At 43.3% G+C, this 62,023-nt stretch overlaps 5 protein-coding genes and 1 pseudogene across 12 annotated transcripts; 5 read left to right on the top strand and 1 right to left on the bottom strand.

Moving 5' to 3' along the window:
* The first annotated feature begins 17,960 nt into the window (after nt 1-17,960).
* Nucleotides 17,961-22,658, top strand: LOC311141806 (5'-AMP-activated protein kinase subunit beta-1-like). Of its 2 annotated transcripts, none has more exons than XM_084177277.1 (8): nt 17,961-18,096; nt 19,325-19,510; nt 19,637-19,806; nt 19,936-20,029; nt 20,115-20,229; nt 21,949-22,082; nt 22,210-22,278; nt 22,474-22,658. In XM_084177277.1, the coding sequence occupies exons 2-8, from the start codon at nt 19,349-19,351 to the stop codon at nt 22,549-22,551; spliced, it is 822 nt and encodes a 273-aa protein (XP_084033403.1). In that variant the 5' UTR covers nt 17,961-18,096; nt 19,325-19,348; the 3' UTR covers nt 22,552-22,658. The 2 variants fall into 2 exon arrangements, with proteins under 2 accessions (XP_084033403.1, XP_084033402.1); XM_084177276.1 differs by having other exon boundaries at nt 17,976-18,096; nt 19,330-19,510.
* A 1,948-nt stretch (nt 22,659-24,606) lies between these two features.
* LOC311141814 (phospholipase A2, minor isoenzyme-like) lies at nt 24,607-32,561 on the bottom strand. Of its 6 annotated transcripts, none has more exons than XM_084177285.1 (10): nt 32,245-32,561; nt 32,059-32,142; nt 31,809-31,910; nt 29,647-29,700; nt 29,439-29,580; nt 29,240-29,355; nt 25,825-25,920; nt 25,470-25,626; nt 25,093-25,220; nt 24,607-24,903 (listed from the first exon to the last, which is right to left on the bottom strand). In XM_084177285.1, exons 7-10 carry the CDS (start codon nt 25,856-25,858, stop codon nt 24,779-24,781), a joined length of 444 nt encoding a protein of 147 aa, XP_084033411.1. In that variant the 5' UTR covers nt 25,859-25,920; nt 29,240-29,355; nt 29,439-29,580; nt 29,647-29,700; nt 31,809-31,910; nt 32,059-32,142; nt 32,245-32,561; the 3' UTR covers nt 24,607-24,778. The 6 variants fall into 6 exon arrangements, with proteins under 6 accessions (XP_084033411.1, XP_084033413.1, XP_084033414.1 ...); XM_084177287.1 differs by having other exon boundaries at nt 29,439-29,548; XM_084177288.1 differs by having other exon boundaries at nt 32,299-32,561.
* Nucleotides 25,914-28,378, top strand: LOC311141813 (phospholipase A2-like). The gene is made up of 4 exons (XM_084177284.1): nt 25,914-26,888; nt 27,279-27,435; nt 27,655-27,788; nt 28,029-28,378. Exons 1-4 carry the CDS (start codon nt 26,840-26,842, stop codon nt 28,142-28,144), a joined length of 456 nt encoding a protein of 151 aa, XP_084033410.1. The 5' UTR covers nt 25,914-26,839; the 3' UTR covers nt 28,145-28,378.
* Nucleotides 32,562-34,064: 1,503 nt separating the features above from the next.
* Nucleotides 34,065-36,170, top strand: LOC311141815 (cytochrome c oxidase subunit 6A, mitochondrial-like). Its single transcript, XM_084177291.1, has 3 exons — nt 34,065-34,193; nt 35,531-35,679; nt 35,861-36,170. Exons 1-3 carry the CDS (start codon nt 34,091-34,093, stop codon nt 35,948-35,950), a joined length of 342 nt encoding a protein of 113 aa, XP_084033417.1. The 5' UTR covers nt 34,065-34,090; the 3' UTR covers nt 35,951-36,170.
* A 411-nt stretch (nt 36,171-36,581) lies between these two features.
* LOC311141797 (BLOC-3 complex member HPS4-like) lies at nt 36,582-42,410 on the top strand (annotated as a pseudogene). The gene is made up of 13 exons (XR_014615516.1): nt 36,582-36,756; nt 37,045-37,147; nt 37,308-37,398; nt 37,544-37,687; nt 38,019-38,126; nt 38,275-38,391; nt 38,584-38,678; nt 38,789-38,861; nt 39,093-39,229; nt 39,677-40,392; nt 40,602-40,728; nt 41,161-41,272; nt 41,435-42,410. The product of XR_014615516.1 is annotated as a BLOC-3 complex member HPS4-like (transcript).
* Nucleotides 42,411-45,033: 2,623 nt separating this feature from the next.
* LOC311140941 (ribonuclease P/MRP protein subunit POP5-like) lies at nt 45,034-48,986 on the top strand (the record flags this gene model as incomplete). Its single annotated transcript, XM_084176204.1, has 7 exons — nt 45,034-45,049; nt 45,187-45,200; nt 45,801-45,972; nt 48,248-48,284; nt 48,335-48,390; nt 48,584-48,667; nt 48,886-48,986. The coding sequence occupies 7 exons, from the start codon at nt 45,034-45,036 to the stop codon at nt 48,984-48,986; spliced, it is 480 nt and encodes a 159-aa protein (XP_084032330.1).
* Nucleotides 48,987-62,023: the final 13,037 nt, after the last annotated feature.

Raw genomic sequence — 62,023 nt, 5'->3', positions numbered from 1 at the left:
CATACAAAAATGATATGGTAATACAAAATGTAAGTTTACACACTCCCAGAAATGTCATACATGATGGATCATTAGCTTATACACTAACTTTCACACATCTAGATGGCCGGGCGAGGTGGGTGTGGAGCCAGAGACAGCAGGGGTTCAAACTGTAGAACCCAGTTCCTACATTTGAATATAAAAATGGATTTTATCAAACAAAACTATGCTACATTTTATCTCTGTGACCCTTAGGATTACAAATCAGAGCAAGATTACTGAATGTAAGTACATTATTTACCTTCAGAGGTGAATGTATCAAACCAGTTGCCGTGATAAGTTTTTTGTTGTTGTGCACTCTCCTCAAATCTGGTGCAACCAATTACCTTCAGAAGTCACATAATTAGTTAAATAAAGTCCACCTGTGTGCAATCTAAGTGTCACATGATCTCAGTAGGTATACACCTGTTCTGAAAGGCCCCAGAGTCTGCAACACCACTAAGCAAGGGGCACCACCAAGCAAGCAGCACCATGAACACCAAGGAGTGGAAAAGTACAGATCAGGGTTGGGTTATAAAACAAATATCTGAAACTTTGAACATCCCACGGAGCACCATTAAATCTATTATTAAAAAATGGAAAGATATGGCACCACAACAAACCTGCCAAGAGAGGACCGCCCACCAAAACTCACGGACCAGGCAAGGAGGGCATTAATCAGAGAGGCAACAAAGAGACCAAAGATAACCCTGAAGGAGCTGCAAATCTCCACAGCGGAGATTGGAATATCTGTCCATAGAACCACTTTAAGCCGTACACTCCACAGAGCTGGGCTTTACGGAAGAGTGGCCAGAAAAAAGCCATTGCTTAAAGAAAAAAATAAGCAAACACGTTTGGTGTTCACCAAAAGGCATGTGGAAGACTCCCAAAACGTATGGAAGAAGGGACTCTGGTCAGATGAGACTAAAATTGAGCTTTTTGGCCATCAAGGAAAACACTATGTCTGGCGCAAACCCAACACCTCTCATCACCCCGAGAACACCGTCCCCACAGTGAAGCATGGTGGTGGCAGAATCATGCTGTGGGGATGTTTTTCATCAGCAAGGACTGGGAAACTGGTCAGAATTGAAGGAATGATCGATGGCCCTGAATACAGGGAAATTCTTGAGGGAAACTTGTTTCAGTCTTCCAGAGATTTGAGACTGGGACGGAGGTTCACCTTCCAGCAGGACAATGACCCTAAGCATTCTGCTAAAGCAACACTCGAGTGGTTTAAGGGGAAACATTTAAATGTCTTGGAATGGCCTGGTCAATCCAATTGAGAATCTGTGGTATGACTTAAAGATTGCTGTACACCAGCGGAACCCATCCAACTTGAAGGAGCTGGAACAGTTTTGCCTTGAAGAATGGGCAAAAATCCCAGTGGCTAGATGTGCCAAGCTTATAGAGACATACCCTAAGAGACTTGCAGCTGTAATTGCTGCAAAAGGTTGCTCTACAAAGTATTGACTTCGGGGGGGGGGGGGGGGGGGGGTGAATAGTTATGCATGCTGAAGTTTTCTTTTTTTGTTGTCTTATTTCTTGTTTGTTTCACAATAAAAAAATATTTTGCATCTTCAAAGTGGTAGGCATGTTGTGTAAATCAAATGATACAAACCCCCCCAAAATCCATTTTAATTCCAGGTTGTAAGGAAAGAAAATAGGAAAAATGCCAAGGGGGGTGAATACTTTCGCAAGCCACTGTATGTCCTGGAAAGTTTGCTGTTACTTACAACAGTCATGCTAATCACATTAGCGCATGTTAGCTCAATGGTCCCGTATACGGGACACCGATCCCGTAGAGGTTAACGCATCAGTTATGTCAAGTTAGTATTCAGCCCTGAGTGTACAAATTTGGATTAAAGCTATATTGTTTCTGAAGTATCAGCAAAGGGGTTTAGGGTGGAGAGACATACTTCTGAATGGCCTCCATCTGTATATGACAGGGTTTTGTTGACTCTCTCCTTTCCTTTGTTTTAATATGGTCATAGCATGGAATTTTAGGTCCCCTGTAGGAATCAAATTAATATATAAACTACATGACCAAAAGTATATGGACACCTGCTCATCGAACATCTCATTCCAAAATCATGGGCATTAATATGGAGTTGGTCCCCCCTTTGCTGCTATAACAGCCTCCACTCTTCTGGGAAGGCTTTCCACTAGATGTTGGAACATTGCTGCGGGGTCTTGCTTCCATTCAGCCACAAGAGCATTAGTGAGGTCGGGCACTGATGTTGGGCTATTAGGCCTGGCTCGCAGTCGGCGTTCCAATTCATCCCAAAGGTGTTCGATGGAGTTGAGGTCAGGGCTCTGTGCAGGCCAGTCATGTTCTCCCACATCGATCTTGACAAACCATTTCTGTATGGACCTCGCTTTGTGCACGGGGGCACTGTCATGCTGAAACAGGAAAGGGCCTTCTCCAAACTGTTGCCACAAAGTTGGAAGCACAGATTCGCCTAGAATGTCATTGTATGCTGTAGCGTTAAGATTTCCCTTCACTGGAACTAAGGGGCCTAGCCTGAACCATGAAAAACAGACCCAGACCATTATTCCTCCTCCAGCAAACTTTACAGTTGGCACTATGCATTCGGGCAGGTAGCGTTCTCCTGGCATCCGCCAAACCCAGATTTGTCTGTGGACTGCCAGATGGTGAAACGTGATTCATCACTCCAGAGAGCGCGTTTCCATTGCTCCAGAGTCCACTGGCGGCAGGCTTTACACCACTCCAGTCGACACTTGGCATTGCGCATGGTGATCTTAGGCCTGTGTGCGGCTGCCTGGCCATCGAAACCCATTTCATGAAGCTCCCGATGAACAGTTCTTGTGCTGATGTTGCTTCCAGAGGCAGTTTGGAACTCGGTAGTGAGTGTTGCAACCGCAATCGAGGACAGACGGTTTTTACGCGCTACGTGCTGCAGCACTCGGTGGTCCCGTTCTGTGAGCTTGTGAGGCCTACTACTTAATGGCTAAGCCATTGGTGCTCCTAGACATTTCCACTTCACAATAACAGGACTTACAGTTGACCGGGCAGCTCTAGCAAGGCAGAAATTTGACGAACTGACTTGTTGGAAAGGTGGCATCCTATGACAGTGCCATGTTGAAAGTCACTGAGCTCTTCAGTACGGCCCATTCTACTGCCAATGTTTGTCTATGGAGATTGCATGGCTGTGTGCTTGATTTTATACACCTGTCAGCAACGGGTGTGGCTGAAATAGCCAAATCCACTTATTTGAAGGCGTGTCCACCTACTTTTGGCCATGTAGTGTATATGCATTTTTTAAAATAAAATATTGAATTTGGCCATTACTACTACAGCCCATAGAAACGCATTGAATAACACATTCATATATGGCAAAACAGACAGTCAAAAAATGATCATAAGGAAGTGTCTGTCCTATATCTAGGAGATATAAGAAAGCTCAGGAAATATATATATATATTTGGACACATTTAACCCCTTTTTTTTTGTTGGCACAAAACTACTTTCATACTTCCATTAATTGTTTAAACTGGTACCGGGTTACCTTCAGACTAGTGTTTTAGAAATTTAGAAATACCCAAATGAGGGACAACAGGATGATTTTGCGGGAGATTCAAGGGATAGTGTAAACTTGTGATGAGGTGGTGTTGAAGGAGTCAGGCGCAGGAGGGTAATCACAGAATAACAGGCTTTAATCCGCAAAATACAGGTTTACGCAGAAATGCGTCAAACACACTCCAGGGCACAAAACAGGTGCACTGGAAAATACAAGGCACACTGGAAAATACTCCCGTCGATACAAAATACACAAGCTCCACCGAGCTTCACTAACCTCCACAATAAACAATCACCCACAAGGACAAGGGGGGCAGAGGGAACACACAGACTAATTAGGGGATTAGAACCAGGTGTGTGTGATTGACAAGACAAGACAATTGTGATGATGATTGGGGCGGCAGTGGTTAGTACTCCGGTGACGACGAACGCCGAAGCCTGCCCGAACAAGGAGGGGAGGCAGCCTCGGCTGAAGTCGTGACAAAACTAGACATTAATATTTTTTCACACACAACAATGTTCTTCCTGCTGCATCAAGCGAGCTAATTGAAGCACACATAGCCTACTCTGTAACGTCTTGATCAAAATAGTACGCAGCGTCATCTGGATATGTGTGCAACAAAAGTTCAACATTCACCTTCTGCTACCATTTCTGTCAAGCCGTCTACGCGTACAGTTTGACGCACACGTTCGATAAATCCAACGTATGCATCACACAGAACGCACTGCCTCTGCAACTGCCTCTGCAACGCAATGCTCTAAGGCGAACGCAGCGTTCCACTGGTGTACGAAAATGCAATGATGCTGTCGGTGTGATCGAGGCGTAACGCCTCAATCACACCCACACCGACAGCGATTTACATTTTGGTACACCAGAAGTACATTAATTTCCAATGGAAAGCTGCGTTTGCCTTGCAGCATTGCATTGCAGAGGCAGTTGGGTGTGCGTTCTGTGTGGTGCATATGTTGGATTTATCGAACGTATACATCTCCTTCGCATAGAATTGATCAAGCAATTGATTGTGGCCTGTGGAATGTTGTCCCACTCCTCTTCAATGGCTGTGCGAAGTTGCTGGATATTGGCGGGAACTGGAACACGCTGTCGTACATGTGAATCCAGAGCATCCCAAACATGCTCAATGTGTGACATGTCTGGTGAGTATGCAGGCCATGGAAGAACTGGGACATTTTCAGCTTCAGCTTCCAGGAATTGTGTACAGATCCTTGTGTTCTTTGTCCGTAGCTTATGCCTGCCCATACCATAACCTCACTGCCACCATGGGGCACTCTGTTCACAATGTTGACATCAGCAAACTGGGCGCCATACACGTTGTCTGCCATCTGCTCGGTACAGTTGAAACCGGGATTCATCCGTGAAGAGCACACATCTCCAGCGTGCCAGTGGCAATCGAAGGTGAGCATTTGCTCACTGAAGTTGGTTACGACGCTGAACTGCAGTCAGGTCTAGACCCTGGTGAGGATGACGAGCATGCAGATAAGCTTCCCTGAGACGGTTTCTGACAGTTTGTGCAGAAAGTCTTCTGTTGTGCAAACCCACTGTTTCATCAGCTGTCCGGGTGGCTGGTCTCAGACGATCCTGCAGGTGAAGAAGACGGATGTGGAGGTCCTGGGCTGGCGTTGTTACACGTGGTCTGCGGTTGTGAGGCCGGTTGGACGTACTGCCAAATTCTCTGGCAACAGCTCTGGTGGACATTCCTGCAATCAGCATGCCAATTGCACGCTCCCTCAAAACTTGAGACATCTGTGGCATTGTGTTGTGTGACAAAACTGCACATTTTAGAGTGGCCTTTTATTGTCCCCATCACAAGGTGCATCTGTATAATGATCATGCTGTTTAATCAGCTTATTGATATGCCACAACTGTCAGGTGGATGGATTATCTTGGCAACAGAGAAATGCTCACTAACAAGGATGTAAACAAATTTGTGCACAACATTTGAGAGAAATAAGCTTTTTGTGCATATATAACATTTCTGGGATCTTTTATTTCAGCTCTTGAGACATGGGACTAACACTTTACATGTTGCATTTATATTTTTGTTCAGTGTAGATAAGCTATTTCAAGTATTTTGCTCTATGTGATCCGAACTGAAGCGCAGTTTAACGGTAGAACAGATGGTTCACCTTTTCCATTGACGTTTTTAGGCTATGTCTGAATACTGTAATGTCAAATTTCTGGAGTAGACAATATTTCATTTATGAATATAATGCATAATACATACAGTATATCATAACCATTGCAAAATAAATTCCTCACCTTTCTGGACGTGAGTTCCTATTCCCGAACTAGCCATACAACAAATTGCCATTAAACTCTCATTTAATTGGGCCTACAGGTATTAGATGGGCCATTAGCCTATAATTTCTCTATGCATACAGTAGAATTTAACAGGTGAACAGACAGTTGATGGACAATTGATGTTTTGTATTGAAATGTGTAGGCTACCACTCTAAGTAGGCCTACTGAGGTGGTGACCCAGAGACTGACAGACTGATGTAGAGAGGTGGTGACCCAGAGACTAACAGACTGATGTAGAGAGGTGGTGACCCAGAGACTGACAGGCTGATGTAGAGAGGTGGTGACCCAGAGACTGGCAGACTGATGTAGAGAGGTGGTGACCCAGAGACTGGCAGACTGATGTAGAGAGGTGGTGACCCAGAGACTAACAGACTGATGTAGAGAGGTGGTGACCCAGAGACTGACAGGCTGATGTAGAGAGGTGGTGACCCAGAGACTGGCAGACTGATGTAGAGAGGTGGTGACCCAGAGACTGGCAGACTGATGTAGAGAGGTGGTGACCCAGACACTGACAGACTGATGTAGAGAGGTGTTGACCCAGAGACTGGCAGACTGATGTAGAGAGGTGTTGACCCAGAGACTGGCAGACTGATGTAGAGAGGTGGTGACCCAGAGACTGGCAGACTGATTTAGAGAGGTGGTGACCCAGAGACTGGCAGACTGATGTAGAGAGGTGGTGACCCAGAGACTGGCAGACTGATGTAGAGAGGTGGTGACCCAAAGACTGGCAGACTGATGTAGAGAGGTGGTGACCCAGAGACTGGCAGACTGATGTAGAGAGGTGGTGACCCAGAGACTGGCAGACTGATGTAGCGAGGTGGTGACCCAGAGACTGGCAGACTGATGTAGAGAGGTGGTGACCCAGAGACTGGCAGACTGATGTAGAGAGGTGGTGACCCAGAGACTGGCAGACTGATGTAGAGAGGTGGTGACCCAGAGACTGGCAGACTGATGTAGAGAGGTGGTGACCCAGAGACTGGCAGACTGATGTAGAGAGGTGGTGACCCAGAGACTGGCAGACTGATGTAGAGAGGTGGTGACCCAGAGACTGGCAGACTGATGTAGAGAGGTGGTGACCCAGAGACTGGCAGACTGATGTAGAGAGGTGGTGACCCAGAGACTGGCAGTGTGAATTCAAACTTTATTGTCTGCTCGACTGCACAGAAATTGATTGTATAGGAACCATGAGAACTAGATTAGACACAGTGCCAGGCCCAGTGGCCTATAATCGAATAGCTTTAGGTCAAAGGTAGTCCCGTGTAGCTCAGTTGGTAGAGCATGGCGTTTGCAACGCCAGGGTTGTGGGTTCGATTCCCACGGGGGGCCAGTATGAAGAAGAAAAAATGTATGCACTCACTAACTGTAGGTCGCTCTGGATAAGAGCGTCTGCTAAATGACTAAAATGTAAATACTGTAGTTTTCATTTTTTTCAGTATAGACAATGTTTCAGAATTCACGGGCAGTGCAGCATATTTAGGTTAGGGAAAAAGTAAATGGGAATAAGTAAATGGGAAAAAGTAAATGGGAAACGTTATTGAAATCAAACTATCTGTTTACAGGTCTACAACAATTTGCAATTGTTTTTGTCTTTCAGAAATGGTCAGATAGACTACACTTCAAATATCACTGCAAAAGAAAACATTCTCCACAAACATTTGATAAAGTTTGCCATTGCTATTTCCTTTAGATACTGTCTTGGCCTAATTTCAATACTTCCAAAGTATACAGCAAATAAGGACATTATTGTCATCATAAAAGGTGAATGATGGGCGTTTTCAGGCAGAGTTATAATGCTCGTTCACACGCGCACAGTTTTACGACAGGTCTGATTGATAATGAAAAAATGCGTCGGCTATGTATGGTGTGCGGCAAGTTTATCAATCTCAATATTTTTGTGCATGGGCAGTCTTTTCAGAAATGGTGCACGCAGATATCTAGTATAAAATGTACGCAACGGTTATAAATGAGGCCCCTGGTCTGACAAACAATGTTGTAGCTCTCTCACTTTCCACAGCAGATGAGGAAGGCAAACAGGCAGATGTGGTGGATTGAGACGCAGCCCATACAAAAAAACAGATATCTCTAGCTTAAACAGACAGATTTTGATGGGGATTTTTTATTATGTTAATTAATTTGACTCTTAAGGATCCATTAAACCTAATGTGTGCCAATGGCAGCTGTCGCAGCTTTGTGGCTGTGAGAAACAAGATGAGGAGCGCATGACACTGAGTAATCCACAGCACTCTGACAAACCTTAATATAAACATGAATTTAAGATGCCACCCAAGGCAGGGACGGTGTGAGAAACAGAGGTTCAGCAAGAGCATTTTCTCTTCAACTGAGTGCCCAGAAGTGAACTGTTCAGTGCCGTAAGGGTTTCCCATAAAAATGATTTTGAGTTTACAGGTCCAGTCCAGCTCTTTCATCTGACTCACCAATGATATAGCATCCCCCTTCCCTCCATTCATAGTATTATGATCTCTTTAACTGGTGTGTTTCCCTCTGACTCACTGGCTAAATATTAGATGGTTTATTGGCTGGGATGAAACCTACCTGTTACTCCCCAGTGTCCACTAATAGTGTACACTGTTACAGTAATGGTTATTTGATTAATCATTATAGAAAACGTGTACACCATTTATTGATGAATGGTTCTAATTGTTTAAAAGGGATATTTTATGTTGCTCTCCCTCAACTGTACTCTCCTCTCACCCATTGTTATTGTCCTCCCTCCCTCTCTCTCTGTTTCTCCCTCTCCTGTTGTCACGATCGTCTGAAGGAAAGAGACCAATGCGCAGCGTTGTGAGTGAACATGATGACTTTATTTATCAAAGCGACCACGAAAAACAACAAAAGACGATACGTGAAGTTCTCTATGACACCGACTGAACATAGCACAAGGAAACAAAAACCCACAAACACAAGGTGAAAAACACACAGAATATATATGGCTCCCAATCAGAGATAACGAGCCGACAGCTGACACTCGTTACCTCCGATTGGGAGTCATTAACCAATTACCAAAAACACAAACAAATGAAACTCACCCATACCCAACACCACCAAATGAAATACACCCTGGCTCTAACACACAGTCCCGGAGCCAGAGTGTGACAGTACCCCCCCCCAAAGGCGCGGACTCCGACCGCGCCTAACCCAAAAAATGGGGAGGGCTGGGTGGGTGTTACTCCACGGAGGCGGCTCTGGCACTGGTCGTGATCCCCACCCCACCATAGTCATTACCCACTTAATTAGCCTCCTACACATTACCACCCCCCAACTACACCCCACTGGGTTAAGGGGCGGCACCGGACTAAGGGGCAGCACCGGACTACGGGGCAGTACCGGACTAAGGGGCAGTACCGGACTAAGGGGCAGTACCGGACTAAGGGGCAGTACCAGGCTAAGGGACAGCACCAGGATAAGGGACAGCACCAGGATAAGGAGCAACACCGAGCTAAGGGGCAGCACCTGACTAAATGGCGGATCCTGGCTGGCTGGCTCTGGCGGATCCTGGCTGGCTGGCGGATCCTGGCTGGACGGCTCTGGCGGATCCCGGCTGGACGGCTCTGGCGGATCCCGGCTGGACGGCTCTGGCGGATCCCGGCTGGACGGCTCTGGCGGATCCCGGCTGGACGGCTCTGGCGGATCCTGGCTGGACGGCTCATGGCTGGCTGACGGATCTGGCTGCTCATGGCTGGCTGACGGATCTGGCTGCTCATGGCTGGCTGACGGATCTGGCTGCTCATGGCTGGCTGACGGATCTGGCTGCTCATGGCTGGCTGACGGATCTGGCTGCTCATGGCTGGCTGACGGATCTGGCTGCTCATGGCCGACTGACGGATCTGGCTGATCCTGTCTGGCGGAAGGCTCTGGCTGATCCTGTCTGGCAGAAGGCTCTGGCTGATCCTGTCTGGCAGAAGGCTCTGGCTGATCCTGTCTGGCAGAAGGCTCTGGCTGATCCTGTCTGGCAGAAGGCTCTGGCTGATCCTGTCTGGCGGAAGGCTCTGGCTGATCCTGTCTGGCGGAAGGCTCTAGCGGCTCCGGTCTGGCGGACGGCTCTGATGGCTCATGGCAGACGGGCGGCTTTGCAGGCTTTGGGCAGACGGGCAGTTCAGGCCCCGTTGGGCAGACGGCAGACTCTGGCCGTCTGAGGCGCATCGTAGGCCTGGTGCGTGGTGCCGGAACAGGAGGTACCGGGCTGAGGACACGCATCTCAGGGCTAGTGCGGGGAGAAGCAACAGGGCATGCTGGACCCTGGGGACGCACCGTAGGCCTGATGCGTGGTGCCGGAACTGGAGGTACCGGGCTGAGGACACGCATCTCAGGGCTAGTGCGGGAAGCAGCAACAGGGCATGCTGGACCCTGGGAACGCACCGTAGGCCTGATGCGTGGTGCCGGAACTGGAGGTACCGGGCTGAGGACACGCATCTCAGGTCTAGTGCGGGGAGTCGGAACAGGGCATGCTGGACCCTGGGGACTCCCATAACGCCTAGTGCGGGGAGCCGGAACAGGGCATGCTGGACCCTGGGGACTCACCTCACGCCTAGTGCGGAGAGCAGGAACAGGCCGGGCTGGGCTGGCGACGCGCACCGTATCCCTGGTGCGAGTGGCCGGAACAGGCCGGGCCGGGCTGGCGAAGCGCACCGTATCCCTGGTGCGTGGAGTAGGAACAGGCCGGGCTGGGCTGGCGACGCGCACCGTACACTTGGTGCGGATGGCAGGAACAGGCCGAACCGGGCTGGCGACGCGCACCGTACACTTAGTGCGAGGGACCGGAACAGGCCGGGCTGGGCTGGCGACGCGCACCGTACACTTGGTGCGGGTGGCAGGATCAGGCCGAACCGGGCTGGCGACGCGCACCGTACACTTAGTGCGAGGGGCCGGAACAGGCCGTACCGTACGGGGAACACACACTACTGGCTTCAACCGAGGATCAGGAACGGGCCGGACCGGACTGGCAACACACATCAGTCCTTCACGCCGTGCCACACACACTTCCCTCCTTCTACTCGCCAATAGCCCCCTTGACCTGGTAGCCTCCTGAATCCGTCCCTTCTCTGCCTCCGTCAGCCCCCTTAACCTGGCAGCCTTCTGACTCTGCCTTGTGGCAGCCTCCTGCTGCTCAGTCGCCCAAGCCATGTGCCCCCCCCCAAAAATTTATTGGGGTTGCCTCTCGTCCTTCCGACGTTGGCTCTGCCGACGCCGTTGCTCCTCTCTCCGTCGCCTCTCCTCTGTCTCGCTCCATGGACGGCGATCCATGCCATCCAGGATTTCTTCCCACGTCCAGGACCCTTTACCGTCCAAAAGCTCTTCCCATGTCCAGACCCTCGGCTCCTGGACACGCTGCTTGGTCCTTTGATGGTGGGTTTTTCTGTCACGATCGTCTGAAGGAGGAGACCAATGCGCAGCGTTGTGAGTGAACATGATGACTTTATTTATCAAAGCGACCACGAAAAACAACAAAAGACGATACGTGAAGTTCTCTATGACACCGACTGAACATAGCACAAGGAAACAAAAACCCACAAACACAAGGTGAAAAACACACAGAATATATATGGCTCCCAATCAGAGATAACGAGCCGACAGCTGACACTCGTTACCTCCGATTGGGAGTCATTAACCAATTACCAAAAACACAAACAAATGAAACTCACCCATACCCAACACCACCAAATGAAATACACCCTGGCTCTAACACACAGTCCCGGAGCCAGAGTGTGACACCTGTCTTCTGAAGTCTCAGAACAGTTATGATGAGGAGGACTATGAGGGTTCCGAGAGGCTCGGTAGGAAAGCCCTTCACATGGCGATAGCCTCCATGATCATTGGCCTCCTGATCATCCTGATCTTATCCATAGTGCACTTTACCACGGTACGATCACAACCATCAGTGTACCTGATTCCATACTCATAATAATGTTTTTCTTGCTTAATTTAGAATTAAAGGGAGAGCTTAAAAATGAACTATTTTGTACTATTCTATCTCTATTCAATTCCATAGCATGCTGTATGAATGCTGGAGGATGAAAGATGGCAACATTCAACAGGAGTGATCATCTCCTTCAGTGGGGAAGGATCCACTCTGGGCACATTCATGATCAGACCAGACATTCTTCAGAGCATCATCTGCTGATTGGGCTTCAACCTTTGAATCCAGTGTCATGTCTTGTCTGTATTACTCTGATCACAACCTTCACATCAGTTTACATTGTAGTGAAAACAGAAACGAACATTCAGTGGTCTTATTGTAATGTACAGTATGCTGTTGGCCGCACCTGATGGAACATGCAGTCTATGAAACCAGCCCACAGATTGTTTTCTGACCTAAAACTTAAAAACGTTATATTGTCAGTATTGTACAGTAACACTTTATACAATTTTGATGAATGCTTATTGTTAATACATACAAAAACACAAAAGTATTGTACACTAGCCTAAAGAGCATAGGCAAATGATTTGTGCTCAGATGGTTAAAGGTGCATAATTCCTGTCATTCTTTTCTATGTGTGTATGTTTTGCATTGTATAGATCTAGATATAGTATAATCTACACTACCAGTCAAAAGTTTGGACACACCTACTCATTCAAGGGTTTTTCTTTATTTTTACTATTTCCTACATTGTAGAATAATAGCGAAGACATCAGAACTATGAAATAACACACATGGAATCATGTAGTAACCAAAAAAGTGTTAAACAAATCAAAATATATTTTATATTTGAGATTCTTCAAATAGCCACCCTTTGCCTTGATGACAGCTTTGCACACTCTTGGCATTCTCTCAACCAGCTTCACCTGGAATGCTTTACCAACAGTCTTGAAGGAGTTCACACATATGCTGAGCACTTGTTGGCTGCTTTTCCTTCACTCTGCCGTCCGACTCATCCCAAACCATCTCAATTGGGTTGAGGTCGGGGGATTGTGGAGGCCAGGTCATCTGATGCAGCACTCCATCACTCTCCTTCTTGGTAAAATAGCCCTTACACCGCCTGGGTCAATGTCCTGTTAAAAAACAAATGATCGTCCCACTAAGCCCAAACCAGATGGGATGGCGTATTGCTGCAGAATGCTGTGGTAGTCATGCTGGTTAAGTGTGCCTTGAATTCTAAATAAATCACAGACAGTGTCACCAGCAAAGCACCACCACACCATAACACCTCCTCCTCCATGCTTTACGGTGGAAACTACACATGCAGAGATCATCCGTTCACCCACACCGCGTCTCACAAAGACACAGCGGTTGGAACCAAAAATCTCCATTTTGGACTCCAGACCAAAGGACAAATTTCCCGGTCTAATGTCCATTGCTCGTGTTTCTTGGCCCAAGCAGGTCTCTTCTTCTTATTGGTGTCCTTTAGTAGTGGTTTCTTTGCAGCAATTCGACCATGAGGGCTTGATTCACACAGTCCCGTCTGAACAGTTGATGTTGAGATGTGTCTGTGACTTGAACTCTGTGAAGCATTTATTTGGGCTGCAATTTCTGAGGCTGGTAACTCTAATGAATTTACCCTCTGCAGCAGAGGTAACTCTTCCATTCCTGTGGCGGTCCTCATGAGAGCCAGTTTCATCATAGCGCTTGATGGTTTTTGCGACTGCACTTGAAGAAACTTTCAAAGTTCTTGAAATTTTCCGGATTGACTGACCTTCATGTCTTAAAGTAATGATGGACCGACGTTTCTCTTTGCTTATTTGAGCTGTTCATGCCATAATATGGACTTGGTATTTTACCAAATAGGGCTATCTTCTGTATGCCCCCCCTACCTTGTCACAACACAACTGATTGGCTCAAACGCATTAAGAAGGAAATAAATTCTACAAATTGACTTTTAAGAAGGCACACCTGTTAATTGAAATGCATTCCAGGTGACTACCTCATGAAGCTGGTTGAGAGAATGCCAAGAGTGTGCAAAGCTGTCATCAAGGCAAAGGGTGGCTATTTGAAGAATCTAAAATCTCTAATATATTTAGATTTGTTCAACACTTTTTTGGTTACTACATTATTCCATATGTGTTATTTCATAGTTTTGATGTCTTCACTATTATTCTACAATGTAGAAAATAGAAAAAATCAAGAAAAACCCTTGAATGAGTAGGTGTGTCCAAACTTTTGACTGGTACTGTATATAGGGTTGTTTAAAGGACAAATAGTTGTTGATGCACTGAGAGCTTGCATAAACCTAATGAAATTTGAATACAAATAGGGTTCAATACATACACTACTGTTCAAAAGTTTGGGGTCACTTAGAAATGTCCTTGTTTTCGAAAGAAAAGCAGTTTTTTTGTCCATTAAAATACAGTGAGGGAAAAAAGTATTTGATCCCCGTCTGATTTTGTACGTTTGCCCACTGACGAAGAAATGATCAGTCTATAATTTTAATGGTAGGTTTATTTGAACAGTGAGAGACAGAATAACAACAAAAAAATCCAGAAAAACGCATGTCAAAAATGTCATAAATTGATTTGCATTTTAATGAGGGAAATAAGTATTTGACCCCCTTTCAATCACAAAGATTTCTGGCTCCCAGGTGTCACTCTTAAAGGGAGTGGGGGTCAAAACTCTCAAGAAGGCCAGTTTTATTTCTTCTTTAATCAGCACAACAGTTTTCAGTTGTGCTAATATAATTGCAAAATGGTTTTCTAATGATCAATTAGCCTTTTAAAATTATAAACTTGGATTAGCAAACCCAACGTGCCATTGGAACACTGGACTGATGGTTGCTGATAATGGGCCTCTGTGCGCCTATGTAGATATTCTATAAAAAATCAGCCGTTTCCAGCTACAATAGCCATTTACAACATTAACAATGTCTACACTGTATTTCTGATCAATTTGATGTTATTTTAATGGACAAAAAAATTGCTTTTCTTTCGAAAACAAGGAAATTTCTAAGTGACCCCAAACTTCTGAACGGTAGTGTACATGCCATACCCTGTGGTGTTCTCCCGTATCATAGCTTGGTGATGTTGTCTTACAGCTGCTCTGTCTTTTATTTTATCACCTGATGGAAAAATTATAAAAATGAATGTAGAATTTATTATATATTCATATTTTCTTACTTTTAATATGGAACTGAAACGTATGTTCAGCTACTTGTGGTATAGAACATACTGTATATGTGTGTTGTATTCCAATAAATGTTGTGCAATTTTAAAGTTATCTTTTGATTTTGACATTCTACCTGCTTGACCTCTCTCTCTCTCTCTCTCTCTATCTCTCACAGACAGACGCACACACACACACACACACACACACATACACAAGCATACAGTATATGCACTTATTCATACACCATGAGGGCCTCTGCAAGCCAACAGTGATTTTTTTCAAAGGTTGAGGCACTGATGGGTGAAATGTTTGTTTGGCTGACTGCCTTCCTTACTCCACCCTCATGCCTCATGTCCCACATTCCCATGTATCCTTCACACCCTTTGCAATCTGCAGAGTCTGGAGTATCCTGTATTCTGATATGTAATCATATCATCATTAAAGGCTATAAATAGAGGCCTGGCACTCAGCTGGTACCTTAAAGATGCCTTCAACAACCCAACATCACTTAGTGATTATTTGGATGATACGATGGTGGTGATGATTACAATGTTGACGATGGTGAAGATGAGAATGATGATCATTAAACTTTTATTTAATTTCAGACAAGAATTTAAGGATTCAACATTGAGCAGTGCACAACAAACTGAATCCATGCACAAACCAATAACTTTTTTTTATAAAACACTTGTGTTTTCCTATCTCTGAGGGTCAAAACTGTAAATTGTCAATTTTGTTCATTTGTATGATTGTGTGCAGTGCTCCCTTGTTAAAGTAAAGTAAAAAAAAATACAAATACAGATACAAACCTTTAGCTGCAGCACCTGCTAAGACTGCTTTTCACACCCCAGTCTGTGTTTATCTAAGTGGGTACACGTGGCCCAGTTGTGAGACTGTGAAATTGGTTAGCCGTGTGAAAGCATCAGAGGAATAAGTCAACCTGCAATGGTTGAGCAGCGATACCGTAGGTTATCTTCATCAGGAGTCATATGTGTAGACAGACTACAGAGGACTCAAAAGTCAGTTTTAGCATGGGCAGCCCCATTGATGACTTTCACAATTTTGAAGTAGTCAGCTGGGTGGGACTTCCTATGGGTTAAGGAAGGATCACAAAATTCCATCCAGGTCATCAGAAGGGATAAGCCAATTAATTATACTTGTAAGCAAACATTTCATAACTGCAGTTGGCAGTAAGTCGCCAACCTTGGCTTTATACCTGTTCAAACAACACACTCCAGTATGCACCCTTTCAGTTTGTTTACGAACTCATAGAAGTCGTAGAAGCAGAAAATGTACTCCTTCAAAATGAAGATGGCCTCAACGGTGCTGGCCATGCTCTGAGACGCCATAATGGGACAGATACAATGTTGCGTCGTCCAACTATCTCCATGAGACAGACACATGATATTAGTCTTCTAAAACTTGATTGATAAGTGCCAAGAATGTTTTATCAGTGTAAACCCCACTTGCACAGCATTTCCATATTTATTTATTTATTTTAGGCTATCAAAAACTTGACTCAATGTTAAAATAAGAGTCAAATGTGATCTATTCAGTATGGCTGGCTAGGCTATATGGCAGGGGTCGGCAACAAGAGGCCCGCAGGCCAAATCTGTCCGCCGAGTAATTTTTTTGGGCCCCCAAAGTTTTTATTAAAACAAATAATAATAATAATTTGTGGGGGAGATTTTAGTTTTTGGTTAAACATTAATTTACTAGAATCACCAGGAATTCAGCAAAAAATAAAAAAATAAAAATGGAAATCTGTTCCCAAGTGTTCACACAAATAAAAAAAGAGAACGTGATCATGTCTCAATGTAATCCAGGTATGAAATTATTGTTATTTTCAAATACAATCAATTTTTTGGTTTAGTTGTCGAGTGGCGCAGTGGTCTAAGGCACTGCATCTCAGTGCTTGAGGCGTCACTACAGACTCCCTGGTTCGATTCCAGGCTATATCACAACCGGCCGTGATTGGGAGTCCCATAGGGCGGTGCACAATTGGCCCAGCGTCGTCCGGGTTTGGCCGGTGTAGGCCGTCATTGTAATTAAGAATGTGTTCTTAACTGACTTGCCTAGTTAAATAAAGGTAAAATTAAAAAAAATAAGTTTAATTTGCAGTGTACAAATTATTATAATTATTTTCCAACCATTTGCTCCAACAAAAATCGGCCCAAGGCTGAATCTTGTTGCCCATCCCTGGGCTGCGTTCAATACATACAAACATAATAGAACGTTCAAATGAACGGAAACGGTGCTGTACTGAACAACTAGTTGAAAAACGGGGAGGGGTTTGGTTGTGGGCTCAAAATGCACAGCTGCCTTTAAATACGTCACTCATTGCTACAAGCCACACCCCGACACACCCACCGACCGGAGCAAATGTATCTCAAAGTCTGTTCAGGAACCTACATAACATTTGCTACATCAATTTTTGGACTTAATGATAAATTAATTATATGTATCCTACCCATTGACTATTGAAGAATATAACTTATAAATTAACTCATGAGCGTTGTTTAACTGTCATACCACATCAGAACCCAAAATATAAACTTGTTTTAATCCAATATCTGTAAACAAAGTAAATGTAAACAAACACTATATAGCCTCAAAACATGGTTAAAACTATAATTTTGATATCATGGATGGTCAGTCCTTGCATCCATAGCTCTGTCTATGAATTTGAGAGTTGTTACATTTCTCCAGCCCCATCCCTTAGCTTTTTACCTAAACAGGAGCGGGGATTAACGTGTTGTTGTTTAAACTCCTGATTGCCACGTTAAGGCTAAATTCACAATTAGGCATAAAATGCTTTTGGGAAACCGGGCACAGAACCTTTCCTTTTTCTAAACTAGGAATCCATCATGGCCAATGCTGAAATTTGCTCCAGCTTCACATTTTGTTTGTTAAATCAGACTATTGTTGTCTGTTGTGACCTAGAAAAGGTTACACTAGTTTTTGAAATGGAAACTTACTCAATGGTCTGAAAAATCATTCCGAGACAGGCGTGACTTCGAATGCGAGAAAACAGGAAGAGGTGTGTGCTCGTGTAGCCATACTGGCTGTTTTGGGTTAGGTTACAATTTACCCATTCAGGGGGAAATGGCGATAGGAAACACAATAGCGTAGATTCCCAGTATTAGAATTTCCAGAAATTATACGACGGTAAGAAAAGTGAAAACAATTAGGGCTACTTCAATGTTATTTTGGCATGGATCTTCCGGAAGTGATGTGTTTTTAAGTTTGAGTAACGAGGCAGTTTTTGCCGTAGATGGTATATATATATAGTATGCTATATGGTTTTTGTTTGTGCACGGAAACGCAAACCTAATGTCAGTGTGTGTCTGCCGGTGTTTGTGTTTTTGCGAGCAAGTTTGTGTTGGGGAGGGGTCTTGGTCATGTCAGGAGACTGGGATCTTTTATCAAATGATTACATTTTGGTCTTGGCCACTTCTTAATCAACTACAATAGGCTTTGGTGGAGGATTAGCCAGCAGATCCGATGCTGCTTATTTACAGCTGCACTGCGGTCAGACAGCATCCCTGTGTATATTAAGACACCCGTGGAGCCTGTGCGAGATATGGCTCGGAAAACAAAGGCCCCTACCTCAATCAGGGATGAGAAATACGCTGTACTCCGAATTGTTCCATTATCCCAACTGTTACACGGAGCAGATTGAACGACTGCTAGTTTTGAAGTAAACTGCCGTTTTTGTCCTCTTGATTGTTAGCAATTCTTAGTACAACCCATTTCTTATTCCTGGATTGAGGTACAACCCATTTCTCATTCCGAGCCATATCTCACGCCGGCTCCGTGCATGTGTCTTAATATACACAGGAATGCTGTCCGACCCGGATCAAGAAGGAAATGCTCAGAATGACTAAATGTTCAACCAGACCTGTTTCTGAAAATATTTTCTGTCATATAAATGTCAGATGATATTATAAGATGTATTACATTATGTCAATGTTACTTGTATATAACAGAGCGGGTGGGTAATATACTCCTGAGTGGCGCAGTGGTCTAAGTGGTCTAAGGCACTGCATCGCAGTGCTAACTGTGCCACTAGAGATCCTGGTTCGAATCCAGGCTCTGTCGCAGCCGGCCGCGACCGGGAGACTCATGGGCGGCGCACAATTGGCCCAGCGTCGTCCAGGGTAGGGGAGGGAATGGCTGGCAGGGATGTAGCTCAGTTGATAGAGCATGGCGTTTGCAATGCCAGGGTTGTGGGTTCGATTCCCACGGGGGGCCAGTATAAAAAAATAAAATAAAAATATGTATTCACTAACTGTAAGTCGCTCTGGATAAGAGCGTCTGCTAAATGACTAAAATGTAAATGTAAACGTAATTATTGCTGTTCATTTTTTCATACTTGTGTGTTGATGATGGTCAGTGCAGTGGTTGTTGCTGAGTCAGTATGGGCAACAACAGCAGCAGTGGTGAGCGGCCCAGTGCTGGTCAGGGTGAGAGGCCCTATCAGCGTGATGATGGACAAGGTGCCAAGGATGGCGCACAGCCCAAGATCCTCATGGACAGCACAGATGATGCTGACCTTTTTAACACCCGAGAGGATAAAAAGGTACAGAAAGCATATAGATAGTGAAGTCTAAAGGGGTTAATTAATTCAGATTTATATTAAAGTTGCTGTAGGGTAGGCTATACCTAACTTTTTGTGATGGTGTTAATGTGAGTCCAATTGTGCCAGGCTCCTCAGGAGATCCAGGAGTTTCTAGCCTGGCAGCGGGACCTTGAGAGTGACAGTAAATGTCCCAGTCAGGCCAAGCCCACTGTGTTCCGTTGGACAGGCGCTGGCAAAGAGGTCTTTGTGTCTGGATCATTCAACAACTGGGCCACCAAGATTCCCCTCAACAAAAGGTGAGCAGTTTTGGGAAAACCCGAACAGAGCACTTTAATTTGGCAAAACGTGAATAGTTGATACTGATTTACATTTGAATGATGTTTCCTGCTCAATATTGATTGTATTGTGTTCTTTTTATGACCCAGCCAGAACAACTTTGCGGCGGTTGTGGACTTGCCTGAGGGAGAGCACCAGTATAAGTTCTGTGTAGATGGACAGTGGACCCTCGACCCGACAGGGGTGAGTACAAACCCTCTCTCTGTCTGAATGATATAATACCATTCCCTCTGTGTTCAGTCTTTCAACTGTATTTCATCCGTCACAGGCTGTGTTGACGACCAAAACTGGCACTGTCAATAATGTCATCCAGGTGAAGAGGACTGACTTTGAAGTGTTTGATGCCCTCATGATTGATTCTCAGGAATGTGCAGACATGTCAGGTACTGATGCTTGATTACCATCATAATTCATGTGTTTTACCAATAACTCCATTTAGTGATGAAGGCAGTTTCACTTCTGATGATATACACTGCCTTCGGAAGTATTCAGACCCATTGACTTTTTCCACATTTTGTTAGGTTACAGCCTTATTCTAAAATATTTTTTATTTTTTTTATCATCAATCTACACACAATGACAAAGCAAAAAACAGGTTTTTAGAAATTTGTGCAAATGTATGAAGAAACCCCCCCCCCCGGAAATATCACAATTACATAAGTATTCAGACCCTTTACTCAGTACTTTGTTGAAGCACCTTTGGCAGCAATTACAGCCTTGAGTCTTCTTGGGTATGACGCTACAAGTTTGGCACACCTTTATTTGAGGAGTTTCTCCCATTTCTCTACAGATCCTCTCAAGCTCTGTCAGGTTGGATGGGGAGCGTTGCTGCACATTTTCAGGTCTCCAGAGATGTTCAATCGGGTCCAAGTCCGGGCTTTGGCTGGGCCACTCAAGGACATTTAGCGACTTGTCCCGAAGCCACTCCTGCATTGTCTTGGCTGTGTGCTTAGTGTTGTTGTCCTGTTGGAAGGTGAACGTTCGCCCAAGTCTGAGGTCCTGAGCGCTCTGGAGCAGGTTTTCATCAAGAATCTCTCTGTACTTTGCTCCGTTAATCTTTGCCTCGATCCTGACTAGTCTCCCAGTCCCTGCAGTTGAAAAACATCCCCACAGCATGATGCTGCCACCACCATGCTTCACCGTATGGATGGTGCCATGTTTCCTCCAGACGTGACACTTGGCATTCAGGCCAAAGAGTTGAGTCTTGGTTTCATCAGACCAGAGAATCTTGTTTCTTATGGTCTGAGAGTCTTTAGGTGCCTTTTGGCAAACTCCAAGCAGGCTGTCGTGTGCCTTTTACAGAGGAGTGGCTTCTGTCTGGCCACTCTACCATAAAGGCCTGATTGGTGGAGTGCTGCAGAGAAGGTTCTCCCATCTTCACAGAGGAACTCTCTAAAGCTCTGTCAGAGTGACCATTGTGTTCTTGGTCACCTCCCTGACCAAGGCCCTTCTCCCCCGATTGCTCAGTTTGGCTGGGCGGCCAGCTCTAGGAAGAGTCTTGGTGGTTCCAAACTTCTTCTATTTAAGAATGATGGAGGCCACTGTGTTCTTGGGGAACTTCAATGCCTCAGACATTTTTTGGTACCCTTCCCCAGATCTGAGCCTCGACACAATCCTGTCTCGGCGCTCTACGGACAATTCTTTCGACCTCATGGCTTGGTTTTGCTCTGACATGCACTCTCAACTGTGGGACCTTATATAGACAGGTGTGTGCTTTTCCAAATCATGTCCAATCAATTGAATTTACCACAGGTGGACTCCAATCAAGTTGTAGAAACATCTCAAGGATGGTCAATGGAAACAGGATGCACCCAAGCTCAATTTCGAGTCTCATAGCAAAGGGTCTGAATACTTATGTAAATATGTTTATTTAATTGTTTTGTATAAATTTGTTTTCGCTTTGTCATTATGGGGTATTGTGTGTAGATTGCTGAGGATTTTTAAAAAATGTAATCCATTTTAGAATAAGGCTGTAACGTAGCAAAATGTGGATAAAGTCAAGGGATCTGAATACTTTCCGAAGGCACTGTATGAATGAAGGTACCTAATTTCACCTGGTGGTTTACTGCACATTGAATCATTGTGTGTCTCTGTGATTTCAGACCTCTCGAGTTCCCCTCCGGGACCCTACCAGCAGGACCCATACATAACCAAGACGGGCGACAAGCTCAAGAACCCCCCCATCCTGCCACCACACCTGCTGCAAGTCCTGCTCAATAAGGACACTGGCGTGTCTGTGAGTGATGGTTCAGAGGCTGGAGAACATCTTCATTGGGAGTCATGATGGTGGAAATATGTTTTTATTTTCTCTGATTGGTGTCAATTTCTTAGTGCTAATTGTTTGTTTTCTATATCCTGAACAGTGTGACCCAGCCCTTCTTCCAGAGCCCAACCATGTGATGCTCAACCACCTCTATGCCCTCTCCATCAAGGTAAATCATTGCTTCTCTCAACTCAGATGTTTCCTCACTAGACCAGCCACCTCAGCAGACATGGGGTCAGTTACATTCCCTGTTGTCAGTTGAATTTGACATGGATAGAGCAATTCAAATCCAGTGTTAAATAGACCTCAACTCTGCGTCTCAAGACATCCATGCCTGATCCATGTCTATTTTATTTTCTTTCAGGATGGGGTGATGGTTCTTAGCGCAACCCACCGCTACAAAAAGAAGTATGTGACCACACTTCTGTACAAGCCGATATAATCATGCCATCCATGTGCTTCCTGCCTAGAAACGTTTTCAATTATATTATTGTATAATTCTGTGTTTTTATATCGATGATTAAACTTCTCTCTGATATCTCAGGTTAATTGTAAATATAATGACCACTTGAGCTTTATTAGTTGACACAGAGCTAAAATTTTCCCTTCAGATATCTTCATTTTAGCTCATGGAAAAATACCTGAATTTGCCAAACAGACACTTTTCATGCTAGTTAATGGAAAAGTATCATTGTGTAATCGTGAGACAAAACCAGCTGCTACAAAACTACACAAAAAAGTGGAAGCTAGCCATATAAATACACAAACCGGTGTGGACAAAAAGTTATTGGAATCAGTCCAGAAATGACCTTGTTAGACTGCTTTTGCATATTGATTCTTGATCTAATACCTTTTGATCTCACTTCCACTCATACACTCCCCAATAACTATATTACAGTGCAGTCGGAAAGTATTCAGACCCCTTGACTTTTTCCACATGTTGTTATGTTACAGCGTTATTGTAAAATTGATTAAATAGTTTTCCCCATCAATCTACACAGAATACCCCAAAATAACAATGCAAAAACAGGTTTTTAGAAATTTTTGCACACACAAAAAATTATCACATTTACATAAGTATTCAGACCCTTTACTCAGTACTTTGTTGAAGCACCTTTGGCAGCAATTACAGCCTCGAGTCTTCTTGGGTATGACGCTACAAGCTTGGCACACCTGTATTTGGGGAGTTTCTCCCATTCTTCTCCGCAGATCCTCTCAAGCTCTGTCAGGATGAATGGGGAGCGTCGCTGCACAGCTATTTTCAGGTCTCTCCAGAGATGTTCGATCGGGTTCAAGTATGGGTTCGGGCTGGGCCACTCAAGGACAATCAGAGACTTGTCAGAAGCCACTCCTGCGTTGTCTTGGCTGTGTGCTTAGGGTCGTTGTCTTGTTGGAAGGTGAACCTTCGCCCCAGTCTGAGGTCCTGAGCGCTCTAGAGCAGGTTTTCATCAAGGATGTCTCTGTACTTTGCTCCATTCATCTTTCCCTCAATCCTGACTAGTCTCTCAGTCCCTGCCACTAAAAAACATCCCCACAGCATGATGCTGCCACCACCATGCTTCACCGTAGGGATGGTGCCAGGTTTCCTCCAGTCGTGACGCTTGGCATTCAGGCCAAAGAGTTCAATCTTGGTTTCATCAGACTAGAAAATCTTGTTTCTCATGGTCTGAGAGTCCTTTAGGTGCCTTTTGGCAAACTCCAAGCGGGCCTTTTACTGAGGAGTGGCTTCCGTCGGGCCACTCTACCATAAAGGCCTGATTGGTGGAGTGCTGCAGAGATGGTTGTCCTTCTGGAAGGTTCTCCCATCTCCACAGAGGAACTCTGGAGCTCTGTCAGAGTGACCAATGGGTTCTTGGTCACCTCACTGACCAAGGCCTTTCTCCCCCGATTGCTCAGTTTGGCCGGGTGGCCAGCTCTAGAAAGAGTCCTGGTGGTTCCAAACTTCTTCATTTAAGAATGATGGAAGCCACTGTGTTCTTGGGAACCTTCAATGCTGGAGACATTTTTGGGTACCCTTCCCCAGATCTGTGCCTCGACACAATGCTGTCTTGTAGCTCTACGGACAATTCCTTCGACCTCATGGCTTGGTTTTTGCTCTGACATGCACAGTCAAATGTGGGATTTTATATAGACAGGTGTGTGCCTTTCCAAATCATGTCCAAATAATATAATTTACCACAGGTGGACTCCAAGTTGTAGAAACATCTCACGGATGATCAATGGAAACAGGATGCACCTGAGCTCAATTTCGCGTCTCATAGCAAAGCGTCTGAATACTTATGTAAATAAGGTATTTCTGTGTTTTTATTTAGTGTAAATTAAAAACCTGTTTTCGCTTTGTCATTATTACCTATTATATTCCATTTTGGAACAAGGCTGTAACGTAACACAATTTGGAAAAAGTAAAGGGGTGTGAATACTTTCTCCAGTTACTACTTACACAGAATTATATGCGTTAAATACAAATGCAGAACCAACAAACACATACTCAAAAGAATGCCATTCAAACATTTAATCAGGTCAACAATTTTGTTGGCACAATAAATTCCATTCCAGCAAACATGACACACATCCATGAAACAGGATTCACAAACATTCTGTGAATCTACAGTTGTGAATAGCTCTGTAGTTTCAGATGTTTGTGTTGCTTCCAGAGGATTTGTCTTGGCTCAGGTGACACAGTGGGTTTTGGGGTCCAGGTTCTTGTTCTCAGGGTTGTAGGTGGACTGGGCGAAGCAGTTGGCGGCGACTCGGTCACACTCGCACACTGAGGCCTGGCACACATCGTTGGAAGCTGAGGCGTGAGGACACAGGTTTAGGCTCATGATAAACATTAGGAGCAGTTATAATCAGACAAAGCTGAAACCTCACCTTACTTCAAAACATCATTGCATCTGACAATATCATAGAGCTTGGGAAGATTGTATAGTTTATTGCAAATGTATGTCCGCAAATTATTTTGTTTCTACAGTTCAGTTGTTACCTGAACAGGAGACCTCCCCATTTGTGCAAGAGAATATGTACACCTTGATGTAAGGGACGTCAATGACGGGACGGCACTCTGGAAGATGCCTGCTCGCTTGATAGCAGAGGTCGTGGACCTCACAACACCTGAGAGTGAAGAGAAGAAAGTAATGAGTTTTCTGAGATGCACACAAAAACCTGGTCATGATGTCCCCTGTAGCTCAGTTGGTAGAGCATGGCGCTTGCAACGCCAGGGTTGCGGGTTCATTTCCCACGGGGGGCCAGTATGAAAATGTATGCACTCACTAACTGTAAAGTCGCTCTGGATAAGAGCGTCTGCTAAATGACTAAAATGTAAATGTAATGTCCAACACAAGTTGAATGAAATTCAGTTACCTATCAGTGTCATCCCTGGGAGTCCCAGTCCCCCCCAAGCCACACCAACAGCCATAGTTATTGTACATTAATGGGTTGACATCAGGCTGGGTGCACGTGATCATTCTGCCAAATTGCCACAGAGCCTGGGGCTGCAGTGAACCATGGGCTGCGTATGCTGGCAGAGGAGGGAGGTGAAGCCATCAGTCACACTATTGCACATATTCCTGACATTGAGGTTCCAAATAACATAGTTACAGAGGGCACACATTAATATTGTTCTATCGGAAATCATCTCAGACTGTATGTATATTCTTAGGCAAGTGAAAAAGGGGACAACAAGTTTCGAATCAATATTAAAATGTGACAGGCTTACCAGTCAGCAGCAACAGGAATGCTTTGGGATGCATGACAGAAGAAACATTGAGGGGATACACCAACGTTACCTCCTCTTAAATAAGATGAAGGGAGGCTAAAGAGAACAATTGATAAAATGAGAGGTAAACTGGGAGGAGTTGTGTCATACAGCCAGGAATCTGAACGATATCTTGGCTCAAATACTTTCCTCAGGTGCTAAACTGGTTTACCCAGGATTGCTACTGCTTTCACTGATACAAATTCAAAACAGAAACATATGAGATATGACAAATAATTGAAAACACAGGTTGAATGTGATTTCTACATGACACTAAAATGACAGAGGATATGTTATGCTGTTGGGGGCTGCTGAGTAATACCAGCCTCGGGTCTATAAAGCAGAGTTTAAGTAAGTAAAATCCTAACTGAAATATTGGCTGGTGGATGTTTTATGGCTGGATTAAATAAATATTTTAATTCCCTATGGTATATCCAATCAAATTAGACAGATTTGTCATTTTTCCTCTTATGTTATATTGCTTTCTTAAAGCAGTCATTGTTAGGGTTAAAATACCAGCATTGTCCTCTATATCATATCAATTGCTAATACCATGAAAGGTAAATTTAGCCTTTCCCATAATGTCTTTCCAAAGTACATTCCAGCGGACAGCTGTGTAAATGACAAAACACTTGCTTAAATTCCCACACATTTCGATTCCACAACTGCAGTCAAGCCTTGTACAATGACTTAATGAGTCTCCTGTCTCTCTTCATATTATCCTGTCGCTCTTGAAAAATAGATTTTTAATCAGTGAGATTAACCTGGTTAAATAATAATAATAATTTTTTAAACATGTAACCGTTATTGAAATGTGATTCAATGTACCTTTATCACTATACACAGATCTATAAGTGTGCAGTCTACTGTGCACAGTGTATCTCGCCCTATCTAATCATCCAAAGCCTGCCCCTCAAGGCCATGCATCTATATAAATCAGTTGCGTTCCAGATCAGTGATACTCTTCATCACCAAAATGAGGTCTTCTCACACTCTGCTGCTGTTAGCCTTCTGTCTGCCAGTCTGTAAGTATTATTAATTACACTGTATGTTGAAACAGAGCTTTGATGCTGACTATGCTTTTTAGTAACAGAGCAGTGTACAGTGTAATGACAGTGTCCAGTCATCCTGTCATAGCTTTCTTTTCTGAAAATATTCCTTCAGTCAAGTCAATGTGCACTGCAAAATATTTGACTCACAGCTGGTTATGCAAAATACATTTACATTATGCCATAAGGGCAAACCAGTCAGTTGTCTAGAATGTGACGTTGCCCAGTTCAACCATGATGCTATATGGTTCCATTTCAGTGATTCATTTAAGTTTTTGTTTATTTCTGATATAAAAATGGTAATGTCCGGTGTAGATATTTGAATGTGCTCTGTCTGTCTGAGACGTGGCCTCTCGTGTGTTTCAGTGCTGGCGGTGCATGAACCCAGCCCCTGGGCACTATGGCAGTTCAGAGGGATGATCGTCTGTGTCAACCCTGATAGCTGGCCTGTGCTGGACTACGCTGACTATGGCTGCTACTGTGGGAAGGGCGGCTCAGGCACACCTGTGGATGATCTGGACAGGTACGCAGTCATGTAGGGGAAGACGGGGTCAGGGGTAATGAATACGGCAAGAATCTGAGAAGATGAGGATGAATTTGAACCTGGAGGTTGATGTGTACACTGTGTAGGTGGACGGTGGGAGTTATACAGTGTGGGGGGGAGGGGGGCTATATACATTCATTTTAACAGGAAGTCAGTAATTATACTTGTATTGAAACAGATGCCCTCTGTGTGTTCCAGATGCTGTCAGGTTCATGACCAGTGCTACTCTGATGCCATGCAGCACGAGGATTGCTGGGCCATCTTTGACAACCCTTACACGGAAATATACAGCTACCAGTGTGACAGAGCCTCTAAGACTGTCACCTGCAAAGGTGAGTGTGTTCAGCATAACTATAAGATTAAAAAACAGTCCCTTCGTCAAAATATAACTTTTATTCTGCAACAGTACCCTCTTTAGGATGTTCGAGTCCTCTGCATCTTTTGAATTTGAGATGTTCTATTTCCCTTCCCCCTTGAAAACCATTTACCATTACCCATCCTTCTCTTTCTCAATTTTCCCTCTTCCTCCCCTCCTGCCTCCTTACTTTTTCTTCTGTCTCTCTGTCATACAGAAAACAACAATCCATGTGAGATGTTTATCTGCGAGTGTGACAGAAAGGCAGCCATGTGCTTTGACAAGGCGGGGTACAACCCAGAGCATGAGCACCTTCCCAGTGAGCACTGCTAGTATGGGAATGCACTGGAAACCAGGACATAACCTGCAGTGGCCCAACTTCTCTTGAAATCAATCCCAGCTGTTATGATCCTATATGTGCCTCTGTGTTGGTTATTGCTATTCATATACACCCACAGATAGAGTTGATGCTGAACTGGAAAAATATCTGATGAAAAGACCTCCAAGGAAGCTATTAAATTCTGACATACCAAGCTTTAATTAAACATTATTCTATGAATAATCTAATGTTATGCACTGTGTGCTTCTTATGCTCAATACCATAATTTGTGATTGTTGTATACAGTCACTGCAAGAAATCCATCCTTTCTCCTGTATCCTAATGTCATGTTATATCAGTGAGGCAGCACTGGCATAGTTTACAGCTCATGTGTCAACGGCAAACATGGGTCTACTGTTTCTCATTTCCCCTTTGCCTCACAGATGTAAGTGAACGTTAGGTTGCAGTCTGCATCATTCCAAAGCTTGCGTCGTCTGGGTGGACCTTTATGAAGCTGTCCACAGTCCTCTCCATTCACACAAACGTCCCAGTCGTCTGGGTGCCCTTCCCAGAAGCTCTATCCCAGAAGCTGAGCAAAGACATTAGAGGGAAGGATATTCCCTATTATAATGTCTGATGACTGTGTTTTTAGGATGTAATACACTATATCCCTACTCCAGAGGAGGTTGGTGGGAGAAGCTATAGGAGGATGGGCTCTTTGTAATGGCTGGAATGGAATCAATGGAATGGAGTCAAACAAGTTTACATTTACATTTACGTCATTTAGCAGACGCTCTTATCCAGAGCGACTTACAGTTAATGAGTACATACATTATATATATTTTTTTCTTACTGGCCCCCCATGGGAATCGAACCCACAACCCTGGCATTGCAAACGCCATGCTCTACCAACTGAGCTACCTCCCTGCCAGCCATTCCCTCCCCTACCCTGGACGACGCTGGGCCAATTGTGCGCCGCCCCATGGGTCTAAGTTGTGTTTGGTACCATTCCATTGATTCCATTCCAGTCATTACACTGAGCCTGTTCTCCTATAGCACTTCCCACCAGCCTCCTCTGCCCTATTCTCATCATCCCAGTATTCCCTTACTTTGGAGTTGATTTGTAGTCAGTTCAAGCCACTCAGGTCCAGTGGCCCTCTTGTGTTCTCTCCACAAGCCCAATCCAGTAGCTCTCTCCTGCATCAATCACTTGGTAGATGTAGTCCTAAACAGCACAAATAGAGCACATTTAACATAGCCCACAGCCCTTGATGTGAGACCAATACTGCATCACCTCCTTGGCCTTACCAGCTCATCCTCACTGTTAAGAACAAGCAGCTGTGCTCCCAGCTTGATACATTTTTCCTCTGAGCTGTTCCAGCTGAGCTTCCTTTTTTTAATGCCAGGTAGCAGCTATCCTGGAACGACCACCAGTCTTCACTACAAGTTCCTGAGGAGGACACAATGTTTTGCACAATGGATAGGGATGGTCTTTATCTACCAATAAGTCACTTACCTCTCACTGGAATTTGAAATTCATAATAATAGACATGATTGATAGTAGCTGGGTCTGAAAGGGACAGGAGGAGGAGAGTGAATGAAGAACGGAGAGAGAGATTATGAATAATGCTTCTACAATGTTATCTAATTATATATACACTCAGTGGTCAGTTTATTCACGTTCACGTTCACGTTCACGGTTCGCTCCTACAGACAGTGAGTCACGAGGCTGTGGCTTGCTATATAAAGCAGGCAGACAGGCATTGAGGCATTCAGTTACTGTTCCATTGAACGTTAGAATGGGCAAAACGAGTGACCTAAGCGACTCGTCTGAAGTCGGTACCGCCGATGTGCCAACTTCTGTCTGTAGCGTGAGAAGCGTTTTGGGCTACAAACTAATATGACCCCACTGTGGAAAGGGGAGACTCACGAACACGATGGTGTTCTCCATTTTTTCTCTACGGGACTTGTTTTGCTCTACAAGTGTCACAGGACTCATCTGAAGGTAAATGGAAGTATGTAGGTAGTTTTGTGCCAGAAAGGGGTTAAATATGTGTCCAAAAAACAAAAATGTTTCCTGAGCTTTCTTATATCTCCTAAATATAGGACAGACACTTCCTTATGATTTATTTTTTGCCTGTCTGTTTTGCCATTTATGAATGGATTATTCAATGCGTTTCTATGGGCTGTAGTAGTAAAGGCCAAATTCAATATTTTATCAAATAATTAACAACAGCAAAACATATTATACCTACAGGGGTCCTAAAATTCAAAATTCTATAGCTAAATGATCCATGGTATCACCATTTTAAAACAATTCCATATGTTTGCTTAGTACACACATTCCCCATGTACACATAGAAACAGGTTATTTCTGAAACAATAGGGCAATCTTTGATCTGCCTAATGGAGTTCTGAAATGTCATTTTGTTTTCCATATGGTAGTGATTGTTCTGACACTCCCTATGGAATAGCACATACAGTAAGCTCCAAAAGTATTGGGACAGTGACAAATTTTTTGTTGTTTTGGCTCTGTACTCCAGCACTTTGGATTTGAAATGATACGGTCTGAAAGTGCAGACTGTCAACTTTAATTTTAGGGTATTTACAGCACTTTTTGTACATAGTCCCCCGATTTTAGGGGACCAAAAGTATTGGAACAAATTCACTTATATGTGTATTAAAGTAGTCAAACGTTTAGTATTTGGTCCCATATTCCTAGCACGCAATGATTACATAAAGCTTGTGACTCTACAAACTTGTTGAATCCATTTGCTGTTTGTTTTGGTTGTGTTTCAGATTATTTTGTGCCCACTAAAGATGAATGGTGAATAATGTATTTTGTCATTTTGGAGTCACTTTTATTGTAAATAAGAATAGAATATGTTTCTAAACACTTCTACATTAATGTGGATGCTACCATGATTAAGGATTGTCCTGAATGAATTGTGAATAATGATGAGTGAGAAAGTTACAGGCGCACAAATATCATACCCCGTAGACATGCTAACCTCTTATCATTACAATAACAGGGAAGGTTAACATTTATGGGGAGGTATGATCTTTGTGCCTCTGTAACTTTCTTACACATCATTATTCACGATTCAATCATGATTATGCATAATCATGGTAGCATCCACATTAATAAAGAAGTGTTCCAAAACATATTGTATTCTTATTTATAATAAAAGTGACTCCAAAATGACACAATACATTATTCGCCATTCAGTTCTTATTGGGCAAAACATAATCCTAAACAGAAACACAACCAAAACAAACTGCAAATGCATCCAACAAGTTTGTAGTCACAAGCTTGCCAGGAATATGGGACCAAATACTAAACTTTTGACTACTTTAATACACTAGAAGTGAATTTGTCCAAATACTTATGAATTCTTCAAATGGGGGGACTAGATACATAACATGCTTTTATTTCTAAATGGTGAAACAAATATGTATGAAAATACCCTCAGATACAGTATAAGGGGACAAATGAAACATTTGATCTCAAATCCAAAATGCTGGAGTATAGAGGCAATTTTTTGGTTTATTTAAAAGCTTCACTATCCAAATAAATACAGAGGGGAGTGTATATGTCTAATAAAATATATAATCCTTCAACAAGAGTCAGAGGTTTATTAGTCCTTTAGTTATAAAAGCCTTTAAACATCACTGTACCTGAACTGGAAGAGGAAGATGTGGCACAAGCACTCATCACAGTCTTGTTCAGGGACTCAAGGTAAAGATGGACATCAACTATCGCCTGGTTTAACTGAGAGACTTAGGAAAATGGAGACAGGGTTGATTTAAAAATATATATATTAAATTATAAATTGGTGGAAATAAAATAGAGAGCTTAACAATTCCATTTTATTTGTCTTGCCCCCCCCTGAATGATAAATGATCAGTATAATTAAGCAAGCCTTACATTTAAGTCCAGTTATCAGCAGTAGTATCAACAGGAGAAGCACTAAGACACCATACAGGAGTTAAACCACCCTGCCCTGCATACCTGAAATAATATACATGGAGAAAATGATATGGAATATGAGGGCACAAAACAGATATTGAATCTGTGTTGGTCCCATGGATAACCTATTATAGATTAATTTACCTCTTTGTGGAATTATTTTCCTCCGACTGTGGTTACTCTCAATGTCAGACGTACCAAATTGATCATACTGAATGGAATCCATTTCTGGAGGAGAGATTTCCACATTGAAAATGAACTGAGGTCTTTAATGCTTTTGTCAGCAATATGCCCTGACTCAAAATGAAACATGTCACTCATCCCGTCCAGACATTTGCAATTTAGAGATATAATAGCTGGTAATCCATAATGCATGTCAAATTCAAATGATCCAAATGAACCTGTGCTGTAGTAGTGATTTTATTTGTGCCAGGACAGTAAAGCAAATGAAAAGACAGTTAGATGATAGGAGCTCTTGTGTTTTAAGGTCATAGATTAAATAGTTGAATATTAACCTCTCAATCAATAGTCTCTATGCAAACATGCATCTCACAATCTCATGAAATACAGACACTATGATGATTGTGTATCTAAATCTCAACACACCGACTGGAGGAAAGTAGAGAATAATGTATTTAATTATGTGATTAAGTTTAGATATGAAAGTCCAGGTTCTAAATGTTGTAGGCTACATACATATCATAAATGTTTAGGCGAATCTGATGATGGTGAGAATGATTAGGCTGCCTACTACCAAACACAAACCTAACAAAATCTTGGAACTCTGACACCCACTCTGCACATATCCCTTACCTCCCTCCTGTTATGTTCATGGAAATGTGAACACCTCTCAGCTGATCTATCAGTCTGTCCAGTCTTCTTCTGGTCTCTGACCAAAGGTTCAAAGTTGTGTTTGTGTCTAGTCCTCCCACTGAGTTTGTTACATATATTGAACAAAGAACACAAAGAATTCTGAGAAGCAGCCAATCCAAGCTTAATATAAAGAACAATATAGAATATTTGATAGCCTAGGCCTAGGCTATATCAGAAGTCAAGATTATTATGAACTCATTCAGACAGAGTAGAATTTGCCATACGGTTCATACAGTTGGGTCTGTATTTGGTGATTTAGTTTACTGTAGATGCAAAACTGTAGAATCTGGTACAATGTTGGTTAGGGTCATTTTCTCACATAGTCTCTGCATAGGGCTACAGCTAGTAGGCTACTGTCAAAAAGTATAGTTAAAGTAACTGTCCAGTGAAAATCTCACTTTTAAAAGTTAATATTCTGTTAACTCATACCCAAATAATGTTGTTGACTTATCCTATACTCCAGTGGAGGCTGCTGAGCGGAGGACGGCTCATAATAATGGCCGGAACAGAGCGAATGGAATAGCATCAAACACATGGAAACCATGTGTTTGATGTATTTGATACCATTCCACTTATTCCGCTCCAGCCATTACCACGAGCCCGTCCTCCCCAATTAAGTTGCCACCAACCTCCTGTGCTATACTCCTATTTGTGGCCAAAGCATAAATTGGAGGGGGAAGAAAATACTTCAGAAACCCCACCTCAAACTTGTATCTCAAACAGAACGTTTAAAAAATGGTTACTGTTGATGATGTCATCCTCATGAGGAGGATGAGCTGGCCAATCAGCGGTCTACTTGCATTCATATTTTTAATGACTGGTATAAGCCCACACCATTCTGTTGTTGGGGTACGCCCAAACCATTCCAACACAAAAAAGGTGCTTTTTAACATACTTTATTGCCATTTTTTGGAAAGAAAAGTATTTCACTAATGTTGTATTTAATTATAGATAATATTTAATAGAAATCTGGAAACACTGGACAGTTACTTTAAAACAGCTTGACCTCTTTTTTTCAGACTTCAGCTCTAAGTGGCATGGTGGTTGATTTAAGCAGAGCACGTTTCCCCTACATCACTTCCGTTCATCTGCTGATCGGGTCAGAAAGACAGTGACAATGGCGGCGGTCGGAAGAATTTCTCAAGCGCTCCTGCGGTCCTCATTGATCCAGAGTCGTCAACTCTCTGCCACAGCGGCCCATGGTCATGGAGAGCAAACAGGTAATGCCACACAAGCATTGCTCAAACGACACGATTTACTAATGATAAGACCATACACATATTATTGGAGGACGTGGTAGTTTAGTGACCTTGCTAGCTAACGCGTAGCTAGTTAGCGCGAGGCAGCATAACAGTTCCTGTTTTCGATAACGTTAGCTAACTAGCTAGGTTAGAGGAATTTGGGAATCAACCACATACCTAGCTACACACACAGGAATCGTTGGCAATTGCTAAATCCCCATCCTATATTAGCCAGATGGCTGGATTAACACAATGTTAGACTAGTTAGCTAGCTAGGGCTCATTTGCAGAAGAGACCTTGTCCTTGGTCTCAACATGACTCCCTGTTGAAATAAAGGTTAAATAAAAAAGTTGACTATCGTAACTAACCAGTTAGTTATCTAGAAGAGCTAGTTATAGTGTATGCAGTTTTCAAACCTACCAAACATCTATCTAGGTTATTTGGTGTGTTTGAATGGCCCATCTCAGATTTAGCTAGCTAACGTTAACTCAGTATGTGCAGGCAATGAAGAAACCAATTTATTAAAATCAGTTTCACAATTGTGGTTAACAATGTCAATGTCATGGTGTCAGTTAGCAAGCTAATATAGCCTTAGTGAATTAAAGGAGAGTACACTAATTTCAACCACAATTTAGGCCTAGTTCAGGGGTAGGAAACCTTGTTCCTGGAGTGCTGCAGGGCTTTGTCAACCTAGCATGACACCTTATTCAACCAATAACTTATTTACCAACAGTAATTTGCTCAATTCTACACATCTGGTCTCCCAGGTCAGCAAAATGTTTAATCTGGCACTCCAGGACCAGGGTTACCTACCCTGTGTGCAGTAGTTCAAATGTGGTTAAATACTCAATACTGAACCTCGGTAAACTGTACTTCAGCAGGCACAAAACTTCAAATGCCTCACGCAGTGATCATGGTTTATATTTGTAAAAATACATGATTGGATTAGCCAATTTATTAAAATCAGACATGAACAAAGTCAGAGGAGGCTCTTTGGAAATGGCAACTCAACAGTACATGACCTGCACCTGTTGCACTTTGGTGGTTGCCTTTGACATTGACAAGTGCAGAGATTGAGATACTTGGGATTTCAATGGTTTGTACACTTGTGCACACATTCAAAGGAAAGTTACGGATTTAGCATTCCAGTGACATCAAAGTAGCTATGTTAGTTTTCAACATGTCTCACATCACAATGTGTCCAAACAGAAAATAAAGGTCAAATGTATTAACTATAACTGGCTTAAGTGTAAATAAAGCCATTGTTACTCATCAAACAACAATGTATTTTTTGGTTTTCTTTGTTTCTTCTCCAGCTAGAACATGGAAGATCCTCTCCTTTGTGGTTGCCCTTCCGGGAGTTGCAGTGTGCATGTTGAACATGTACCTGAAGATGCAGCACCATGCTGCACACCATGTGGAGCCAGAGTTTGTCCCTTACAGCCATCTTCGCATTCGCAGCAAGGTCTGATTTTTTTTATTTTTTATTTAAGTATCCTAGATACTAAATACAGTTATTGTTTCAAAACATTTATTTGATTATACTTTTTGGGATTGTCTAATTTTGCCTAGAGTAGTTAGACAGTTTAATGTGCCCCCTGTTAATTTAGTTTGCCATTATGTTAACTTGATTCTTCTCTCACCAGCGTTTCCCTTGGGGGGATGGCAACAAGAGCCTGTTCCACAACCCTGAAGTGAATGCCCTCCCTGATGGCTATGAGGGACGCGAAGAGTGATCTCTCCCTCAGACCACCTCACACACTGGGACCAGTCTCTTCCCTCAATTCATTACTCTGTTACTGGACCACACTCCCCAAACAGTTTACTCTTCTCTATTATATTATGTTTACCTCTGTGCATCTGTCACAAGGGACCCAAAATGTTAGTTACATTTTTCTGGACCATTTAACACGATGTCTGCGTAAACTTAACTAAAATAAATAATTATTACCGAAATACATTGTGGTGTTATTTTTAACTCTCAAATTGACACAATATATCAGATGGTTTCTAATGTCCGTTTTTCCAAATGTGTTTTAGAGTAACGAAAGGAGTTTAGAACTTCGTGTTTCAGAATGACGCACTGTTTGACCCTATTACAATCCCGTACTTTCACATGACTAACTTCTTGTGACTTGCATTACTCTAGCAAACGAGTAGGGTTGTCACTAGTTACCACAGCCACAAAGTCGTGTATTGTAAAAATTATGATGAATTGTTTAATGAAAACAAATTTGCATTAGTCTTAAGGTTAGGCATAAGGTTAGCAGTGTGGTTAAGGTTAGGTTTTAAATGAGATTAAGAAATTGTAGAAATAGGCGGGGTTTAGTCATAATTATGACTGGCTGTGGTAACTAGTGACGACCAGTGAGTAGTTAATCTGTTTTCAATTCAGTTGTAAAATTGTCTGAAACAGTCAAGTTTTGCAAAGGAAATGTATTGAATTTGAAAGTATTGTTCTGCTGAGATGTCGACTTTAAATGTATAACCTTGAAAAACGGGAGGAAGAGTGCGTGAACTTAATTTAGAACCAGATTGTTGGGTAAGCTAAACGTCAGCCAGCTGGTAGCTGCTTGACATTGCAGTTTGTGCTTTGTGAAATTACGCTTCTAGCCCTGCTAGTAGAAATACTTTTGAGCTATTCTGTTCAATGTGTGGTTTTACGTTTTTTAAATCAAGCAGTCGCTAATTGCCGGCAACAGTTGGTTCAATAGTGAATGCATGGCATATCAACATGATAAACAGTATGCCTATTTATGCATTTTACCTAGGATATAACTTTCTCAAGTTCGAATGAACACTCGTTTTATTCATCACTGTCCTCATTAAGGTATGGATGGGTAGGGAGAGGGACGAATGTGGAGGACAGCCTTCGAGAGACAGTACAACCCACTGACAGCTATGGCTGAGATCACTGTGCCTGACTCAAGACGGTGGGACTGTCACCTGATCGGAGGTTCTATTGTTCTTCACCTGCATTGAATTAGGCTACGATCCTTAGTCTGCCATTCTATAGTCCCTACTTTGTTTTCTATTATTAGTATGGTTATTGTGTTATGTAATTTTACACTCAGATTTCTTGGTGATTTGCAGATGCATTAACTTCTTCCTGTATGATGGGTCAAAGGTAAAGGGTGAGGGTGACCCTACAAGAGCTGGAATCTGCTACTTCTATCCTGAAGAGGTAGGGACATCAGAGATGTGTTCCCTAGGCGAGATTATTGATACTAACTGCGTATCAGGAATGATCCCTGTTGTTTTTGTTGATGATCCCATACCAATTGGATGAGCAGAGTGAAGGATGGTTCTGTGCCTTTTATTTCTCCCAGACACCTCTGGATAAGCAGGAGCTGTTGTGTGGACAGCTGGCAGGCGTGAGCCGCTGTGTCTCTGAGCTCTCCTCCTCCCCTGTACGTCTGCTCAGGCTGCAGCGGAGCAAGTTCGCCATCCGCATGAAAGACAACTTTTTGTGGGTGAGTTACACCATATTCTCGTTCCCAGACATTTCCACCCGTGGTTACTTGCACCACAGCCAGGAAGCACATCACATCATAGTGCTATTTATAAGTTCTCTATCACATATGACAGTCCATAAGATATCTACAAATGTTTGAGGAAACTGTTACAGATAAAGTGCAATGGTCTTATTGATACATTCACCCATATCTCGGATGTATAGACCATTGTAATGAGAATGCTCATTCCCTAAACCAGTTAAAATGCTACAGGCTTGTTTAGTGATGTTTTTGTCTCTCCATCCCCCATGTATACGTCATAATTACTCTCCATGTTGCTCTCTCTCAGGCCTTAAGCTGTTCAGTGGAAATACCAGACATCAGTATCTGTGACTTCCTGGATCAGCTGATAAATCACTTTAGTTTTTATAACGGCCCTATTCGCCAGAGTTACCAGGTACTGTCATCTCTAACACTTATCTTAGCTGTGTGCAGCAGTCTGTCATATCCATATCATGTCCTAATTTCACATAGATGTGTGTTAAACAAGGAATAATTTTTTCCTAACGCTAAATATGTCTCCCTCTGATTTGCCTTGCATTTAGATCTACAGTCAGCAAGATTTAGCAGTTCGATGGGCACAGTACCTCTACCACTTACAAGGAGGCTCCACTGAACTCCATCACATCTTCAGTTGCGTGAGCACCATTGACTCTACACATGTAAGTAATAAGAAGTCTGTTGATATATCGATAAGGTTTACTACCTCAGATAGTATCATACGGTTGCTTATTTTATTAAAGGCCCACAATTACCATGTATCTGATTTATTTCATTGATCTTTTAAGTTTATTTACTTCTGGCCTAGCCTGGCAATTATTTCCTTGTTTCATGTGCTTCATTTTGATTCTCAGATTGACCCACTTCTTCTACTCAAGGCTGCCCTCATTCTGCAGGCCTGTCAGCGCTGCCTTCTAGTGTTAGCTGGTTGTATACTCTATCGTGGGAGGTAAGCTGTCTGACCTTTGCAGTACCAAAGGACTGGAATAGTTAACCACAGATTAGAATCAGACACTAACTGTATATACTTGTCTCAAAAAACGTGTCTTTGCTCCGCAGGGTTGTCAGCACACAGATGCCCCCTGATCTCACAGTGAAAGTCATGGTTCATGAAACTGAAACATTCAACCAGGTACAACCAGATAACAATGGCTGATAATTTAGGTGCTTCTCTCCTTTCAGATTTTACAAATCATCTTGTGATCATCTTACATCTTAATTTGTTGAGGTTCCTTCTGAGTTGGGTTGTTGTATTATGCATCAATATCTTAATACAAAAGCTATGCTTTAGATTGTTTTACAAAGTCAGCAGTTTGTTAAGTAACAGGCCTTGCCATACATTTTTGCTTATACTTTGCTCTAGGACCAGAGACCCGATGGACTGAGTTCCTCCAGCTCTTCTGGTAGCACTCCTCTATTTAGCGCAGTGACCACCACTGTGTTCCTGACCACCACTGAAGTACAGTATCTGCGCTCCTCTCCTGTGGACAGAGCATCCAGGTACTTCACCCCCCTCAGGAAGAAACCCACCTCCATCCTCCACTTTAGAAATACTTTCCTTGGTAACACTTTATTTGGATAGTCCATCTGTAGATGCTCTATAGACTATCAGTAACATTTCAACTATCTATCTACTAACCCTAGCTCTAACCCTAAACTTAACCCTAACCCTTATTCTAAACCTAACCGTAACCTTACCAAGCAGTTGTTTGTCAACAGATAGTTTGTTGATAGTATGACCATCTGTAGAGCATCTACAGATGGAAAATCCAGACTATCCAAATAAAGTGTGACCCTTTTCTGGTAAACACTCTTACTAGAGTAAGGTATAATACGTTCCATCCTGCTACAGTAAGGTCAAAGTCAAGTGAAAGTTAGGGTTAGACAAGTTTGGAATGGTTGCAACCCTGATGTGAGGGTAAATTGTTGAGACTCTCTGTCCTACAGATCCCATTCTACCCAATATACTCCAAAGGAGGTAAAGCGGCCCAGGAAGTCCCGCCTCCTGTCAAGAACCCTATCTGACACACCGACAACTAATCCGCCTGACCCCACCCACTACCCTCCACTATCCCGCCACTCCCCAGTCATCCATATCTGATGAGTTGCTATTTAGCCCAAGTCCTTCATTTCACACTCCTGGCCCTCTCAGCCCCTCACCTATCAAGATCGCTCCAGAGACCTCTCATCATACCTTGTCCAATGGAAAGCTGTCCCATGAGGTGGAAGAGGGTGTCACAGGAGGTTCGTACGACCCCAGTATTAACAACATAAAGGGTGGGAGCAATGAGTCAGGTCTTGCAGGAGGAGGCAAGTCAATGCAAAACAACAACACACGTCACGTCAATGGACAGAATGGAGGTAGTATTGCACTGGGTGGAGAGAAGGCTGCAGCCCACAGGTTCAGCGGTCAGGAGTCCCGAGCGCCTGGCAGTCAGAGGATGGGGAATGTGGTAGATAAGGTGTTTAGGGAGAAGGCACGACAGGGGAGTAAAGTCCAGCAGGCTGACACTGGTGGCTTGCCCCCCACCTCGCCCTGTGAGAACTCTACAGATGCCCCCCTGCTCCCCATGGCACTGTACCAGCACAGGGTGAGAGAGCTGGTACTGGCCCTACTGGTGGAGCCACAATTCCACAGCGACACTACAGCCACAGAGGAAGTGGTGAGGAACTGTTGGGGAATATGGGAGGGATATGAATGTTTGTTCATGAATGAGTGTTTCACAAGAGTTTTCCCCTTCTGGACAACCACCTGTGTTCAACTGTTAGAAAATGAAATTGAATATCTCCACTATTGCCCTACATGTTATTACAGCAGTTTGATATTTTGTCAAACCATTTAATCAGCTATCAACCTGTGGTTTATCCCCAGTATCTCAGAAGCCTGGCATCTCTGAATGGACTGGAGGCACATCTGAGGACCACTGCTACGGGGGCCTCTGGCCCTCAGGGACACTACACTTTTGCACACTTTGACTGTATACAGAACACACTCACAAGTGAGGCACTAATATTCTCAAAGCTCTCTGAAATTTTATCAAACCACTCCATTCCATAGTCCTGTTTTTTTTTTCTCCAGCTGTCCTATCTGACTTTTACCTTTTTCCTCTCTCTATTTGTCTATTGTTTTTGATATGCATGTTTCCCTGTCTCTCTGTTTCCCAGTGTTGACCTTACTGCTGGAGTGAGTAGTAAGCTCAGTGCTTTGCAGTAGCTGATTGGGATGTTTTGGGACATTTTGTGGGACTGTGGTACTTTGTGGAAATGTGTGTTAGCTGATTGGGGAATCTTGGGGCATTTTGTAGTACTTAGTTGTGATATGAGTTAGTAGGACGCTGTATAGTGTATATACCACCTCTGTCTTTTACTTTCATGGTCATCCATGTTTGTGTGGTATTTGTAATGAGTGCCTATGCTGTGTGTCCCTGCAGGCAACCTGTCTGGCAGGCCAGGGGGAGCCCAGGACCGTTCTTTTGTGAGAGCCACATCGCTGCTCCACTCGCATTTCTCTCACACTGAAGCTCTGCAGGAGGCTATTGTCAGGTCAGTATGACTGGCAGGGGGCTCTCTCAACATGCATTACTCCTCCTCAAGTCAGATGATGGGGGAAGGGGAACAGGCCATCATTATGCAGTTTGTATTATCTTAAGATAAATCCCTGAGTGTTTGTGTTGAGTTGTAATGTGTCTTATGTTTATAATACAGGAGTGCGGGTGCAGCTGTGTACGGGACCCGCAGTGTGGCCCAGGAGACGTACTTCCTGCAGCAAGGCGGAGCGGTGAGAAACTCTGGCATCCCCAACCACCAGGACAGTGCTTTCTCTCTGCCTAGCAAGGCCCGACACAGGTTACAGAAACACAGGGTTAACCTGCTCTGACTGATCGTGGCAAGGAGAGTTCCACCAGAACCACTGTCTACTCAGTCACTTCTCTGAATATGGTTCTCTCTAAATGAATTTCAAACAAGAACTTACACTGAACATTTTTCTAAGATAAACACACTGTGTAAATAATTATAGGAACTTAAACTATTTACAAGAACTGTGGTCAAGTCCTACATTGTGTTGTATTAATATGCAGAGGACCATGATCTCTGTCAACACTGCAAATACATTTTGCACAATATATAATGAAATTCCAAACCAACACATCACATAAAATATGAAAAATGTATGCACTCACTAACTGTAAGTCGATCTGGATAAGAGCGTCTGCTAAATGACTAAAATGTAAATATGAGCTTATACAGATGTTGCGTAACAATTCTCAATGTACAAACATCATGAAGACATCATGGCTGCTGGGTTTCCTAATCACTGTAATCCTTTTCATTTGGATAAAGAAAATCAGCCACCACTGAATCATTCACCACCACCCACAATGTATTTTTAAAAATATATATTATGTTGTACCCAATGACATACTTTATGTAGGAAAAACGTATTGTATATAATTATAGATACCATGTAATTATTTTAGTGTTCTGTAGCGTAATATTCTGTCCTGAGAGTGTACTCTTGGGTTTTCATTGTAGAGTTGATTTTGACCACCTCTGAAATCAAGCCAAATGCCATTGAATACACTAAATCTCATACTCTTTGATTAATAGGGCACATGAATGCTTTGCTTACAAAGATTGACTGCTGTTTGTAACAAGAAAAAATAATGAATGGCTGATACTTAAAAAAAAAAAAAAAATGAAAAAATCCCTTTCAATACATGTCTTGGTCATATGGCAAGCACTTTTCCTTCCAAGCAAACTATTTCAAATGGAGTTATTCAAATATGATTATTTACAATATATCCACTCTAAATTAACGATGTATGGATCTTGTCTTGCCTAAATGAGCTGCACATTGTACTCTTAAACTACAGGGGCCACCGTGGTCCCTAGTGCCATATCGATAGTACTGTAGCAGCAGGCATTCAGCTCAAGCTAAACATAGAAAGGGCGCCCGCAGCACATTACAAACACTAAAGTACGAACACTGACCCCAATTGTTATCATGGTAATTATATTGCTTTGGGTGAAGGGGACGAACAATGCCTAAATGTACGTTTTCATGAAATTTAAGATAACTGGACTCTACGTGCGTAAATCTATCCAAATTGAAAGTAATCTCGGTTTCTGTGCCTCTTGTCCTGGAAATGAGTAGTCTCGAAAACCCAAGCCTAGTCCACAATCACTCAGTTGCCTATGGTTGGGTTTTCGAGACTAGCAAATGAGACCATTCTTGATGGTCCAAATATAGTGTAATTAGGGTCATTAGATACGGGGTAGCTGAATTTGAATGACTGGAGTCGGTGTTTTCGGGGTGCCTTATTATGCAAACGCATTTTATGGGCCAGTGGGGTGCAAATGGGTAGTTAGGGGCACGAACAAAACAGGGGGGTGGAGAAACAGAATTAAAATTCTAAGTGGCAGAATGCCCCATTGTCAGTGGGGGCATACCCTTTAAACTACGCAGATAAGCGGTCCTTTTCAGATACACCGCACCACTGGACGGAGCTGGTACAACTAGTGGAGCTCTCCAACTACGGACCCACCACCATGGCTTATACCACATGCTCTTGGATTGCCATTATTTTCTTATCTGTGACTACTAATTTAACTGGAGTACAGTGTCGCGCCGTGCAGGAGTTACTGTCAAAGTCATCCGCTTTTCAGGATGGACCCAATACTTCACCCACAGATATCTTGAGACGATGGCGACGGGAGAACGAGGAGACGCAGCGGCAACATTGCGCATTGTTGTCAGCGCCTTGGATGGAAACCAACGCGTACCCGATGGAATTAGCACAGCTTCATCGTCTCCGGGTGGGTTCAATGCCCCAAGGAGGTTTACGGCGCACAGTCTTTCCTGAGCAACCACTATTCCGTTTTGTCAGACGGGTCTATCATTGCTGTCAGTTAGGTTTCCATTGCAGAGGCGTCAAAGGGATTCAGGGTCGTATCAGTGGAGGTAAGAATCTAAATCCAGTCATTTGAAGTAGATTCTTAGCCATTTATTAAGCCTACTCTTGGACTAAATTAGTATGTAGACCTAGACCTACTATAGAGAATGTCCATTTAAAAAGTTCCTTTTAGGCTTGGGTTTTATAGAAAATATAAATGAATAAATTATTCTACTAAGGAACGGGGACACTGTCACATTCTGAGTGGTAGTGCTTTCATTTAGGCCTTACATTATTTTGTTGATCTTTTCCCACCCTAGATACAGACTTGGAGTTCCTTCTCAGTCAGGATGTTCTGTCAGTGACAGTCATGAGAGCTGAGATTCATCTATATGTATTGAATCCTCAACACCTGAACATTGAGCCTGTTCTTCCATACATGGCAAAACGCAAGCTTCCCACACGGTAAGAGTCCTGGTTGACGTGATGGCACACTCACTTAGCTGTCATACCTCAACTTTTTATATAACTGTATTCCATGTCAATGGAAACTGAAAGTTGTAATTATTAGGCTAAAGTACTGTGGGTCCTGTCTTAACCTTTTTATTCCACAGATACAGTTTTGGGTCAAATGAGAACATCCTGGAGCTTCGAGTGGATCTGCTGTTCCTATTCCAAGGTCTTCAGGAGGCAGCTGGTGGTGCCAGAGGGGAGCCAAGTCTGGTTGACATGCGGAAAGTGGGGGAGCTTTCAAGCAGGGGTCCACGAGAAAGGCCAGGAGCTCCATGGTCTCTGCAGGACACCAATGCTGATCTGTTGGGGGAGGGGGTGGGCCCCCTGCTGACCGCTATGGAGCTGGGCTTGGCCCTGAATTGTGACAGGGGGGGAGTGGAGGTGTCTTGTGAGCACAATGGAGTCCACCAATTACACGCTCCATTCATTGCTCTCTCGTACAGATAAAGATGACACAAACCAGGATAGTAGACACTCACATTTTACCTTGAGTTTCTCCATAACCCCATCTCCATGTTGTCTCTAATGTCCTCAAGTCTATGAAGCTGCGTTTATCTCTCGAAGGGCAACATGTCAACTTTTATTATTGATATGTGAAGGCAGTGGATGTGATGTCTTCACTACATAACTTTTGCAATAACCCTTTGCAAAATAAAACATTATCTTTAATGTTGTGATGCAAAATAAAACCATTTTTGATATACATAATACCCCAACGTGTATGGGGTTCTGTGCACTTCAGCAAATGCTTGAATATATTAACTTATCAGTGTTGTGTTTTGAAAGAAAGATATCAATTTGTAAAGATGTAAATAGTGTATATAATCACATATGTTTATTGGACAATTGTTTTTGGTTTTCCTTTGTTGAAACTCAATTTATTAAATTTGTGAAACTATGGGCAATGTGTCCGGTGTGTCTTTTTTTTGTTGCATTAACCAAAAGTGGTTCATAAAGGAGTAAATTCCTTTACAATGTGACCACCTTCGCTTTATCTTGTTTCTTATGTATCTGTGTTTCTCTTGTTGTTTTCCCTCTTTTACTCTGCAGTTTTCAAGCAACAGGTGGGGTTTTCCTCTCTCAGCCGACTCTACCAGATCAAAATAATGATCTTCTCTTGCTAGGCGTTTACAAGTTTTGACAGTTGGTGTGAAAAACGTGGTGCAGAAAAACCAACACCTGGACCACTATCATCAGAAACCAACAGCTAGCAAGTACTGTACATCTATGCTGAGTTGCTGACACTTTATTGTCGATGGTCTGGCTAAAAAATGTTTATGAGGGAAAATAAAATTAAAAAAACACTTGTCAATTTAAACTACATTTCAGTCAATAGGAAAAACATTGTATATCGAGTCAAAAACGTAAATAGTATTACAGTAGTAATTTATTCTCTTGGGAGAAGCCAAGCAAAATGTTGTCTGGACTCGAGCGCCTCACAGCGTGCATATGCGCAGTACAATTATTTTGTTAAACGATCGCGATTGGTTTATCATGATGTCAATTAATCTTAAACCCCACCACCTGCGAGTTGCCATTCGTTGAATTACACAACACGAAATAATAATTACAGTTTCATGGACATGTGTTGAGCGAGATGGTGCGAATGAAATTCAGGTAAAATATCTCGTATTTACGTCTTGATAATATGTACAAGTCTGAAGTTCTCCCGTCTGTCGCCTACTGATCACACTTCTTTCATCACAGATATTTGCGTATCAGATCGAAGTAATCTGTCACTGGTAGATGACCGAGCCATCTACCCTGCAGCCAAAACAGCAGTGTCTCGAGCGCACGGTGACTATGGCGCTGCACTGTCCAGCCTTGGATTCTCAGGTATTTATGAAGGGAATTAGTCCAGATTGTGTTAGACAATGTGATTGATCACTTGAGTACAGTGGCGGCTCCTGAAAAAATTCTCAGGAGGGGCAATTTTTCTGATGATTTAGGTGACCTACACACATTTTTAAAAAGATATGTCCAGCAACAACATGAAGACAGGGGCAGCATATAAGTCAATACCAGAAGCATTTATTGACTGATCTCAAAAGTGTTGGCTTACAAAAGCAAAATAAGTTATCACAGTAAAAATAATCAAGGGTGTTCTTTCACATTCCTCAACACTGCATAAACAATATGTATGGCTTTGTAAAAATGAACAACCATATTCTGGCCAATTGTATAGATTTGTAAATATGAACAACCATATTCTGGCCAATTGTATAGATTTGTAAAAATGAACATGAACAGATTTTTTATTTTTTTGAATGGCAGTACCTTTCAAACATGTCTGCTTGCACTAAGGTAGCACTCACAAGGTGGCCAGAGAAAGAGAACCTTTCTTTGGTGTGATCCAGGATGGTGTTGCAGACCTCTTCAGACATCCTCTGCTTCTCCTCTTCTCTCAAAGCTGTTCTGGGTCTTTTGGCTCCTGTTGCTTCTTGCAGCTGCTGTTGAGAGGAGTCCCTGAAGGCAAACATACCAATGTGTTTGTTGGCTTTGTACAGTATTGTTGTCTATGTGATGCACAGGTATATGCAATGTATCCATGTATAGTACAAATACTTCAGTTCCACTTAAAATGGGCAGGGATGCATAAAGTCTTTAGTGTTTAAGTTAGCCTTTGTGTCTCACATAGCCTGGATGTTCAGCACAGTATACAGTGGTGCTCATAAGCTTATGATCCCATGCTAAAGTTGACTAAAAAGAGGAATAAAAAAGAAAAGAAAATTGGTGTCCTTAAAGGTTGGATTTTCCAACTTTTTTAATTAAGTCATTAAGATCAATTTCCAAAAGATGATTTTTTTATTTTTTTATTCCTCTTTTTAGTCAGCTTTAGAATGTGTTCATACACTTATGAGCACCACTGTACAGTACACATAGTATATAAAATAAGATAGATTACACCACTGGCCATATATAATGACAATAATGTAATTTCAAACACAAATGCAGGCTCCTTTCATGCACACATTTTCAAATAAAGCTCTGCTTTGAGAAAGATCGAATGATATTGTTTAATCTTTATCTTACCTTATGGCCTGCACACTGCTTGCGAAGCTGTCGAGGGCACGTTTGATAAAGACAGCATCGATGTCCTTATTCTGTAGCTTCTGGTACGGTGGGCTGGTCAAATGAACCCAATGAACCCGTCCGGATGGCTTCAAAACATTCTATGAGGTCGTCTCGATTCTCGTAGACAGTGTTCACGACTCTGCTGTTGCTAACCTCATCGTTGTGGCGGCGGACAGCTAGCCTGTATCCCTCATCCAGTTGAGTGGCAATATTCACTCTCACCAAAGCAGACAATCTCAAACAGCTATCAATGTGGGTCTTTGACAGCTCATTTTTCTTAATCTTTTCTGAAAGATGGTGCATGTCGGTTACACCAGTCGCTGTCCAAGCGTTGCTGTCTGCCGTTCATGGTTACGTTACGTTACGTATGACGAAAGCGCGTAAGTGCAAGCCCTCAGACACCCATAGAGAATGTATTGAAAGCTCAGAAATTTGAAAAAAAAATATTTTACATTAGAGGCTATGAGAGACTTCTGGGCGATTTTCAACCTGACTGAAATCGCCCCAAAACGGGCGGGGACATTTGAAGCACGACTTTAGCCTGATTGGACATTTAGTGGCTGGCAGATCAGACGTGAACACTGAACTACTGTTGCCATGATATAATTGATTAGAAAAAAAACCCTTCCTTTTCCCGTTTGGCAGTGCGTCGCCCATATCGCCCTATTGAACACACCGCCCATGCTTGAGTAACAACGTCCATGACGCAATAGCATACACTTGAAAAGGGCTTGTAGCCCACTATGCTAGATTTGTAGAACTAGTTAGGTTTACGATCGCATTTCAGATTGTCAGAGATTAACGTTATAGCCTAACATTATTAGATATGTGATATTGCGGTAATTGAATTTGCGCCTTGGGGGCTGCTGATTTCGGGTACGAACTACAGCCGCTGTGCCCTTGAACAAGCCAATTAACCCCAAATTGCTCTCCATCCAGGGTGGGCGCTGCACCCCAGATGACCCTATGGAGGAAAAAAAAAAAAAGGCTGAGTATAATTATATTCATAAAAGTAATTTAGAAACATATTTTTCAGTGAAATATCTGAATGCCCACACTGGAATTGTGTTCCTGTGCTGTTGGAAAAGCCACTACAGACTCATCTGGTCTGCTTTGCTCTCAGTCTAGAGAATCGAGGGGAAAGAGTGCCATGTTTTCTGAACTGTTTGCATGTGGGAGGTAAGACAGACCAACTTCCCATTGCATGAACAATTTGTAACTGATATCTGGGATGTAAAAGCGACACATGGACACAAGTGGCATGCATTTATATCCCAGCTCTAGTTCTGTCATCAACATCACAAAAACAAATCAGTGGTCCTGAGCACAACTATCTGCAAGTACAATGTCTACTTGTTATTATTTTATGCAGGAACGATCCGGACATGTCAGAAGTTTCTGGTTCGATACAATACTCAGCAGATCCATTGGATGCTCCCCCTATGTCAGGGTGAAGGTATCCAATGGTCTGCTTAATTTTTGTACATCACAGTTCCTCTTACCCATGCCTAGTTTTCTCATTGCAGGCAATATGCCGACCTAGTAATCTATTCATTTTTGAATAGGCTACAACCAGGTTAGAGAAGCTATAATTTGTATGCAAGTGCCAAACCATTGAACTGAGAATTGAACAAATTGTACTGTGGTTGTTTGTTTCTGTCTTTCCACGTGCAGCAGAGAGATCCGAGATCCGCAAGGCAGTACTGAGCTGCACCCTGAAGAAAGATACCGATGATGACTATGAAGAAGAGAGTGGGGGAGAGAAGGATAAGTGACCCTAACCCTAAACTGATTCTGTTGCAACCTGCAGTGAATCTCATCTGAGGGAAGCCACTGTAAATCCCAAGACACTACAGGTAGTTCTGATACTGGGCTCATGACAGAATAGCGCCTGGTGCTTCAGTGCAGCTCTTGGATTGTGAATGCGCCTCAGTTTGGAGCGAATTAAAACAAAGCAAATAAAATATTGGACAAATGAAATGTACATAAATAGTTTTGTTATTTTTGTTATGTTTGTAATTAATACACAATGTTACTTCTGCTATTTTGTATATCATTTTTTGAAAGCAAAATAATAAAGTATCTTCTAATAAGCCAACCATTTACTGTGACTGTTTTACTCAAAGCATTGGAGGAGGACCACAATGAGGGGCAGGGGCGGACTGGGACCAGAAATCAGCCCTGGCATTTCAAACACACCAACTCCTTGAGACCCCTACAAGGCCCATTTTTTCCCCCTTGACTCCCCCATTACTAGACGGATAATTATAATTGGTATTATTATCATCGGTATTATTTTGTAATTGCAAACAAAGGTTTCTGTACCAAATATTAAGTTCTGCTTTTCTGATGTATCAAATACTTATGTCATGCAATAAAATGCTAAATTAATTACTTAAAAATCATACAATGTGATTTTCTGGATTTTTGTTTTAGATTCTGTCTCTCACAGTTGAAGTGTACCTATGATAAAAATTACAGACCTCTACATGCTTTGTAAGTAGGAAACCCTGCAAAATCGGCAGTGTATCAAATACTTGTTCTCCCCACTGTATATACTGAGATCATGTGACAGATCATGTGACACTTAGATTGCACACAGGTGGACTTTATTTAACCAATTGTGACTTCTGAAGGTAATTGGTTGCACCAGATCTTATTTAGGGGCGTCATAGCAAAGGGGGTGAATACATATGCACACACCACTTTTCCGTTATTTATTTTATAGAATGTTTTGAAACAATTTATTTTTTTCATTTCACTTCACCAATTTGGACTATTTTGTGTATGTCCATTACATGAAATCCAAATAAAAATCCATTTAAATTACAGGTTGTAATGCAACAAAATAGGAAAAACGCCAAGGGGGATGAATAGTTTTGCAAGGTACCTCCTGGGTGGCTCGGACAGTCAATGGTCCTAAAGTCATTTGGAGAGGTAAATTGAAGAGGTACATTTTTTATAAACTCAGCATAACTACCTCAAATCCTGAAAAGTTTCTATAGCTGTACCATTGAGAGCATATTGACTGGCTGCATCACTGCTTGGTATGGCAACAGCAACGCCCTTGATCGCATGGAGCTACAGAGTGTTGTGAGGACAGCCCAGTACATCACTGGCGCCAAGCTCCCTGCCATCCAGGACCTCTATATCAGGCGTTGTGAAAAGCAGGCCCAGGAAATCGTCAAAGACCTCAACCACCCAAGCCATAGACTATTCTGTCTGCTGCCGCACGGCAAGAGGTACCAGTGCATCAAGTCTGACACCAACAGGCTCTTGAACAGCTTCTATCCCCAAGCAATACGACTGATAAATAGCTAACAAAATAGCTACACCGACCGAGTTGACCTTTTATTTCAGTATTTGCACTGTATCTATGCACACTCAGGGCCTTACACACTCACATACACTGTCACTCCAACACACACAAACACTCACTCGCACATATTATGCACATACATTTATACTGACTCTACACACCCACAAGCTGCTGCCACTCTGTTTCTTATATCCTGTTGCCTAGTCACCTTACCCCTATAAATATCTACCTCCATCACTCCAGTATCCCTGCACATGTAAATACGGTATTGGAACTGACTTTTTAAATATTTATTGTATACAGTATAGTATGCTTACTTACTTAATTGTGTATTTCTTATTTCTCGTGTGCTTTTTTTCTAGTAATACATTGTTATTGATTATTGCATTGTTGGGTTTTGAGTTTGCAAGGAAGGCATTTCACTGTACTTGTGCATGTGACATTAAAAACTTGAAACTTGCTTTCTCAAATGTCAACCAAAGCTTAACATGCAGTGAGGGAAAAAAGTATTTGATCCCCTGCTGATTTTGTACGTTTGCTCACTGACAAAGAAATGATCAGTCTATAATTTTAATGGTAGGTTTATTTGAACAGTGAGAGACAGAACAACAAAAAAATCCAGAAAAACGCATGTCAAAATGTTATAAATTGATTTGCATTTTAATGAGGGAAATAAGTATTTGACCCCTCTGCAAAACATGACTTAGTACTTGGTGGCAAAACCCTTGTTGGCAATCACAGAGGTCAGACGTTTCTTGTAGTTGGCCACCAGGATTGCACACATCTCAGGAGGGATTTTGTCCCACTCCTCTTTGCAGATCTTCTCCAAGTCATTAAGGTTTCGAGGCTGACGTTTGGCAACTCGAACCTTCAGCTCCCTCCACAGATTTTCTATGGGATTAAGTTCTGGAGACTGGCTAGGCCACTCCAGGACCTTAATGTGCTTCTTCTTGAGCCACTCCTTTGTTGCCTTGGCCGTGTGTTTTGGGTCATTGTCATGCTGGAATACCCATCCACGACCCATTTTCAATGCCCTGGCTGAGGGAAGGAGGTTCTCACCCAAGATTTGACGGTACATGGCCCCGTCCATCGTCCCTTTGATGCGGTGAAGTTGTCCTGTCCCCTTAGCAGAAAAACACCCCCAAAGCATAATGTTTCCACCTCCATGTTTGACGGTGGGGATGGTGTTCTTGGGGTCATAGGCAGCATTCCTCCTCCTCCAAACACGGCGAGTTGAGTTGATGCCAAAGAGCTACATTTTGGTCTCATCTGACCACAACACTTTCACCCAGTTCTCCTCTGAATCATTCAGATGTTCATTGGCAAACTTCAGATGGGCCTGTATATGTGCTTTCTTGAGCAGGGGGACCTTGCGGGCGCTGCAGGATTTCAGTCCTTCACGGCGTAGTGTGTTACCAATTGTTTTCTTGGTGACTATGGTCCCAGCTGCCTTGAAATCATTGACAAGATCCTCCCGTGTAGTTCTGGGCTAATTCCTCACCGTTCTCACGATCATTGCAACTCCACGAGGTGAGATCTTGCATGGAGCCCCAGGCCGAGGGAGATTGACAGTTATTTTGTGTTTCTTCCATTTGCGAATAGTCGCACCAACTGTTGTCACCTTCTCACCAAGCTGCTTGGTGATGGTCTTGTAGCCCATTCCAGCCTTGTGTAGGTCTACAATCTTGTCCCTGACATCCTTGGAGAGCTCTTTGGACTTGGCCATGGTGGAGAGTTTGGAATCTGATTGATTGATTGCTTCTGTGGACATGTGTCTTTTATACAGGTAACAAGCTGAGATTAGGAGCACTCCCTTTAAGAGTGTGCTCCTATTCTCAGCTCGTTACCTGTATAAAAGACACCTGGGAGCCAGAAATCTTTGATTGAGAGGGGGTCAAATACTTATTTCCCTCATTAAAATGCAAATCAATTTATAAAAAATTTTACATGCGTTTTTCTGGATTTTGTTGTTGTTATTCTGTCTCTCACTATTCAAATAAACCTACCATTAAAATTATAGACTGATCATTTCTTTGTCAGTGGGCAAACGTACAAAATCAGCATGGGATCAAATACTTTTTTCCCCTCACTGTACTTTGTCTCATGGGTTTCACGAATGTGTAGGGAGTCGGGGCTTTCAGTGGTCGACCGTCCAACTGGAGAAGATTGTTGGCTTCCACCGATGTAACCCTAGGAATACAAAGATACAAATTTCAGTGTTCAGGTTATTTTGTGTGCAAATGCAAATAGTTATTATCTGAGATTTCTATATTTACCTTAATGGATGGTGACCCCAGCTAGGAGTGAAAGAGCAGCGAAGTTTTCCAGGTCTCGCCTTCCTTTCGCCCTTCTTCCAAACCAAGTAATTTGCCCGGATGTCGAAGCCCCTAACCCTTTTGTATTCTCCTTCAGTAGCTCTCCTTCTGTTTCTACTGCACCTTGTCGATGTTCAGTCTCACCTGATTGATAACAGAAATAAATGCAATTATGTTTCATATTATTATTTAATGTTTTTGTATTTTACACCCTTTTTCGATCTTGTCTCATCGCTACAACTCCCCAACGGGCTCAGGAGAGGCGAAGGTGGAGTCATATGTCCTCCGAAAACATGACCCGCCTAACCGCGCTCCTTAACCCGGAAGCCAGCCGCAGCAACGTGTCGGCGGAAACACAGTTCAACTGGCGACCGGGGTCAGCCTGCAGGCACCCGGCCTGCCACAAGGAGTCACTAGAGCACGATGAGTCAAGTAAAGCCCCACCGGCCAAAACCTCCCCTAACACGGACAACGCTGGGCCAATTGTGCGCCATCCTATGGGACTTCCGGCCGTGTGGGACAGCCCGGGATTGATCCTGGGTCTGTAGTAACGCCTCTAGCACTGCAAGTGCCTTAGACTGCTGCGCCACTCGGGAGGCCATGTTTCATATTATTACAAATACATTTCTTACGTATCTCTTGGAAGGCCAGAAAAATTAATTAACAGTGGACAATCATTTTTACCTGATAAAAAACCTCCACATCCTTCTCAGCCCGTGCCTGAAGGTGGTCCTCAAAGGCATTTTGATCTGATTCGACAATTTCAGTGATCTGAAAGTAAGTTATACAAACATAGCAATAGACAAACAACAACACTAAGTCTATCACACATTTTTAAGACTACAGTATATGCAATAATTGTATATACAATTGCATCGTTTACCTCAGTCAACAGCTGCGGCTCCCGTCCGTACAGCAGGCGATAGGGCGAGTACTCGGTGGAGACCTGGAAGCTGTTGTGTGCAAAGAGAATGACCTTCAGGTTGTACTCCCACCGTTCCTGTTACCCGTCAAGGGACTTTCCCATGGCGGTCTTGTGGTTCTGGTTGGTCTGTTCATCCAAACCTGGAAGAGGGGGTAAGAAAGGGATATCTATTGACAATGTAAGATATTGAAATATGTCTGATTATGTACCATGGAAAAACAAAAACGAATTGTAAAAAAAAAAAAGCTACAACAAACCATTGGTGACAGAATATAACCTATAACATCCATACCTTGTTCCAGAGTTCACGACCTCGGTCACTCAAGATGACCTCAGGAGAACCGTGGGTGTTGAAGATGTCCATAATCACCTTGGAGGTGGCCTCGAGAAGGGAATTTAGAGTTAAGCACGTTCTCTTCCTTTACTGACCTTAATGGGTATTGCCTCCACCCACTTGGTAAAGTGATCGGTTGCCGTCAGACACCAGCTGTTGCCATTCATGTATTTCGTGAAGGGTCAGATGAGGTCCACCCCTAACATTTAAAGTGTTAGAGAGAAGATTACTTTATTCTTACCTGTATCTGTGTCATACAGTATGCAGATTTTCATATTTGTAAGAATACTGACACACAGCCAGATTCTATAATATTGAACTCTGCTGTGGTCAAATAAAGCAACCATTACAAAACAACTTATCAGGGCAACATTTGAATTGTGACACTTATCGATCATCTGCCATGGGGAAACAACTTTCATGGGCTTCAACTCCGGCGCCAGTCTTCACCCTCTCAAACTTCTGACAGGCTAGACAGTTACTGACCTTTAAGCACAAAGTGACTAATTGAAACATTGTGTGCTCTGATGTGACATTCATTGAAATCATAATCATTTCAGATATAATAGAATGTGATTGATAAATAAAAGTTATTTTCACTTGCCCAGCTGTCCATATCATTGACAATCCCACGGCAGAAGAAGCATAGGTTGATTTTGGCAATCATGCGCTTCACTCCGAAATGGCTAGCATGCATTTCGGTCAGCATGGCCTCCTTCTCCTTCGTGAAAATCACCCTCCTGTGTGGCTGGCCATCCTTCCCCCGTAGGTACATGTGATTGCCTAACAAGTTGAAAGAGAATAGTTGTTGAAATACTCAAATCTAAGTAAATTTGCACTGCTGTCTTTCTCGCTCTCTTTCCATCTCTCTCACTTTCATCCTCTCTTCCCCCTCTCGCTCTGTCTGTGTATATCGATGACACCTAGTTAAGGGCAGTTGGAATTACCATAATTGCTTACACCTATCCATTTGATTGATCAGGGTTAACTTATAGCTAGATACCTCAATATGACAGACATACTGTGTTACTACATGTATAGCTAGCAACATGTAGATGACCAACTAGCTAGATGGAAAATGGTTGTTGAAAAATGGTTGTACAGTGCCTTGCAAAAGTATTCATCCCCCTTGGCATTTTTCCTATGTTGTTGCATTACAACCTGTAATTTAAATTGATTTTCATTTGGATTTCATGTCATGGACATTGTTTGGATTTTTCGTTATTTAGCCCTCCGAAAAGGCTCACCAGGAAGCACACAATGTCATGACTCGTGTTTTGTCCTTAATTTTATTTTAAAATCAAATGACCACAGGTGCAGTCATTTGGGGCAGCAGGTAGCTTATATAATATAATAATCTTAGTGGTTAAGAGTGTTGTGCCAGTACCCGAAAGGTCGCTGGTTCTAATCCCCGAGCAGACTAGGTGAAAAATCTGTCGATGTGCCCTTGAGCAAGGCACTTAACCCTAATTGCTCCTGTAAGTCGCTCTGGATAAGAGCATCTGCTAAATGACTAAAATGTAAATGTCATAAACCTGAAATACAACAAACAAATAATGACAATATATTATTCAAATAATATAATAATTATGTAAATCAAATAAGCCTGCAACACCATCAAAAATGTGGCAAATCTGGCTTAAAACAACATTGACTGCATCACCCAGAATGCCTAGCGCCAGAGGAGCATGCGCACAGTGACTCTGCAGTCACTGGTTGCTATGGACGCTGTCACAGGACATAGAACCCATGCCACCACATGCCTCGTCCAAAGGATTTACACACGCACAAACGCAACATAACACGGCACTCCACCATGGATCACCGAACCAAACCACCAGAAACCAGCAGAGTGCTCCGAACAATCAGCACAACGCCAATGGCTGATAATGATAGCCTAATGCTATACAACATCTGGGTCGCTGAGCTACCGCACCCAGCGAGCTACAAGTTACTCTCGGCCAACTAACACCGACACAGTCAGGTAAACGTTCAGTGCTCAAACATATAAGTGACTTAAACATTAATGCTAGACTGTGAGTAGTTCGCAGTTACATACCAACGGGCTGTGTGCTCCTGATGATTGTCTGCGGCGAAATGATTACCAGCTGCCATAATTTAAGTCTCTAGTGAAGCTGCGCATGCGCACATAACGTAACATATCTGAGCATCTAAGAAACTTAAAGAAATCACTCGTTCCCCATTTAATTGAACACATCAGACCCATTTGCTTCTCTTTTATCTATTTATATATATATACTATTATATTTTCCTGAGTGAGCTAGAAGTCTCAACAGACATACACAAAATAGTCCAAATTGGTGAAGTGAAATGAAAAAAATTACTTGTTTCAAAGATTTCTAAAAAATTAATAATGGAAAAATGGTGCGTGCATATGTATTCACCCCCTTTGCTATTAAGCCCCTAAATAAGATCTGGTGCAACCAATTACCTTCAGAAGTCACATAATTAGTTAAATAAAGTCCACCTGTGTGCAATCTAAGTGTCACATGATCTGTCACATGATCTCAGTAAATATACACCTGTTCTGAAAGGCCCCAGAGTCTGCAACACCATTAAGCAAGGGGCACCACCAAGCAAGCGGCACCACCAAGCAAGCGGCACCATGAAGACCAAGGAGCTCTCCAAACAGGTCAGGGACAAAGTTGTGGAGAAGTACAGATCAGGGTTGGGTTATAAAAAAAATATCTGAAACTGTGAACATCCCACGGAGCACCATTAAATTCATTATTAAAAAATTGAAAGAATATGGCACCACAACAAACCTGCCAAGAGAGGGCAGCCCACCAAAACTCACGGACCAGGCAAGTAGGGCATTAATCAGAGGCAACAAAGAGACCAAAGATAACCCTGAAGGAGCTGCAAAGCTCCACAGCGGAGATTGGAGTATCTGTCCATAGGACCACTTTAAGCCGTACACTCCACAGAGCTGGGCTTTACGGAAGAGTGGCCAAAAAAAGCACCATCCACCATGTTTTTCATCGGCAGGGACTGGGAAACTAGTCAGAATAGAAGGAATGATGGATGGCGCTAAATACAGGGAAATTCTTGAGGGAAACATGTTTCATTCTTCCAGAGATTTGAGACTGGGACGGAGGTTCACTTTCCAGCAGGACAATGACCCTAAGCATACTGCTTAAGCAACACTCGAGTGGTTTAAGGGTAAACATTTAAATGTATTAGAATGGCCTAGTCAAAGCCCAGACCTCAATCCAATTGAGAATCTGTGGTATGACTTAAAGATTGCTGTACACTAGTGGAACCCATCCAACTTGAAGGAGCTGGAGCAGTTTTGCCTTGAAGAATGGGTAAAAATCCCAGTGGCTAGATGTGCCAAGCTTATAGAGACATACCCCAAGAGACTTGCAGCTGTAATTGCTGAAAAAGGTGGCTCTACAAAGTATTGACTTTGGGGGGGTGAATAGTTCTGATTTTTTGTCTTATTTGTTGTTTGTTTCACACACAAAAAATATTTTGCATCTTCAAAGTGGTAGGCATGTTGTGTAAATCAAATTATACAAACCCCCCAAAAATCCATTTTAATTCCAGATTGTAAGGCAACAAAATAGGAAAAATGCCCAGGGGGGTGAATACTTTCGCAAGACACTGTACATAGCTAAATCCTTCAAGTTATCTAACAGAAGTTAACTGCTTAACGTTACCCTGAATTGTGAATTTCTCTGTCCTCTACGAATGTTGTGCCTCTTGTCGAGATCAGTGGTGCCTTCATGGTTCTTCGCCAGGTTAGAAAGATAAAAGAAAATCTCCTCAAGTGATGCCATTGAAGTGCAAGCTACATAGAAACAGAAAGCTTCAATAACAGTTAGCTAGCTAGCTAACATTAGCTAAAAAAAAAAAACAGTCTGGCTAGCTAGCTAGCTGACTAAGCAGGCTGAGGTAAATACAGTAAGTACAGTAGATCGCAACATTAATTTAAAAACAGCTTAAATTAGGATGGCTCATAATAATGGCTGGAACGGAGCAAATGGAATGGCATCAAACACGTGGAAACCATGTGTTTGATGTATTTGATACGATTCCACCTATTCCGCTCCAGCCATTACCAAGAGCCCGTCCTCCCGAATTAAGGTGCCACCATCCTCTTGTGAAAGACAAATATATGATAAAGAAAGAGTGTTCTCTTTCTAGCCTTCTGAAGCAGTAGGTAGTCAGCCTTCAAAAACACAGATTCTGAGGTAATAATTTTGCGCAGAATGAGTGAGCGCTTATGAGGTGAAATAAAAACAGAACTGCCTGCGTAAAATAGAGCTAAGCAACCAGCATAGCAATGGACGTTTTGGTTCATTACGTAGGCCGGTCAGAATAGAACTCATCGAATCCCATTGTGACGCGGGGGGGGGACACTATTTGGCATGACAGGCCCACTCGGCCAAAAATTGGCCCGAAATGCCAGATGGTCAGTCCGTCCCTGATGAGGGGGAGACAATCCACTGTTAAATAGTATTAACATTTCTGCTACTAGAATTCTCATTTTTACTTTCAAAAAGAAAACAAAAAACCACCAACATGGATTCAGAGACTTCAGGTTAAAGGGGATTACTCTTGTCAAGACCACCTTTCAAAGTGTGTTGCATTACATTTTACATTTAGATTTTAGTCATTTAGCAGACTCTCTTATCCAGATCGACTTACAGTAGTGAGTGCATACATTTTAATACTTTTTCGTACTGGTCCCCCGTGGGAATCGAACACACAACCCTGGCGCTGCTATGCTCTACCAACTGAGCTACACGGGATAAAAACACGGGGATTAAAATTGTCCGACATGTGGACTGCATGAACTTGACAAAAATCATGTGATCAAAGTTATTGCAAGTCAAAAGCAGCCATCACCTGCATTGTGGGAGGCACTATTTGTCAACCAATCATTAGGGTGTTTTTGTTTGACCCACCCGAATGTGGCCAAAGACCTCTCTGCTCTCTCTAACCAATTAAAGATGCACTATGCAGAAATCGCTCCACAATTTCCTGGTTGCTAAAATTCTAATAGTTCGCCTAATTTCAGTTTAGTGATTAGAATCATTGTACTAGCTAAACCACTCTGAAATATATTTTCCATAACCAAAAATATTGTATTTTCAGCTGTTTGAAGCTGGTGTACAAAACCATAGCAGCCAGAAGTAGGGGTGCTGAGGGTGCTGCAGCACCACCCTGAAAAATCATAATAAATAAAAATCTTCACAGAAGTAGTGCACTGGGCCTTTACTAGTATTAGCGGACCGATATAGATGTCTGTAGCATGAGCAAAAAAAAAATTCGGCATCTCCACTTTGGCAAAAAAGGTAGTTGTATAATTACGAACAGAATCTTGCAGGATTCAAAAGTTGGAAGTGTAAGAGCTGTTGCCCTGTCCTTTTCTCTGCTATTGTCATTCTAATGGAATCCAGAAAGAACAAAACCGTGTCCTCAAACATTTACACCAAAAGGTGCAAAGTTATAGGAAAAGACACAAAATATATTTTTCTTGATCAAATAACATGGAAAACAACCACTTTTTGTGCAGTATTATTTTACCATTCTTACAAACCACTTAATGTAAATGTACATTACTGTATTGTACATAGGCTTGTCGCGAGGCTCCAGCAGTGCGTTGAACCCGGCCTCGGGAACGGCCAGGAGGACGCGGAGCAGGGCGAGTCAGATGGCGACGGTGGAAATCCCTCAACAGGGAGGGATCGAGGATGTCCCGCCTTGGGACCCAGCACCGTTCCTCCGGACCGTACCCCTCCCACTTCACTAGATACTGAAGGCCCCCCATCCGACGCCTCGATTCCAGGATGGAACGGACCGAGTACGCCGGAGCGGACCAGCTACCACCGGCCTGAGGAGAGACACATGAAACCAGGGGTTAATACGGTAATCAGGGGGGAGTAACAACCTGTATGTCACCTCGTTTATTCTCCTCAGGACTTTAAATGGCCCCACAAACCGCGGGCTCAGCTTCTGGCAGGGCAGGTGGAGGGGCAGATTCCGGGTCGAGAGCAAGACCCGATCCCCCGGTACGAACACCGGGGCCTCCCTGCGGTGGCGGTCAGCGTTGGCTTTCTGACGACACACAGCGTGCTGGAGGCGAACGTGGGCAGCGTCCCAAGTCTCCTCCGCACGCCGAAACCAGGACCGGTTGGTAACCCAAAACACATTGGAAGGGTGTTAGGTTAGTGGAGGAGTGGCGGAGAGAGTTCTGAGCATATTCTGCCCATGGCAGGAACACCGACCACTCCCCCGGCCGGTCCCGACAGTAGGTCCGCAGGAACCTACCCACATCTTGATTCACCCTTTCCACCTGCCCATTGGTCTCGGGGTGAAAACCAGAGGTCAGGCTGACCGAGACCCCCCCTCGGTCGGATACTATATCCTCTGGTACCCCGTAGTGCCAGAAGACGTGAGTAAACAGAGCCTCCGCAGTTTGTAGGGCCGTGGGGAGAACTGGCAGAGAAGGAGGCGGCAGGACTTTGAAAAGCGGTCCACAACGACCATGATAGTGGTGTTACCTTGGGAGGGGGGAAGATCAGTGAGAAAATCAATACTCAGGTGAGACCATGGTCGTTGTGGAACTGGTAAAGGTTGTAGCTTACCCGCTGGGAGATACCTAGGTGCCTTACTCTGGGCGCACACTGAGCAGGAGGACACATACACCCTCACATCCTTAGCCAAGGTAGGCCACCAGTACTTCTCGGTCAGGCAGCACATTGTACGACCGATACCAGGATGACCAGAGGAGGGTGACGTGTGTGCCCAGTAGATCAGACGATCACGGATAAGCGCAGGCACGTACTGCAGCCCAGCTGGACACTGCAGTGGAGATGGATCTGTGCGTAATGCCTGCACTATATCTGCGTCCATCGCCCATACTACCGGCGCCACAATGCATGAGGCCGGGAGTATGGTGGTGTTATCTCTGGGCCTCTCCTCTGTGTCATACAGCCGAGACAGTGTGTCTGCCTTCACGTTCTTCGTACCTGGAATGTATGAGAGTGTGAAATCAAACCGGGTGAAGAAGAGGGCCCACCTGGCCTGGCGAGGATTCAGCCTCCTCGCTGCCTGAATGTACTCCAGGTTAAGGTGGTCTGTCCAGACAAGGAAAGGGTGTTTCGCCCCTTCGAGCCAATGCCTCCACACCGTCAAAGCTCGGACAACAGCCAGCAAATCCCGATCACCAACGCCGTAGTTCTGCTCCGACGAGCTGAGCTTCTTTAGAAAAGAAGGCACAGGGGCGGAACTTGGGTGGCGTGCCTGAGCGCTGGGATAAGACAGCGCCTATCCCTACCTTGGACGCATCCACCTCCACTACGAATGGTAGTGATGGATCAGGGTGAGCCAGTACCGGGGCTGAGGTGAACAGACCCCGCAATCTACTGAAGGCCAAATCAGCCTCAGCAGACCAGCGGAGCCGGGTCGGCCCACCCTTCAACAAGGAGGTAATGGGAGCTGCGACCTTGCCAAAGCCCCAAATAAACCTTTGATAATAGTTGGCAAAGCCAAGGAAGTGCTGCACCTCCTTTACCGTGGTTGGAGTTGGCCAATTACGCACGGCTGCAATGCGGTCTCCCTCCATCTCCACACCTGTGATGGTAATGCGATATCCGAGGAAGGAGGTTGACTGCTGGAAAAACTCACTTCTCTGCATTGGCATAAAGATCATTTTCCAGCAGTCGGACCAGTACCTTGCAAACCAGGGACACATGCTCGGCGCGCGTAGTGAAATACACCAGGATGTCATCGTTGTAGACCAACACACCGCGACCAAGCATGTCCCGAAACACCTCGTTCACAAAGGACTGGAAAACGGATGGAGCATTCATCAAACCGTAGGGCATCACCAGGTATTCATAATGCCCCGAGGTTGTGCTGAATGCTGTTTTCCACTCATCCCCTTC

The sequence above is a fragment of the Coregonus lavaretus genome (assembly GCF_964263955.1).
Source record: "Coregonus lavaretus genome assembly, chromosome: 14".
Taxonomy (NCBI): Eukaryota; Metazoa; Chordata; class Actinopteri; order Salmoniformes; family Salmonidae; genus Coregonus; species Coregonus lavaretus.
The sequence above is the reverse complement of the archived record's forward strand: the minus strand, read 5'-3'. Positions and strand labels throughout refer to the sequence as shown.

Excerpts from the sequence above, each read along its gene's own strand:
- LOC311141806 (XM_084177277.1), top strand. The coding sequence starts at position 19,349 with ATGGGCAACAACAGCAGCAGTGGTGAGCGGCCCAGTGCTGGTCAGGGT. Across the intron at positions 19,807-19,935 it reads AAGATTCCCCTCAACAAAAG|CCAGAACAACTTTGCGGCGG; the intron begins GTGAGCAGTTTT and ends TTTATGACCCAG. Across the intron at positions 20,230-21,948 it reads GGAATGTGCAGACATGTCAG|ACCTCTCGAGTTCCCCTCCG; the intron begins GTACTGATGCTT and ends CTGTGATTTCAG.
- LOC311141814 (XM_084177285.1), bottom strand. The coding sequence starts at position 25,858 with ATGCATCCCAAAGCATTCCTGTTGCTGCTGACTG. Across the intron at positions 25,627-25,824 it reads ATTCCTGTTGCTGCTGACTG|CATACGCAGCCCATGGTTCA; the intron begins GTAAGCCTGTCA and ends CTCCTCTGCCAG. Across the intron at positions 25,221-25,469 it reads CCCAGGGATGACACTGATAG|GTGTTGTGAGGTCCACGACC; the intron begins GTAACTGAATTT and ends CTTCACTCTCAG.
- LOC311141813 (XM_084177284.1), top strand. The coding sequence starts at position 26,840 with ATGAGGTCTTCTCACACTCTGCTGCTGTTAGCCTTCTGTCTGCCAGTC. Across the intron at positions 26,889-27,278 it reads AGCCTTCTGTCTGCCAGTCT|TGCTGGCGGTGCATGAACCC; the intron begins GTAAGTATTATT and ends CGTGTGTTTCAG. Across the intron at positions 27,436-27,654 it reads CCTGTGGATGATCTGGACAG|ATGCTGTCAGGTTCATGACC; the intron begins GTACGCAGTCAT and ends TGTGTGTTCCAG.
- LOC311141815 (XM_084177291.1), top strand. The coding sequence starts at position 34,091 with ATGGCGGCGGTCGGAAGAATTTCTCAAGCGCTCCTGCGGTCCTCATTG. Across the intron at positions 34,194-35,530 it reads TGGTCATGGAGAGCAAACAG|CTAGAACATGGAAGATCCTC; the intron begins GTAATGCCACAC and ends TTTCTTCTCCAG. Across the intron at positions 35,680-35,860 it reads ATCTTCGCATTCGCAGCAAG|CGTTTCCCTTGGGGGGATGG; the intron begins GTCTGATTTTTT and ends TTCTCTCACCAG.